We start from the raw sequence: 72,089 nt of genomic DNA, 5'->3' as shown, positions 1-72,089 counted from the left end.
GTTCCACCCTTTCATCAAAGGTCTGTTGTCAGCGATTTTCAAAGAAAAAAACCATCTCATGTCGTTTCTTTCCTGAATTAAAATTCCGTCATAACTCTTTTTCTCCCCTCCCGATGAGTTTTTCTGACACCCATGAAGAATTTCCCCTTCAAAGCCCTGTCTTCTTACCTCCATCACTTAAAACTCCACTTGACACCTGCCTTCCAGGGGAGACAACACCCTTTACAGTTCAAAATCTTGCCAGTTGAGTCTTTAATTTTTTTTAATCCCTGATAAGATCTTTGCTCACTCAGCACAATATATATATAGTTTGCTCACCCATCCTTTCCTCTGTGAATTAAGGTTTGTGTACCTGCTAATGATCCCATAACGCCCCATCCCTGGAGGACAAGGGCCCCACAAAGAAAGGATAATCCGCTCCCATGGAGGGCTTGTCAGTAGCTGATTCAGCATGTCTGGGGTGGACCTGAGAATCTGCATTTATATGCAAAGACAAAAGATGAACACGACTTATCTGGCTTTGAGAAGATTGCTGTCTGATGGATAAATCCTTCCTTTCATCTGAGCAGCATTTTAGATTTGAAAATTGCTCTCAACCTTAAGAGATTTTTTTTTTTTTTTTAAACTAGCCCTCACTACAATCCTAGGAGAGAAGTAGATTCCGGATTGAAAGTCACAAAACCTGCATTTGAATTTCAGCTCTACCAAATATTAGCTCTGTGACTTTGGACAAGTTACTTAAACTCTCAAAGCCTGAGTCATCTGCAAAATATGAATAAAATCCTCCCGGGTAGATAATACCCATGTTTGTGAAAATACTTTGTGTCTGCAAAGTGCTGTTCAAATACATGATAGTAGAAAAGAAGACAGCTTAGGGTCAGCGTGAGAAAGACAGCCAGAGTACTGTGAGGACAGAGAGGAGGAAGATACATTCAGCTGGCATGAGAAAGGATTGAATGAGGGGAGCTTTGTGAAAAACAGGCAGCGAGTTCAGTGGGGAAGGGAGATGAAGCCTGGAAAATGCATGACATACAAAAAGATAAAGGGTATGGGGAGATGATGAATATAGTGATGCAGGTGGAGAAGGATTTTAAAGTCACATTACTGTGGGCTTTGAGTACCAAGCAAAAAAGCTTGAACATGATTTGGTAGGTAATGGGCAGTCAATGAAAGGTTCTGATCACAGCTCAACATGTTCAGAAGATAATGAATATTGGTCTGTTGACTAAGAGATGGAAGGGGAGGGCCGTGGAGGCGGAGAGCAGGAGAGAATGGGACACACTGAGACTGTAGCATTGACATACGTGCACTATCATGTGCAAAACACACAGCTAGTGAGAAGCAGCTGTATAGCACAGGGGGCTCAGCTCGGTGCTCTGTGATGACTAGAGGGGCGGGGTGAAGCGGAGGAGGGCTCAAGAGGGAGGAGATACATGTACACTTATGGCCAATTTACGTTCTTGTATGGCAGAAACCAACACAACACTGTAAAGCAATTTCCTCCAACTAAAAATAATTTTTTAAACGAGTCAATTTTCCTTAACAAGTCTTCTCCCTCCCCAACCCCTAGATCTTTATCCACCTCCCCATATCCCATCACCATAGCCTTAGAGTAAATCCCAACCCTTCGAATGATCACCATTTCCCCCAGAGAGCCCCTTGGAAACGCCAGGCAGCTCTGTCTTCTGGAGTGTTACAGAGAACACACGCTCCCTCTTCCTCCTCTCTTTCCTGGCCACCCTCTTGTCCTTATTCATGCTTCTCTTCTTATTGCCAAGCCCTCTTGGATTTTTCAGCCATTTCTCATTTGGGAGGCTTTCTCTGCCATTCTGGTTACCCTCCTCTGGGTATCATTTTTTTTTTTTTTCTTCCTTAGAAAGATAAGCACACAGCATTACCAAAGACACTTGGGAAATTTAAGCAAACAACCTCTTGATGTTTGGATAAGAACTTAATTCCCTGGCCCACCTCTTTTCTTTACTGGGTAACTTTACTGGGAATACTTGAGAAAAGGTCAAGTTCAAGGTCCAGGTGAGTTCTTACTGATCTGTGTTGTCACTGATCCCCTGAGCCTTGATGGTAGTTAATTAAATGCATCTCACTCTGACCTGGGTTTGCTGAATCCTCCGTGGGGCACATTCTTTCCTTTTACAGAAGCCAGCCTTGAAATTCACACCCTCTCTGTTGTCCCCTAAATGAGCCTGACTTGCTTGCATTTCCTCCTTAAATTTTTCTTTATGCTTTTCACATAATGATTGTTAAGTTCTAGACAATCATTACAATGCTTTCTTTACTTCCATTTTCCCAAGCCTGAAGGGTGAGCCTGTCCATGGCTGATGTGTGGACATCTTGGGGATCTCTTGTGGCCTCACTAGGCTCACTAAAAGTCTCCTTAGCAGCAACAGAAGAGAAATGCACAGTTAATAAATTCCCACTTATCCTAATAGCAAGGCCAGTGTGGTTTCAGGTCAAGATCACATTCAATCATGCATACAAATGAATCCTATCACCTAATATTTATATGGAGGCTCTCAGGAGTTCAAAATACCTCTAGACTAATGAATAATCATTTCATTATTATTGTACAAAGAATTCCTCGGTAGCTCCTCCTCACTCACCAAACCCCCCAAACATTTTCCAACACGTCATTCTCATTTCCTCAAACTACATAGCAAGTGTAGCTGAGGAAAAAATAAGGACAGATTGGATTTTCACTTTGTGTGGAAACTCATTTCCTTTGCTTACAGAAGTGAAAGGTCTGTCTGAGCTCATTGGAGGAAATGAGATGTTTTGATTTGATAAAGATGTTTCTTTCATGTTGCTCGGTGAGGAGGCATACTCAGATTCATTTGGAGAACAATTTTTATTGACTGTGACTCATTATAAAGAATGTCATGTGCTGGCATTTCATCATGAAGCAGGGAATCTTTGCCTTATAGGGCCTTTGGCTCAGATATGATTCAGGAATGGAAAAATGGCTTTCGTGGGAAATCTACTAACTCAGCTGGGACCAGATGAATGCAAGTGAAAGTATGGCACTCCCTACCACTCTTTTATGCTACGTCCTGAGGTGCTGGAGGAGAAGATATTATTCTTATGCCTCTGAAATTAAGAACACAAGCAAATGCTGATTTTCCCTTAAAAGGGCTGAAATAACCCCAAAGGACTATGCTGTCTATTCATTAAAGTTTCAGGAATTTTTTTTTAAGGGAGGTAGGTATTACAGGATGTATCCATCTATATATAAGTGTGGGCACTTTAAGAATAAATCACATGTAGGGCTTCCCTGGTGGTCAGTGGTTAGGAATCTGCCTGCCAATGCGTGGAACACGGGTTCGATCCTGGCCCAGGAAGATCCCACATGCCAAGAGGGAACTCTGCTCGTGTGCAGCAACTATTGAAGCTCACGTGCCTGAGCCCAGGCTGCACAACAAGAGAAGCCATTGCAACGAGAAGCCCTGAACAAGTAGAGAAAGCCCTTGCACAGTAATAAAGATCCAGTGCAGCCAAAAACAAATAAATCTAAAAAACGAAATAGTGAACTTGTTGATTAAAGATAAATAAAAACAAAGCACAGCATTGACTGTGCTGGAATTATATAAGACACTATATGGTTTGAATATTTCATGAAATGAACTATTAATAAGTGAAAGATCCTAAAAGTTTTACTGGCTAGATAAAGTTTTGTACCAGTCTCTACAGCCCTGATTACTTCAGAGGGAGAACAGTTGAAGTATGGTAAAGCCTGTTGAAGAAGCAGGAGGCTTATTCTAAAACCACAAACTTTTCGCACCAGAAGAATATAATTATTCAGTGACATTTTTAGAAGCCTAACTCATGTGTCTTCAAGACAAAATTGAATACAGAATGGTTTAGAGACTTGTAGTTGTGAAAATAAAAGTTGAAGTAGAAAGCCAAAAGAAAATCATCAGAAATCTTCTACACAGAAATGGTAAATGACTGGTTACACTGATCTCCTCCATGTTGCTTTCTAACATGCCTTCCTCTCCACCTAAACGTCCCCACATATACCTTCTTCCTTGCTCACTCTTCTTGGAAGTGTTCAGGACCATAAATGTAGCTATTTTAGTAAGAGAGTGGATAATCTCCTTCAATACACAAGAAGTCTCAGTTTAGACAGTATATCTGACTTACATCTTTGGGGTGATATGGCAGATTAATGTTACTAGAAGGTGGTTAACAGCCTTCAGGGAAGATAAATAATGTTGATTCATTTTTCTTACAAAACTAAGGACAAAGCCGTGATAAACTTCATGGCTGAGAAGACAACCAATATTCAAACGGACTGACAGCAAAAGACAGAAGAAGGATGATGCATTTGTTCCCTGATGAATGTGGTGGATACAGGTGAACATTGTAAAGGCAAACAGAGTAGAGTCAGTTCAGTTCAGTTCAGTTGCTCAGTCGTGTCCGACTCTTCGCGACCCCATGAATCGCAGCACGCCAGGCCTCCCTGTCCATCACCAACTCCCGGAGTTCACTCAGACTCACGTCCATCGAGTCAGTGATGCCATCCAGCCATCTCATCCTCTGGCGTCCCCTTCTCCTCCTGCCCCCAATCCCTCCCAGCATCAGAGTCTTTTCCAGTGAGTCAACTCTTCGCATGAGGTGGCCAAAGTACTGGAGTTTCAGCTTTAGCATCATTCCTTCCAAAGAAATCCCAGGGCTGATGTCCTTCAGAATGGACTGGTTGGATCTCCTTGCAGTCCAAGGGACTCTCAAGAGTCTTCTCCAGCACCACAGTTCAAAAGCGTCAATTCTTCTGCATTCAGCTTTCTTCACAGTCCAACTCTCACATCCATACATGACCACTGGAAAAACCATAGCCTTGACTAGACGGACCTTTGTTGGCAAAGTAATGTCTCTGCTTTTCAATATGCTGTCTGGATTGGTCATAACTTTTCTTCCAAGGAGTAAGCGTCTTTTAATTTCATGGCTGCGGTCACCATCTGCAGTGATTTTGGAGCCCAAAAAAACAAAGTCTGACACTGTTTCCCCATCTATTTCCCATGAAGTGATGGGACCAGATGCCATGATCTTCGTTTTCTGAATGTTGAGCTTTAAGCCAACTTTTTCACTCTCCACTTTCACTTTCATCAAGAGGCTTTTGAGTTCCTCTTCACTTTCTGCCATAAGGTTTCTTTCTGCATATCTCAGGTTATTGATATTTCTCCTGGCAATCTTGATTCCAGCTAGAAGGTGGATGTAAATTAGAGAAAACCAGAGAGGGAAGGTACAAGGAAAAGCTAGTCGACGACATGTTTCTGTACTTCACAAGAGGCTAAATGAGGAATCCTGCAGTGTGATCTCCATGGAAAGACTTCAGGCTGGGAGGTTCTCCAAATGCTGGGTCAAGATGTTCAGTTCACCTGAGAACACTTTGTGTCTGACCCTCGCCCTTAACTGCTCTGTGGCGCCACTTTTAGATCACTGTGTTCCCCAGTGGCCGGGCTCCAACTGAAGGGGAGAGCACGTGTCAAAGTCTGGTGAAGAACTGATCAAAAAATGGTGGAGATTTATAGCAAAGTGCTGATTCATGAGAGCGTTAGAGATTTTAAAAAAGAAGAAAGGAAAGGAAATCAGTGCTTGTTTAGGCCTGCAGCAGGTGGAAACTAGAGAAGAGACAGTAAAGGGATGTCACACTTCTTCAGGTGATGAAAGTGTCCTAGAATTGACTGTGGTGATGGTTACACATATCTGAATGTACACTTTAAATGAGTGAATTATATGGTATGTGAATTACATATCAATAAAGCTGCTTTTAAAGCCTATAAGAAATTAGATAGATGGTCAATATGGTATGTGAATCAGCCTTGACACAGCATCCTTCCAGGGCTAGAAGTTAAAAACCTGCGCAAAACTGATCCTGAAAGTGGAAAGTATTATCAATGCTTAAAGAACCACAGGGAAACTCAGAATCATTATATTCCATCTTTCACACCTCTTAGGGGAATTCTCTCTCTCTGTCATTGTCTTGCATGTGTGCTCAGTTGCGTCTGCCTCTGCAACCTCATGGATTGTAGCCCACCAGGCTCCTCTGTTCATGGAACTTTCCAGGCAGGAATACTGGAGTGGGTTACCATTTCCTTTTCCAAGGGATCGTCCTGACCCAGGACTCAAAGCTGCAACTCTTGCATTGGCAAGTGGGATCTTTACCACCAAGCTACCTGGGAAGCCCTCTGTCATTGTCTAGATACCGCTGTTTCCAAAGTTGAATTACCTTGCTCTGTTGGAACCTGCAGACTATGGGTGTGATGAACGTGTCACAGTTCAAACACTTGAAAAGAAGGTACCAGCCAAAGAATGCCCCAATGGGAGCAGTTTCCACATCTCCCTGCAGAATGGGCGTCCAATTAAAGGAGTCATTACCCTGTCTTATCTGGAGAAAGTATTTCTCAGATGAATGAATTGGAACTGAAACCCCGTAAAGATTCTTTATTCCTTTGCATAATTAAGACATCATTTACAGGTCTTGGACTTCTTGGGTATCCCCCTAAGTTCCTCATGTATGGCTGGCATTCCTAGAAACTTAATAAATATTTTCTGCTTTTAATTAGATTGAATTCCAAAGAAGGAGCTTTAAAGGTTAGGCATTTTATAATGGGTGAACATTCTGCTTCCAAATGTAATAGCTAGAATATAAACCCTAGAAAAAGGAAAGTATTCACTAAACACCAAATCTCCTTTGAGAAATGATTGCATCAAGTTTACTGGTTAGCATTTGTTTTATTAAAATGCTTAAGAAAAACTGACCTAGCAGATACCTATAACTATGAAATCTTCAGCTCTGAATAATATATTACATACTGCGTAACTATTAGAACTTTTCCTTGTGAGTCCAATAATCTTAGCAACAGCTCCCTTTCCAAACATGCCAAGAAGATATGTTGCTTTTGGTTACGGACACTGGAAAATCAACAGACCAAAACACCCAGAAGAACCAAGTAGAGAGAAGACTGACTCAGGTCATCCTGCAGCCTCTGAGGAGCTGAGGATGACCACAGACTGTGATGGCCTCGAAAACTTCTCCGTTCACTTCCAGACCACCACCAGATCATTCCCACCTGGCCCTCCATATGTGTAGTCTGCCAACATGCTGAGGAGAAGGGGGATTTAAACTAAAGTCAGTCCCAACAGTTCCCAGAACCACAGTTTAAAAAGAAAGAAATTAACTTTGAACCATACCCTTGAGACTAGAGCCAGATCCTTTCAGATAACAAGTGTTCTCTTCTGTGTGCGTTTACAAGAGCGAAATGCATTAGTTAAGAGGGTTAATTGGTCCTTTATAGCAGGGAATTCTTGAGGATATTCATTATGAACGCCCTATGGGTGAATAAATGGTTGAGAAGAGAACCAATCAATTTCTTCCTCTCCGTCCATACTGGTTGCTCTGAACACCGCCAATGTCTCATCAATTACCATCATCTGTCGGCATCTGTGGGGGAGTGGTTCCAGGACCTACCCCTGCTTTCCCATTAAGGATACCAAAATCCAAGGATGTTCAAGTCCCTTATATAAAATGACAGTATTTGTGTACAACCTATGCATGTCCTTCCGGGCACTTTAAATAAATGCTAGATTACTTATAATACTTAACATAATATAAATACTATGGAAAAAGTTGTAAATGTGAAGTAAAGTCTATCTAAATAGTTTCTGGCATGCAAATTCAACTTTGATGTTTGGAAATTTCTAGATTTTTAAAAAGTATACATTTTCAATTTGAGGTTGGTTGAATCTGAGAATGTGGAACCAGTGGATACAGAGAGCCCGGCTACCTAACTAGGTATCTTTACAGTATTTTAAATGCTGAGTAAAACCATTATTAGTGTCCTCTGCACTCCCATCTTGAGTATAACAAATCGTTATGATTGCATAATTTGGTTATACTCCTTAAAATGCTGTCAAACATGTTTGATCTTCATAACTGAGAGAAGCTATATAGTAATATTTAATTTACTCAGCATTCCCAGGCAAGATTAAATGAATTTTCTTGACCACTAAAGTTTATCCCTTTATATTACCATAATCAAGAAAAAAAAGCATAACCAGTTTGAACAAAAATCTCTCTAAAACACATTGAAACAAACAAATATAAACTAAAATGAGAATAATAAGAATTCTTTTTTAGTTTTTTGTCTAGGATATCATCAAGAGTTTTCCACTGAGTTACAAAACCCAAGTTCTGACAGGTTACAAGGGAAAGGATCCTACTGAACATCACTGATGAGTTGTTAACTTTGACATTTTAGGGGAGGTTATATGACAATATGGATCCAAATCTTGTGAATGTTCAACTCACTGACCCCACAATCCCTTTAGTCTTTTAATAATATTTGCTGCTGCTGCTAAGTCACTTCAGTCATGTCCGACTCTGTGAGACCCCAGAGACGGCAGCCCACCAGGCTCCCCCATCCCTGGGATTCTCCAGGCAAGGACACTGGAGTGGGTTGCCATTTCCTTCTCCAATGCATGAAAGTGAAAAGTAAAAGTGAAGTCGCTCAGTCGTGTCCAACTCTTAGCAACCCCATGGACTGCAGCCCACCAGGCTCCTCCGTCCATGGGATTTTCCAAGCAAGAGTACTGGAGTGGGGTGCCATTGCCTTCTCCAATAATATTTGAGTGAATATTAAATACAACACAATTGAGGTACACTGATGACCAACATAGGTGAGCTCCCTGCTCTCAGGAAGCTTACATGTTCATGAAGAGAGAGCGAGACAATTTATAAGCACACAGATGGACAGAGGAAATAAATTCAGACTCTGGTAACTCCTGGCAAGAGAAGGATAAGCAAGGGAGGAACTTGCTTCTGTCAGTGCCAAGAAAGACCCTGCAGCAGAAGGACTGGTGTCCTGGCGATGCCCAGCCGCCCTCTCACCGTGAAGAAGACAGCCTTGGCACTTCCCTGGTAGTCCAGGGGTTAACACCCTGTGTTTCCAATGCAAGGGGTTCAGGGAGCTGAGATCCCACACGCTGCATGGCAATACATAAATAAATAAATCATCATCGCAGATCACAGAAAGCAAGGAAGGAAAAGAAAAAAGAAGAAGAGAGCCCTAACTCAAAAAGAAAACGTAAAACTAGACCCACATTTCCTGGCCATCCTGAAGAGCAGGCTGGCATGCGAGATGTAATGGAAGTCGTTTGCTGGAACTTCTAGAAATCCTTCTTCATAAGTAAGACAATGTCAGGTCAATCATGTAAAAAAAGACTTCAGAGATATCGGGGGTGGGGGTGGGGAGGGGGTTGGAAAACTGGATTTGGAAAGAAATACATGGATGGAAAGAGAAAAGCAATTTTGATTTCACTCCAGCTCTGAAAATACATGCCCTCTGCTTCTCCTCCTTATTTAGCTGTAAAGCTTTAAGTGAAATAGTTCAAGGTTTGGTAGAAAGTTCTTGCTTGGGGGAGGGATGTTATATCATGTAGAGGTGGTGTAACGCTGTGTGGTAACACATGTAGAAACATTACACAATACAGGAGAGAAGTAGACTGAGATGGAAAGAACACTGGACCAGGAGTCCATTGACCTGGCTTCCAGTCCTGGTTCTGCTCTAATAAGCTGTGTGATCTTGGCGATCAACCACAGCCAGCTTCCTCAACTGAAAATGAGGAAACTGGACTCACTCATCTATAAGGCCTGTGTAAGGCCTTGTCCACATATCTTTTCCCCTTCCTTCTACTATTAATGTCACACCCACCCACCCACACACCCACACATACATAAACACATAGGTTAAAGGTTAAATCTTACTATGATCTTTATCATGAATGGATCAACAGAGAGGAAAAATTACAATCACGAGGGAATTCTCTGGTGGTTCATTGACAGGATTCTGTCCTTTCACTGCTGAGGCCCCAGGCTCAATCCTTGGCTGGGGAACTAATATATCACAAGCCATGAGATACGGCCAAAAAAAAAAAAAAATTATAATCATGAAATGATGGTTACTTATGTCCAGAAAACTTAATTTAGATCTTAGGATGATGAAAAAATGTGTCCATGCTCTCTGATATAAATCATAGCAAGATCCTCTATGACCCACCTCCCAGAGTAATGGAAATAAAAGCAAAAATAAACAAATGGAAACTAATTAAACTTAAAAGTTTTTGCACAATGAAGGAAACTATAAGCAAGGTGAAAAGACAACTTTCAGAATGGGAGAAAATAATAGCAAACGAAGCACTCACAAAGAGTTCATCTCAAAAATATACAAGCAGATCATGCAGCTCAATATCAGAAAAATAAACAACCCAATCAAAAAATGAGCCAAAGAAGTAGAGACATTTCTCCAAAGAAGACATACAGATGGCTAACAAGCACATGAAAAGATGCGCAACATCACTCATTATCAGAGAAATGCAAATCAAAACCACTATGAGGTACCATTTCACGCCAGTCAGAATGGCTGCTATCCAAAAGTCTACAAACAATAAATGCTGGAGAGAGTGTGGAGAAAAAGGAACCCTCTTACACTGTTGGTGGGAATGCAAACTAGTACAGCCAGGATGGAGAACAGTGTAGAGATTCCTTAGAAAACTGGAAATAGAACTGTCATACCACCCAGCAATCCCAATGCTGGGCATACACACCAAGGAAATCAGAATTGAAAGAGACACATATACCGTAATGTTCATCATAGCACTGTTTATAATAGCCAGGACATGGAAGCAACCTAGATGTCCATGAGCAGATGAATGGATAAGAAAGCTGTGGTACATATACACAATGGAATATTACTCAGCTACTAAAAAAAACACTTTTGAGTCAGTTCTAATGAGGTGGATGAAACTGGAGCCTATTATACAGAGTGAAGTAAGTCAGAAAGAAAAATGCCAATACAGTATATTAACGCATATATATGGAATTTAGAAAGATGGTAGTGATGACCCTATATGTGAGACAGCAAAAGAGACACAGATATAAAGAACAGACTTTTGGACTCTGTGGGAGAAGGTGAGGGTGGGATGATTTGAGAGAATAGCATTGAAACATGTATATTACCATACGTGAAATAGATCACGTGTCCGAGTTCGATGCGTGAAACAGGGCACTCAAAGCCAGTGCACTGGGACAACTCAGAGGAATGGGGTGGGGAGGGAGGTGGGAGGGGGGGTTTGGGACAGGGGGACACATGTACACCTGTGGCTGATTCATGTCAATGTATGGCAAAAACCACCACAATATTGTAAAGTAGTTAGCCTCCAATTATAATAATAAATTAATTTTTAAAATGTGTCCATGATCATTAGGTTAAACACGTCTCCTATGTACGAATGACACACCTTGGTGCTTGGTCAATAGTAGAAGCTTACATTTATTTGTACAATTAGTGTTTACAAAGCAATTTCGTGTAATATCATGTCCACTTTTGAACTTCAGAACTAATTTAAGAAATAGGAAGGAAATCCAAATTGTTTATTTTTTTACAAATAGACTAAGATGTGCACCTGTTAAATGATTTGCTTGAGTTTACACCACAAGGGGTCAACCTCAGGCCTTCTCCCAATTCACCAGCACTGATCTGTGCTGCCAGGCAATTACGATGCCAAAGCCTGGTACTTCCCTTGCCTCCCACTTTGTCTTTTCTGTTCTGCCTCTTCTCATAACTCAGTGCTTGCCAATCCCTGATTCAACACTACTGGCCTCATTCTGTAATGAGAAGTTATGAAGGAAGAATGGTCTAGAGCTGGGCCAAATATATGAAAGAAATAAGTGGCTAAACCCACATGAGGAAAGAGTGTTTAACTTCAAGACTAATTGAAGAAATCTATATCAAAGCAATAAGTCCAATTTTCAACTATTGTGTTAACAAAGGTTTTGAAATAGTATAATAATACTGACAAAGGAACAGAAAAAAATACACTTTAGACACCACCTTTTAGAAAATAGAGACGTTTGGGAAAATTATTTGACTAATGTGTCTAAAGTCTTAAAATATTCAGGGATTAATTTGTACAGTTTTATCCTAAATGTGGAAAAAGCTTTATTGGGCAAAGATTTTTATCACAGCTGTATTTATGAAAGCCAAATTCGGGAGCCACCTAAATGTCCCACTATAAGAAAATGATAAAGCAAACTCTACATGGCTCATCAACTCCATTCCATTTTTAATGACTCATTAATAGCTTATCAGTGTGGGATAGTCCTAATGTGATGCTGTATAACCTCCACCCAAAAGATTAGGGGGAAAAGGTGGGAAGGAGGTTGGTCGGATGTAAACAGAGGTGACCCAGGATAGAGCAGGGCTTCTGGGGTCCAGGCTATTTGACCTCAACCAGCTTATCCCAAATCCCCAGACAGCATCTTCTGCTCTTTTGCACCTGAAGATGCCAATGAAGCTTACTGTGTCCAAACTCTTGGTCACCATCTCTCCTTGGGGCTCCGGGAACCCTAAGTACGTGGGCTCCCAGTGATCAGCTCTGAGATTGTTGTACTGTCCCCTCACATGGTTGCCAAATTACAGTGACCTCACTCCAAATACATGAAAATAAGTACAAACAAAAATGTAAGAACAGAGGTGTTCAATACACAACAAATTTATCTGTAGAAATGTAACACTGAATCCTATAAAAGAGTGAATCAGAAAATCAGGACTAACTGGACACAGAATGGTATATTTTGTCCTCGGAAGTGTTTTCTCATGGGAGTCTGCCAGGCAGATAAGTTCCATCCCAGATACTTCTAAAATGCCATTATCTCTACAATTTATATTACCTTTGATGCATCTAATTACACGGCATTGTTTTTACACAGTAAGATAATTGGATTCACTCTGAAGAGCTTCAGCAGAAAAAAATCACAAACTGGATAAACTACATATATGAACATGGGCCTAGGCGGAAGTTCATTATCACACCAGGTAGCATACAGAGTCTTAGAACTTGGTACGATGTTTATTCAGCTATCTTGGAAACATTTCTTTAGCTTCAAATGGATCTGCTGAATACTTTGCTCTGTCTTTTAAGTGTTTAAATGTGCTCTCCTGGAGGCAAAGGAGGAATGAGTGCTTGGCTGCTTTTCAGAAGAGAGTTCCTATAGGCCAGTTCCTCCAAAGTTCTTACCTGGTTCCAATAGTGAGTCACTGACACCAACCGGGGGTCCTACAATTCAATCCTGTTCTGACACTCACCACCCGGAGTAGGCATTAGACCCCAAAAATGAAGAATTCAGTCTCAGGAGATTGCCTGCCCTTCAGATGCCAGTGCAAGTGGACTTGTTAAGCAGATAAGGTGGAGGGTCCCTGGAGAAAGAGAACCAGGCATAATTTTCTTGACGTAAGAGAAGCCATTTTGGGCCTAAGCCATTTTGTGATCTAAACGCTTATCCTTGAACAGTTCTCCATAATTAATGATCTTAAGGTAACAAATGACCTTAAGGGAACAAAAGAATGCAGGAGCAGAGGAGAATCAGTCAAAAAACAACAGCTCAGCCAGTGAAACAGACTCCCAGTTCCTCCTCAAGGGATATACATTACAATTTGATACATATCTTTGAGTTCTGTAGGAACTAAGGCCCCCACCCGGGTGGAGGGTGGTACCTGCCTGTTGAGAGCCCAGACTGGTCTGAACCTAAGGGATAATGATGTTGACCTTTCCCAACCCTCTGTATTCAACCATGGACAGAAAACCAAGGAGCTTCTGGGACTCCAGACGTGGGAATCCTGTCTCCAAAAGCATTCAGTCTCTGACTCTCAAGGTCTGCTTCTGTTTCTGTCTTTTTCCCCTCTCTCTGGTCTCCTCCTTTTAAATATTGCTTTTTTTGGTACGCTTTTTTTAATTTTAATTTTTGTTATCTTTTCTCCTTCTGCTGATTAGCTTCTTCCCTGATACAGCAGCAGCCACAGCTTTTGGACTAGAGGGCAAAAGAGTCTTCCTGCCATCCCATCTTAAGAATTTAGTTAGAAATAGCCAAGCTTTGGGCTCCAGGATTTTACTCCTTGATCAATCACTGTAGTTGGGGGATGGGGGGGAGGGGGATTGCATAAGGGGAAAATAATTAAAATATCTGACACATTGAAATTTACTGTATGGCAGGCATCATTCTAATCTTTAGTTGTTGTTGAGTCACTAAGTCACGTCCAACTCTTTTGTGACCCCATGGATTCTAGCCCGCCAGGCTCCTCTGTCCTTGGTATTTTCCAGGCAAGAATACTGGAATGGGTTGCCATTTCCTTCTCCAGGGGATCTTCCTGACCCACGGATTGAATCCATGTCTCCTGCATTGTCAGGCAGATTCTTTACCACTGAGCCACCAGGGAAACCCCAATCTTTAGTTAGCAGACACTTATAAAGCACTCAGTAAATTAACTAATCCTCACAACAACCTTTAGGCAGGTGCTATATTATTCCTACTTTACAGGTGAGCCAACTGAGGCATGAAGAGCTAAAAAACTTGTCCAAGTCCACATGGCTAGTAAAGGATAGAGCTGGGATGTGAACCCGGCAGTCTGGTTCCTAAGTTTATGCTTTCAACCGCAATGCTACACCATCTCCCCACCCTTCCTGTTTTAAACTACCTGTGAGGTAGATAGCCTAATTGTCTCCATTTTACAGAGGAAGAAGTGAGAGACAAACTTCGTCCATAAAGTGGTAGGGTCAGGATTTAAATGCACAGAATCTGAATCCAAAGCCTATGCTTTCACTGATTCTGCTGTGCTGCAGAGTCGGGGGCTGGGAGGCACAGTGCCTTGGAAAATGGGGCATCATAAGCAGGCACTGCATCTTTTGCATATATGTAGAGTGCAGAGCCAGTCACTCTTAGGAATTCTTAGCAGCCCCAACCCTAAGCTGGGGACTCAGACATGCTCAGCAGTAGAGGACCTGTAGTCAAGACCAAGTCAAGGTCAAGAAAGAGAGAGCCAAGAGAGCCTTGGGAGAAAACCATAGCTAGGATAAGGGTCGAGGAAACCCTCCACAAACAGTGATCGACCTGGGATGCTGATGCATACAGCCAACTCTCTGTGAGTGTACATGCAAGAGTCCCTAAAGTTGCAGTAAAAAAAATTACTACTATTCTTTCTGAGCTCCTAGTGCACTGGTCTTTCTTTGCTCCAGAAAACCACAGGACTGGGTCAACTCAGAGTCCCTGAGAAATGCTTTCCCTGAGTTATAGCTGGATGTCATGCTCTCAGTTTCCATCAATAATTCACATAAGTAATGACCATTTAAGGAACAGCTTGTGTTCTTCAGAAAATATGCCACTGAATTCATTCTTTTTACTTCTTATACCATGAGCTTAATACCCCACCCTCAGTTTAGAGCAGAGAAATATTAATCTCTCCAGGCAAATGTGTGCTAATCAGACAATGTGAATGGCATGGTACATGTTTTCCTCTCTGCATTGGCCCCTGTGAACCGTAAGTTAAATTCAGTGCTGAATTGTTCACATATCATCCTAGGTTCTTGGATGTCTCCTAATAAATTTTGATTTTCCTTTTTGTCTTGAACCATCCTAGTGTTTTCTGGCTTCATTTTTGTTTAACTTTTTAATTGTAAGGGGAAACACTGACTGTTTCTGACTGACTGCCTATGCTAGCCAGATGAGATAGTAGCCACTTACATGAGTAATCTTGGAACAGGAGGTCCTGGTAAGGAACTTAGAATTAACAAGCTACCACCAACCAGAAGAATTTAGGAAAAGTCAAAAGGATAGAGAAGTCCATATGCCCTACCAACCTCCCAGAATCCTTTTTGCTGGAATCCATTTTGGCTGAGTGATGCGTGCTCCACCAGGAAGAACCCTGAGTCAGAATGATCAGCCAGAGACAACCCAGAAACTAATCCCATCACCATAAAACTTGAGAGTGCAAACCACTTGGCAGAGAAGTCCTCCCAGGTCCCCTTACCCTCGTGCTCTCCACCTGAGTGCCCCTTCTCAATAAAGTCTCTTGCTTTGTCAACATGTGCGTCTCCTCAGACAATTCATTTCTGAATGTTAGACAAGAGCCCACTCTTGGGCCCTAGAAGGGGTCTCCCTTTCTGCAATAGAACATACATCCAAAGGAGTGTACAAAACAAAAGCATTCTGTACAATGGTTATCTCAAGATAAACACCCATACAACCACCAGCCAGGTCAATACTCAGGAATTGCCAGCACCCCAAAAGCCCTTTCTTTCTCCTCTTAAACACCACCTATCCCTGACACAGAGCAGGACCCTGTGGCACAAAAGCCTTTCTGTATCCTCTGGTTTTTGTTTGTAGGAGATGGGTTTCATCCAGCCTCCATGACCTTCCTTGAGTTCCAACAGGCATTTAAACACTTACTAATCAGGGAAGAGAGGGGATGCAGAGACAAGGGAAGAACAGTCAAGAAACAATATTGTAGCCCTGGGAAAGGGTTCTGGTTCCCCTTCAAAGGATATACACAACAATATCTTTGAGCTGCTTTGGGCAGATACTGAAACCCTCACCAGGTGGGAGAAGCTAACTGTTTGCCTACGAGCACATAGACCCCAGACCAGCTGGAACCAGAAGGTTGATGATGCTGACTCCCATTTATCTCACCACCAACTGATTAGAAGAAAGTCCACGAGCTGATCATGCCCTCCTCTTTGAACCATTAGTCAAACTTTTCACCACCCCCTCCAGGTCAGGATGCCCAGTTCTGAGGGCATTGGCCCACTGTGGCCCACTTTGCCTGAAAAGCAATAAAACTATTCTTTTCTACTTCACCCAAAACTCTGTCTCTGAGATTCAATTAGGCACTGGTGCACAGAGGCTGGTTTCAGCATCATCTTCTCTCCCCAGTATCCCTCCCTTATCATTCTGACTGCTTTGCTTGAATTTAGCCCCATGAGGCCCATTTTGAGTTCTGACCTCCAGAACTGAGAATTTATGTTGTTTTTAGCCACTGAGTTGTAGTAATTTGTTATAGCAGCAACAGGAGGGAGAAAGACCTCCTGGAATCAGTCTTTCTATATAATCCTTCCCATTGTTACTGTGAAGAGAAGAAGAAAGCAAAGAAATAAAGACAAAACATTGCCACGAAGTGTGATAGGGAGCAGTAGTTGTAATTCGTAGCAACTGCCCCATAGAACAAGATTCAAGCTTCAGAATTGTGCAGACCAGTGTAATAGCAAACACAGCTAGGGTCAATACAATAATGGTTAACGTTTATTGGATGGTTGCTATTCACTAGACACTTTATGAACATCCACTCTGACATTTCTCACTGTAGTCCTATGAGACCAAGTATACCATGCCCCATTTAACAGAGAAAGGCCCCTTGCTCAGTGGCACCACATAGCATCAGAGCCCAGCTCTCGATCAACACCCTGCACTCATTCTCTAATGATGGTTGGAAGGTGACTCTGCCATTCAAGTTCGAGTTTGAATTATGAGCACTTAGTGTCCAAATCACTGAAAATTCTCATGAATTAGTGCATGAGCTTTGGGAAAAAGAAGTGATCCTTCAAACACATTCACACAAAGAATATGCAACTACATGGGACATTTAAGGAGATCAAAATATACAGTCAGGACAACACAAGTGGCTGTACTTCTCAGGACTAGGAGGAAGGCATTTCCCCAGTTCCCTATGGAAAGTAACATGGTTAAGGCCAGAACTAATGTCTATTCTCTCAGAGAAAGAGTTGGGTAAGTAACATGTAGCTCATTCTAGAGTTCAAATTTTGTTACTCTCAATTAAACTTTTCTGCTATCATTTTAAAGTCCTGAATAAAGAATCTACTTCTAAGGATTATTGAAGTTCAGTGTCAGATCTGGGTGAGTCAGTCCAAAGAAATGAGCCCACTTCAAGAACTACACCTTAATAAAGTGTATTTCCATCTGAGTGGGCAACTGTGAGTTACTTCTCCACCCTTTTTTCTTTGACCCCACAAGAGGAAAACAACAGGAAAGATACTAATATTTATATCTTCACTTCATAAAGCAGAAATAAAGAGGCCCAGAGATGTGAAGGGATATAGCTAAGCCTAGAATCCAGGCTTCTCCATCCCTTTTCTAATCCTGGTCCATTTTAGTGATAAATTCCCAGACTTATTTATAAGCAACAAAATTGACTGGTTTGGCCCACCCTCTGGTGAGTGATCAGTAAGCAGTGAGATGTTCCCCAAGTAGACTGAGATTAGGAAGGTAGAGCTTCTAGAACAGACTTAGAAATGGAATCGTCAGATGATAATAAATGCCATGTTTTTAGCGCTTAGAATATACCAGGCAGTGTGTGAAGTGATTTACATATATGATGTCACCTCTCCTTAAAACATCCCCATGAGGAATGTATATTATTGGCTCTTATTCTACAGATAAGGAGTGCCGAGGTTAACTTACCAAGGGAAAAGTCAGGAGCCTGTATGATGGGCGTTGTGTTCAGGTCCTAAATACATCCCTACCTCAAGTTATCAGCAGACAGGACTCCAAGGCTGCCCCTAGTAACGTGGACTGGTCCGGCACACAGCTCACCCTCTCCTTACCCTCTCTCTTTCTCACCTGCTGGTAATTTTTCTGTTGAAGTGTTCACTCTGAGGCAGGAAATTGCATCAGGTCCCTGGGAGGTTAATGTTGGAAGGCTTTTGTGATATTCCCATCACTTAATTCAGAAGGATCTGAACAAACCATAAAGAAGTTACCTACTCCCCTTGAGTAAACGATGGGGCACAACATTTAAGAAAAATAATACTTTTAAAAATCAAAATTAACATCAAAAAAATCTATTTTAAATAAATATGGGAGATCGAAGCCTACACTTGCACCTCTCACCCCACTGCCCTCACCCCAGCCCCAACCCTGTCAGATTCAGTCTATAGTTAATGACATTTTGTTCACTGTGAGTCTTTTTTGCATTAAATTTGTATTTTTAAATATAGTACTAGTATTTACCTTGATGATTGAGTTTTAGGGGTTTTTTTGAGTCCCCTTAAATTCGTACCTGGGGTGAGCACCTCTCTTGCCAGTTGCAGTGGGTACATAGAAGACGGAATCCCAGGCGCTGGACCCCGATCCCCAGTTTATAATTTTCCCATGTCCTTGCCGTCTCCTCTAGATGTCAGCTATTCTCCATGCAGCCTCACCAAACTAGTGACCGTCCCATGATCTCAAGTTAGTTCATGGCTGAGCCATGGGAGAGAAAGAGAGCAGCAAAAGTCTTGCAGCAGAGCTACAGGGAAAGTCTGTTGTGTTTCTTTCTCTTTCTTAAAGGACATTTTTTACACCGTCAGTTGAGTAATTTGCCATGAGGGAAATTCCTATCTTTGACACCCTCAAATCAGTGTTGACGTGTAATTTTAATTATTGAATTCCTATCACAGTTTCTCTAATGTAGTGGCTCTCAACCTTGAAAAAACAAATCCCTAAGCCTGGGCTGCTCCCTAGATCCAGGAAATCAGTATCTCCAGAGGCGTGAGCCTGGAGTCTGTCATCTTTAAAGCTTCCCAGAGGATTCCAACGGGCAGGCAAGGCTGACTTTCTGTTTTCCTCCCTCCTTTCTGTTTTTCCCCTCATGGTCCTTTCTGGAGGCCATTAACAGCCAGCATCCAGAGTCAGAAGGAGCAGCACCCAATTCCTGGCTTTCCCATACGCTAGCTTTGTGACCTTGGATAAGACAGGTGACTTCTGTTTTCTCAGTTGTGCTATGGAGACAATCAGAGAATTGTCTGAAGGCACAAGCTAAGGCATCTAAAGCACGGAGCACAGTGTCTGGTGTGCATGTGCCTGCATGCCCTCACATATCCACACATCCAGCATGAGCTATTAGTCTTTATCAGTTAGGAGTCCATTCATCCAACCCAATGATAGGAAGCCCAATGAGTAAATAGACGAAGGCTGGACTGCTTTTGGAAACCAGGGGTTAGGAGAGATTCAGATCCCACTCTCCTCTTCCAGGGGTCTGGAAACCTTCTGGGGTTCTGGGAAATAATTTGAAAACCACCAGAAGGGACATAATGACATTCCAGACTCAATTTACCCTGTTTGGGGTGGCCTTCCCAGTCTTAGAACTGGTGGGGTCCATTTCCAATCTCTCCTCTTGAGGCAGGGTCTGGCTGGCTGGATTCAGGATGGTTCTACGGCCACAGGAGCCAGCAGAGTAGAACTGATTGGCCAGAGTGGCCTCTGTAGCCTCAAACTCATTAGGGGAGTAAGCAGCCAATAAGTTAGACCACTGACCCACTCAAGAAACACGGCTTTAAACCCCCCCACCCCCTGACTGGCTTGATGTCTCTGGGTTTTAGGCGTGTGGTGGTGGCTTAGGAGGCTTGAACTTTTTCCTGTTCAAGAGTAGAAGAGTACTGCAGTGCTCTGTGCAGGAAGACCCTGCGGACATCCTGGCTTGGCAAGGATGCTCCCTTTGAAAAGAGTGGCTTGCCTGTTTTCCCATCTGAGAACAGCTGTGCTCTATTTGTTTCTTGGACGGTGTTGATTGTTTTCAACCCACCAGGGCAAACATGCCGGCCCGGTTCAGAGACCTCTGCCAGCCTCGGGCTGACTCAGAGAGGGCTAGGCAGAAGGAACAGATTGGGATCAGTATAACGGAGGCTGGCTCAGCCTCAGACATCATCTGAACCACAAAACCAGCTATAGTTCCTTTTCCCTTCTGGAGGCCCATCTGGGCCCCGCCAGTTCATGCGTGGCTTCCATCTCTTCCTGTCATCTTTCGTATAGATATAGCTAGATACAGCATCTTTTTTTTTCTTTTTCCTTTTTTCAAAAAGGATTACTAAATAAATGACTCAATAGTTAGAATGATTTGGTTTTTTCCTCCCCTGAGCCCATTTCCAGACTTGTTTGAAAGAAAGTTATGTTGTACCAGAGCGTGTTCACAGTGTATGCCTGGGGGAGGGATAAAGTAGGAGTTTGAGATTAACAGATACTCACTACTATACATAAAACAGACAAACAAGGACCTACCTGCCATAGAGCATGAAAGAAGTGAAAGTGAAGTCACTCAGTCGTGTCCCAGTCTTTGCGACCCCATGGACTGTAGCCTACCAGGCTTCTCCATCCATGAGATTTTCCAGGCAAGAGCACTGGAGTGGGTTGCCATTTCCTTCTCCAGGGGATCTTCCCAACCCAGGGATTGAACTCAGGTATCTCACATTGTAGGCAGACGCTTTACCCTCTGAGCCACCAGGGGAAGCCCAACTATATTCAATGCCTTATAATAACCTATAATGGAAAAGAATCTGAAAAAGAATATATATATAGCTAAATAATATATAAATGGCTTTCCTGATGGCTCACGTAGTAAAGAATCTTTCTGCTGGAAAAGAGAATGATAACCCACTCCAGTCTTCTTGCCTGGAGAATTCCATGGACAGAGGAGCCTGGCGGACTACAATCCATGGGGTCACAAAGAGTCAGACACAACTGAGCAACTAGCACACACACACACACGTACATAACTGAATCATACTGTATACACCTGAAACTAACACAACATTGTAAATTCACTAAATTCCAATAAAAATATATCCCTCAACTGTTCTTTAGAGAAACGATTTTAGTCAGACTCCTAGTCATTGGGCTCTTTAATTGTAACAAAAATGACTCATGTGGGCTTTAGCCACTGAGAATAATTTATTATAAGGATAAAGGAACATCTCCAGGAAGACAAGAAAGGAGTGTGGCCATGCTTCAGGAGGGGACGGGGGACTGGAAGGCTGCCAGGACACGCCTGCAATGTCTCGTCTGCAGAGCTCTGCATGTGAGTTGCTTCTGTATGTCTCTGCTCACTGGCTTTTCTTGCCTCTGCCTACAAGGAGAAACACTGCTACCACTCAGATGGCTGTACCTCCACTTCCAGACCAGAGCATGACTGGTATCTTTTGGTATCTCCTCTCAGGAAGCAGAACCTGACTGGTGAGATTCCATCAGCAGTGGTCAGTGAACAGACAGCCCAGTGACCCTCTCCTCAACCGAGGTTCCCTGATCTGGCTGATGATCGCAGTCACTTGTGGGAGACTCTTTTTTTTTCTTTAATACAGACCCAGGCTACATCCTAGAATCTCTGAGTAGGAGCTGGGACTCTGCATTAAAAATTCCTCAAGCAATTCTGATGATAAATTAGATTTGAGAGCCACTGAAATGCAAGACCTTGGTATCCATTAATCTTTCTACTGAGGTCTAACAAGAGACTGCCTTTTAAGCTGTCTACTCTTCGTGGAGGCTATTACTGTAGGGCTTGAGTGAGCAATTCATTTCAGTGCAAATATACGTGAGTGGGCTGGGGAACTCCCTGAGCCACAGAACACTTGCTGTAGAACCAGTCTAGTGGAAATCTGAGACGCTGGCTCAGAGCTGAATCTAACGTCACTATTGTTGAAGAGTTCATGGTCAGGGCTTTCGGACAAGATGTCAAGAGCACTTCTTACCAAGTGAAATCTCCCTTAATGTTAGCCAAGGAGATGAGGCAGGTAGTGTGGGTCAGTGTAAGAGACCAGAACCAAACCTAGGCTTAGAATCTAGGTCTTCGTAGTAAAGAAAAATGGAGCTCCACTGGGAAAATATCATCTTAAAGAATCAAACTGTGTTTTCTGTCCCCACGCTTTTCTTTCTTACACATGCCATTTCTGCTGCTTGGGGATATTACCTCTTCTAATGCCTAATGATTTGTTTTGTAAGACTTCACTTGTGTTCCACTTAGGGGAAGCGTTCTCTGAGTCCCTCATCTGGGAATCTCTGCTTCTGCTCTTACACTACTCTCTCTGCACCTCCACCACGTGGCTTGTAATCATTTTACGTCTCCATCACCTCCACTTGATGATGGGTAGTTGGCGCTTCAGTAAATGCTCTTATATGGGGGTTGGTGTGAACTGTCCTTCTACTAAATTGATGTATGATCTATCTGCTCATCTGGCCCCTGGCCTCCCTTCCGTCTTTCACAGCACCCTTATTCCCACAGTCTGAGCCATTTTGCTTTTGCCAACCATCTTGTGAGAGTTTTTTTTTTTTTTTTGCTCCAGGTTCTGGGATCATTCATCCTTGAATCATGAAAAATAAGGTGACCTGTAAGCCCTGCAACCCATTATGCCAGGCCAATTAGGACACCCTTTAACACCATGATGAATTTTGCAGATGTTTTATTTCTGTTTTACTGTACAATATTCCAGCTACCTCGGCCATCATTCACTAGGCATGATTCAGATATTACCTCATTTAACTCCTACAACAGGCCTACAAAGAAAGCTTTATAGGGAAAACTGGGAGTCAGAAAGCCTCAGTAACCTGCCTCAGTTACACCACCAGCAAGTGTCAGGACAAAGATCAAAACTCCAGATCCTTATGCTTTCAAATACCAGCTGCACTTGAGGCCCCTTGAGAAACCTCCTTTACAGTCAGCTACCTTTCCTGTGTCTGTCTTATTTTTGGATGAATATAAGCAATTATGGATCTGAATGTCATTGATCTGAACAACAACAACAAAAATGTCTAGCCTGTTATTGGTTACCAAGCACAGAATGACTCTGGAAGTGTCTGTTTAAAAGTCTCCAACAGAATGGGAACCTAGGTGTACATGCATCCCAGCTGTGTACTATGGCTGATTTCTCCATGGCTGTCTTCACTTTTCGTAGACATTCCTAAACTCCAAGGAAGCCCTACTTTCACGGTGCTGTTTGTTTCAAGTGGGGCACCGCACAGTAGAGTCTGAAAGCACCTACGTGCTCTATGATGAATAGAGCACCTACGTGCTCAGATGAATCCTCTGAGATTCATCACTGAGTCACAGAAGTGTCCCACATTCAGAAGGTCTGGAATTGGGCGTTAGGGGAAGGCACTACACTCACAGGTTTCCCAAATACACCATCTACATATCTGACAGCCCACACAAGAAAGCATTGACCACGTGTCTGAAAGGACAGATTTTTAAGAAGTTCTCAGGGATATCAGAAATGACTGTCATCAATTATAAATGAAGGACAAAGACAATTTAAAAAATACACTGGAATTATGCACCCCCTTCATGCCCAAGCATGGTTAAGGGTGAGAAGCTTAAAGAGATGCACTTGGATGTAAAAGCAGAGTCAAACCCCACCTAATCCAACAGAAGAGATGAAAAGTAATCTGCAAAGGGGCAGGAGCCCAGCTGTTTCTTTGCAGGGACCACAGAGGCACCAGGCAGATACTCAGCACCACACGTTGAAGCAATGGAGGGAGTGTTGATTGGAGCAGGCTCAGGCATTGCCTCCTGAAAGCTCAGCACTGAAGCCTCTAGCTCATCAGCAAACTTTTTATTCTAGATGTAAAGGGTGAACACATCTAGGCTTCCTCCAAGAGCAGAGAGCCATGGCGTGCCTGCACTGCGATGAATTAAGCACCTCCTAAGCCCAAAGAACAGGCAACTGGCAGCTTTGCCACACATTCTGAAAGAGTGATGAGCAGGTGGCAGAAGTGGGTGGGGGCGGGGTGGGGAATAACCCTGCCTTTGTTTTTTAATGTATTACATTTAAGGTGCTGGTGATGCTCACAAAATATCCAGTAAGCTGGTAGAGAACTTCTAGAATTCATGAGAGGTCAGGGCACTAGATTTTAGGAATCTTTTGCAGAAAGGTGATAAAACCTTGTGCATCCAAGGCAGAAAATAAAGCAAATCGAGGACCAAGGATACAAGTTTAGGGAGACATACCCTGAGTGAGGCAGACTGGTTACCAGGTCCCAAGTCCTTTCTCTTCTTCGTACAAAGATTCCTCTTAGCCTTGGGAAATTCCTAACGCTTATCTTATTCTGTTTCCTTCTACCCTGAACAGAAGTTAAAATTTTCATCCCAAACCTGACAGTCACATAGAGCCTTGGAATAAATGACTTTATTCAGTAAGCCCATAAAAAACCTTGTAGTAGCATGCAGTCTTTGAATGGATAAATAACCTTTCTCAAAAAAAAAAAAAACAAAAAACACTATGGTATCTAAAACAGCATACTGCACACCATTATATTCATATATTGTGCAAAAAAATCCCTTATTTTTGAAACTGTAAGTCGGGTTTTTAATAGATCTGTTTTGTAAAGGTTCCCCCACCTATTCTCCTCCCCAGACACTACTGGTAGAACACAAGGAAGGTGACTATATAAAGAATGTAGGATTTAATGCAAGTTTTATGACTTAAGGTTTACTTATTTTCTTTTACCTGTCTTTCCTGAATTTCCTGAATCATCATTAGTTTACTATTTGCAGTTCCCACATTTTTCTCACTATACACACAAAATGAACAAAAGTCATGCTCATTGTTCCCAGCGGTGCTCTTTACACATTTTAAGCAAGCAAGTAAAGTGCGGTGCAATCACCACAACACTCAGCAGAGTGAGTGATTGGGTTTCAGCTGTCTGCACTGAAAACTGTTTCTTAACATTATACCTGGTATGTATGCAGTTTCAACACAGCTCAGGGCTGAATAAGCACTAGACGGAGGTGGAAAGAATGCTATAACCCAGGTGTTCCTGACATTATCTGATAAAGGGAACTCAAAGGCTTGGTGTTGGTTGGTTGACGGATAAGCTTCATGACATTAACGAGTCAGGGGCAGGTTAGTTTGTTTTACACTCCCCTACAAAAGAGTAACCCAGTTTTCTCTAGTGCTCACTAAGAAAGTCCTAAATAAGAACTTTAATCAAATGGGAACTTAAAAAAAAAAGTTCAAGGTCACTGATGAAAACGTTTCACAAACACATGAAAATAAGGACAGAAATCTTCAACGCTCTGGAGAAGAGTGAGATGGGGTATATCTAGCCCTAATGTGGGTGACCTCAAAACCTTTCAAGGGGTTCTTGAGAAAGGGTTATTTTATTTTTTTAATATTTATTTATTTGGCTGCACTGGGTCTTAGTTATGGCATGTGGGATCCAGTTCCTCGACCAGGAATCAAACCCAGGCCCCCTGCATTGAAAGCGTGAAGTCTTAGCCACTGGACCAACAGGAAATCCTTAAGGGGTAATTTTAAAGGAAATTTCCTCTACATCCTCACCTTTCATATATTAATATAACCTTCCCTCAAACTGAGCAATCAAAAAACAACAAAATACTGTATAGACAATAATTCTTGTCTTGTCCAAGATAAATTGTCTTGGACAATTCTTCCATTCTATAAATTGAAGGCACACTACTCCCCTACAAATCATGCTAGGCTGTACTTCCTTGAAGCATTCAAGTCTCCAGAGTCCTTGGGGCTGCCTGAAGCTCCGTGTTCTATAGTTCTGTTCAGGGAGATTTAGAGACAAGGTGTTTGGGGAATTGTTAAGATGTTTAAAATCTGAATATGTGGTAAAGTGGGATACAGTGGAAGTAATGCTGATTTTTATTTAACAAATAGGCTACTTCCATCTTCAGATTCATGCCCAGGAAGAAATAGATCACTCTTGATGGAAACCCTACCACCAGCAAAGCAGGAAGTACCTGAAAGAAATGTTGAATACTACAAACAGCTTTTCTCATGAGTACTTTTTATATTATTTAAAATATTCATCCTCAGAACAATCACTGAATCCTCATAAAAGTACCTTTGAACAGTTAAATAAGAATAGTTTAGTAGTGCTGATTATTTTAATTACTTTTCAGTGAATTATTTAAATTATTACCAGGATTTTCATGATGCATTGAATAAAACCTACATTAAAAAACTTTTCATGATATCATGAAATATTTATTTCAAATACAGTCAAATCTCAAATTTTATGAAATGATATTTCCCATCAGCTAGTAACAGAAAATTAGATTTTAGTTGCCACACCAGTTAGTTTTTAGCACCCTACAGAATATTCTACAGAAAAATCTGATCCTGATAATGTTATTGATTCCTAATTCTGCTGTTGCTAAGTCACTTCAGTCGTGTCCGATTCTGTGTGACCCCATAGACAGCAGCCCACCAGGCTCCCCCGTCCCTGGCATTCTCCAGGCAAGAACACTGGAGTGGGTTGCCATTTCCTTCTCCAATGCATGAAAGTGAAAAGTGAAAGTGAAGTTGCTCAGTCGTGTCCGACTCTCAGCGACCCCATGGACTGCAGCACACCAGCCTCCTCCGTCCATGGGATTTTCCAGGCAAGAGTACTGGAGTGGGGTGCCATTACCTTCTCTGGATTCCTAATTCTACTAAGCGTCAAATACCCCAGTTCAATGTATGCCCACATGTTTAGTGAAAGATTACTTCTTGTTTTATCAACCTACATGCTTCCTAATAACTTACAATTTTAGCTTACAGAGACTGTGACTTATTAAAAGTTAAATACTGGGAAATTGTATATTGACTCATATTGTTTTTAAAAAATATACATTAAGTCTATGAATTTTATACTTTGAGTGCTTTTAGTAATCTCTTAAAAAATATTCTGTAATTTTAAAATAAATTTTATTCTTTAAAATTCATTACCACAATATTTGAATGGTCAGGTCAGACTTTCTGACAGAAAGGAAATATGATCTGGTTATCTGATTTAATGAGGAGATGGTGTATATCTGACTTGATTTCATTATATGGTAGACATTTACCATAAATTGAATGATTAAATCTGCAGCTCAAAGTTTTTGAATGAGTTATATATTTAATGAAATACATATTGTGATAAAAATATATACAAAGCACTAATTTTATCAAAAAATATCTGAAAAAATGTTTTTGAAAGTAACTGGTTGGATTTTCCAGCTGGATTAAATGAAGTTTTTCTAAGTGAAAGAGTGACGGGTACAGTTAATAACCATTTGATAGTCTTGGTAAAGCCATTTGGGTTTATATCCCCAAATTTGAGAATGAATCACTAAGTAACAAATATTTCTAAAAGTGAGAGCTACCAATTCTCTGTTTTCAACAACAAAAAGAACAATAAACTAATCATATTTTCAGTTGAAGGATGATATACAATCTTGGCATGAGATTTTAAAAATTGAGTAAAATTTTTTAATAAAATTACTTCCAAACCCATCTCTTTATTTAGGAGCTGTTCTTCAGCATTTACATAGATAGAAATGAAAGGCAGAAACAGAACTGACATTGAGACCTCTTTCATTCTAGCTGGCCACATTTATCCAGGGATAAACTAATTAGAAAATTACTCTCATTAAAAGAGGACTTTCAACAATTTCACATTTCATTTAACGTGTCAAAATCTTAAATGTATTTTGATTAGGTAAAATAAAAGATTTTCATTATGCTAAATAGAAATTTAGCACAATGCATAAATTTTAAAATGTTAATTTATATATTTTTGGCAAAGATGTATGATAGTGTAATCAATATTACTTTTGGACATAAAGATATCTAGTAAACTTTATGACAACAAGCTCCAAGAATATAAGAATCTGATCTAACAGAATTGGACCCTCCCTCCAGTCCAGCCCCTTATTCCCAAATGTGCAGGCTTCTCTGGGGAAGCCATGTGGTGGGGCCTTTCTCAGTTCAGTGAATGGTCAGTCTGTACAACAAATGTCACTACATTTACTTTTGTCCCTTGTGTGATAATACAAACTAAAATATCCTTTTTTCTTTCATTATAATAGCAATAACATGACCCTACATTTTCACAATTTGATTTTTTGGATTCTATCTAGGGATTATTGTAGTAATCTATAGGATAAAATCCTGTGGGGAAATTGGAATGAAATACAAATTCAAAGAGAGAATCACCAGTCCAGGTTCGATGCATGATACAGGATGCTTGGGGCTGGTGCACTGGGATGACCCAGAGGGATGGTACGGGGAGGGAGGTGGGAGGAGGGTTCAGGATGGGGAACATATGTACACCCGTGGTGGATTCATGTTGATGTATGGCAAAACCAATACAATATTGTAAAGTAATTAGCCTACAATTAAAATAAATAAATTTATATTAAAAAAAACAAAGAATAAACAAAGATGTAAAATTTTCAATATCTTTATCTTTTATATGGCTGATGGCATTAAATTTCTAAGATATTTTGCCTGCATTGGATATATTTGAAAGAGCAATGTTTTGTTTTAAAATGTCAATATTTATACTATGCTGGAAATTCTCTTTTGCCAATATTTATACTTAGGAACAGCTTTAAATGTAGAAAAGAACAATTTCCTTTTAAGATGATTTCTAAGAAACTATTAGGGAGTATTTGGGCAAATAAAGTTTGCAAATCACTGTTCTAGACAGAAGAAAGGTTAGCGATGACATTTTCAAGGCCAAGGGTGGTTGGAGCAAATGTTTATCAGCAGTGCGCAGACTCAGAAACTTTGCATTTGCTTGCTTTTCCTGGCACCTAGAGGGAAAGTCATGCATAGACAGGAATTAAACATTTCTTCTCTAAAAGCTGATTTATGGAACACTGTAAGAGGAACTCTGTAACTCTGCCCAAGCAATAACTCCTTTTTGATCAGAGACTAGTCAAGACAGGGAGGCCTGGCATGCAGCAGTCCAGGGGGTCGCAAAGAGTCGGACACGACTGAGTGACTGAACTGAACCGAGTTAAGACTTAAGCTCTTTACTCTGCAGTTTTAGGAAAAGTTACTCATTATCACCATTAATTACTTTTAATTGAGCATCCCTTATGAAACAGAAAAACACTGAGATAAATATGGATCCATGTAGCACAAATTAAGGATCCAGTGACTATGACAAAACTAAAGTGAACAAATAGAAGGAGTTATTGCCAAAGGTCAGGGTGGTCTGGGAAGAAAACTGAAATCAAATTGGGTCTTTAAAAAAACAAAACAAAAACAGAATCAAGAGAACAAAACTGATGGGTTAAGTTGTGGGGACAGAAATAGGATGCTGCTGGTGTGATGCAGCTATGACAGTGAGTGGCAGATTGATTAGCCCAGAGCAGGTAGCTACTATAAAAGCAGCAAGGTAGCTAAAAACCAGACTGTGGAGTGTCTTAAATGCCAACCAATAGCTAGCTCTTGCACCATGAGAAACGTGAAGGTTTCTGAGGTTAGTGAGAGACATTTTTTAATGACAGCAGAATGCAGGAAGAGAGAAGAGTCAGTTCAATTTTAGCAAAAGTCTGAGGAGCTAGGATGGAAACGGAGACTGCAGTAAGGATACTGTGACTGGAAAATAATCAAAGGACAATTTGATAAAAGGGGAGAGGGAACCACAAGTAATTCCAAAGTTTTAAGCCTATGTGACTGTGATAATAATGGTCCTACTGACAAAAACAATCCAAAGGGAAAGTAGGCTGATATTGGAAGGAGCAGGGTCAGCAAGAATGGACACATGCAGGAGAAGGTCCAACCTCTAACCCATCTGCCATCACCACCTAGATGGGAAATCAAATGCTTTCTCCTACGCCTTCTTATTCAATGTGGGGAGAAAGGATTGGCATCCTCCACTTGATCATACTACATGACACCCTAAAAAATCATACTGCATGACTTAATGACCCTAAAGAATCATACTATATGATATAAGGATTTACTAGTATTCACTCTAAAGAAATCTAAGGAAATTTTCCTTGAGAATACTCACTCAGAAGTCCAAAAGCAGATCTAGCTTAAAGCCTCAGAATCATCAGCCTTTTACGCAAGTCTTGATACAGAATCCATAAAACAACCACCTCCACCTTCAGTCCCCTCATCAGCCAAGCTTAAGCCCTTCAACCACTATGTCTCATTACAGACTCATCATACACTCTGCCTTGAGAACAAAAGGAAAAATGGTCAACATAAATCTTTACCCTTCCTCACTGACCCCCGTCCCTGACAAGCCTTGAAAGCTGTCATCTGTGAGATTGACAATATTTTGTATGTTTGTTCCATCCAAAGAATGAACATCAAATGCTTTCCTGATATGTAATATTTAGTACAATCAGATACTGGAAATATCTAATTTAAACTGCAGCAGGGGGATTTCCCCAGGGGTCCAGTGGTTAAGACTGCACTTCTCCTACAGGGCACATAGGTTCCACCCCTGGTTGGGGAACTAAGATTCCACATGCCCACACAGTACAGCCAAAAAAGAAGAAAAACTGTAACAGGAAGATGTTCGTGCAATGTAGGACAACCTAGTTGTTCTCAGAACATCAAAGGAGCTGAAATATGTAAGGGGAGGTGGCATAGCAAAAGGGTACAGTGCAAAGGCTCAAGGCAGACTCCCCAAGTCTGAAACTCTTACTATCTAAACTTTGGCAGGTCAACCTCTCTGAACCTCAATTTTTCCATCTGTAAAATGGAGGTGATACTGTGCAGCCTATAGGCTTCATGCTGAACAATGGATTAACATGCTTTCAGTGTTCAAAATCAGGATTCTTATTATATCTGAACACTCAGCTCTAGGCTATCATTCAGCACAGCTGACTCCTCATTTATTGATGGAGCTTACATATTGCTCCAGATCAAGGGGTAGGAGTAAGTAAACTTTTTCTGCAAAGGGCTAGACAGTAATAGTCTCATTCTGGCTGGTCATGTGGTCTCTGCTGCAACTACTCAATCCCACTATTGTAGGACAAAAGGAGTTGCAGGTAATATGTAACAAATGAGCATCGTAGCTGAGTTCCAATAAACCAATAAAGCTTTAAAGAAACTGAAACCTAATTCCATATAATTTGGGGCTACCAAACACTCTTATCCTTTTGATTTTTTTCAACCATTTAAAAATGTAAAAACCACGATTAGTTTGAAGGCCGTGGGCCACATTTGTCCCAGGGATTGGTAGTTTGCTGACACCCGCTCCATAATACACTTTATAAGTTTATGGGCTTTGGAAATTTGTAGAAGCAGGGAAGTCTGAAATACAGGTTCAGTTTGTGGTGCAGAAGAAAGAGGAAGCTTCTACATATTATGGGAAAAAGCTTATTTAATGCTATCATTCACTTATTAACACTGGACTCAGTTATATGTGGAACATTTCTTAACTCACACACTGTTGTAGATGTCACTGTGCAATTAAAGATGTGGAAATCATAGTCCCTCTTCTCAAGGAGCTTATACTCCTTCACTGTAACTTAGAAACTGAAAGGCTTCCTTCAAAATACAGTACATCATATCAGGCTTTCCCAGCACACACAGGCACGCTTATACAAGAGGCCTGGAGTTTCTCTGGTGACCCTACCCACAGCCCATGCCAAACACACATTTTATCGTGACCACCTGTTTCTTTCTCTCCTCAGTAATTTTATGACCAGTTCTCTCGTGTGCCTTTATATTATTGTGTTTTGCATGATCATTTTGGACGTAATATTTATGAACATGTACTAAAGACAGCAGGTCAACTGGTCCGAGCTTTAAAAAAAAATGACCATTTAAACTAGTCTTCAAAGATACCGTCTCCCTTCTAATAGGTAGCAGTTTAGTGATTCCCATAGTTTTTCACTTCAACCCACGTAGAAACGTGCCCCTGGGAGGCAGGTTAAACAGGTCTATCTTTTAACTTCAGAAAACAGACTTTTTCCACAGCAACTGTTTTGAAGTATTTTATCTAAAGAACACAAAACAAACACAGGCAAAATACAGTGCTCCCTTATTCACCTCAGTTGGTTCTGAAGGTTTTGGATTTAAAGTAATATAGCATACAGATGGTATGGGGAGGGAGGAGGGAGGAGGGTTCAGGATGGGGAACACATGTATACCTGTGGTGGATTCATTTTGATATTTGGCAAAACTAATACAATTATGTAAAGTTTAAAAATAAAATAAAATAAAATAAAGTAATACAGCAGAAACCCAGTAAGTCAATATGTCACAATAAGTGAAAAATGGAGAGCAAGGCAATCAATGTAGCTAATGATTAGGAAAAAAGTGTTTGTAAATAATAAATATTAATATTGTAGTATATAGTATAATAATATCAGTAACAGAAAACAAAAACTGATAATAAAATATTCCCAATATTGTTGACTTTCTGGAATACTAAAGAGCAAAACTGCTTAAGAGTAAGCTTTTTCCTTGCAAGAATTAGCAGTACTGAGTATTTTAAAAACAGGAGACCACAACAAAAATTCAAAACCTGTACTCTTGATGTTTAAGATCCTCTCATCAGAACAATTAGTCTCAACCCCTACCCCCAAAAAGTCCATCTGATACAGGGAATATCACACAGGAGGAAGGGGTGGAGATGCAACAGAGCACTTAAAAATGAGTGAGGAGAGGGCACCAGCGAGGTGGAGGGCTAAGAGGCACTAACACTTCTCTCCACGAAAACAGCAAATCAATAAAAATAGGGGAAGCTATGTTTCCTTAAAACACAGAAAGCTCTGGACTACAACAAAGCAGCAGCAAAACCTGTGCAGAGCTCAAAAAGCAGGGACAGCTGCACAGTGAAGGGAACTGTGAAGGAAACATTTCAGCTGCGTCCCCTCATTTCCCAGTCCAGAGCAGCTCGGCTCCAGGAAGGATGCCCTCAGAGGAATCACTTGATGGGGGAAGGAGAGAAGGAGAACCCCAGTGAGCCTCCCTGCTGTGGACGTCTGCAGCCTTTGCTGTCGAGGACCGCACAGTCTTCAGCAGGGCTATCTGGAGTGCCCCCACTGCATCTGCTCCTGGGACCGCACTACGGTGAGGCCTGCCCCCAGGGGCCCCAGAGGCAGCGGTGCCCCACTCTCCATGGGTGGATGCCACACGCCTTGCCATATACTGAACCAGGGCTGCCAGTGCTCTGTGCCCGACTCCCAGGCCTCAGTCACAACTCTGTCCCACCATTTCTGGGACATCGGTTGCTGATAAAAATCCAAAGCATACCACTAAAAAAAATCATCAACTCACAAGGACAAACATAAAGAGAGGAACAAAGGGCTCACAAAATAATCAGAAAGCAAAGAACAATACGGAGGTAAGTTGTTATCTATCAATAATTACTCTAAATGTAAATGATTTTTTACCACTAAAAAGAGTAGCTGAATAGATATAAAAACAAGACTGAATTATATGCTCACTACAAGAGACTCATTTGCGCTATAAGGACACTCATAGGCTGAAAGTAAAGGGATGGGAAAAGATATTCTATTAAAATAGAAAACAAGTCAGGAGTAGCCACAATTACATCAAACAAAACAGACTGACTCAAAAGCTGTAACAAAAGACAAAGGTCACCATACAATGATAAACAGGTCTGAATTGATTTAAGCAGAATATAACAATTGTAAATATGTACATACCCAATACTCGAGCACCCAAATATATTAAACAATTATTAACAGATCTGAAGGCAAAAATACACAGCAATGCAATAATAGTAGAGGACTTCAATATCCCACTTTCAACAAAGTATAGATCATTCAGACAGAAAATCAATAAAACAATAATGGACTTGAATGATACTTTAGATCAAACAGACCCAGCATGTACACACACACACATATATATAAAACATTCCATCCAACAGAATACAGGCATACCTCATTTTTGGATTTTGCTTTATTGTGCCTCACAGACACTACAGTTTTTACAAACTGAAGGTTCGTAGCAACCCTGTGTTAAGCAAATCTATCGGTGCTATCTTGCCAAAAGCATTTGCTCATTTTGTGTGTCATATTTTGGTTATTCTTGCAATACTTCAAACCTTTTCACTGTTATTATATTTGTTTTGGTGACCTGTGATCAATGATCTTTGATATTAATATAGTAGTTGTTACAGCAAACTTAGTAAATGTTTGTTCTGACTGCTCCACTGACCAGCTGTTTCCATCTCTCTCCCTCTCCTGTGTCTCTGAGACACAGCAATATTGAAATTAGGCCAATTAAGAAGCCTATAATGGCTTCTAAGTGTTCAAAGTGACAGGAATAGTCCTGCATCTCTCATTTTAAATCAAAAGCTAGAAATGATTAAGCTTGGTGAGAAAGGCATGACAAAGGCAGAGATAGGCCGAAAGCTAGGGCTCTTGCACCAAACGGTCAAGTTGTGAATGCAAATGAAAAGTTCTTAAGGGAAATTAAAAGTGCTACTCCAGTGAACACATGAATTTTAAGAAAGTGAAAGTCTTATTGCTGATGAAGTTTTAGTGGTATGGATAGATCAAACAAGCCACAATATCCCCTTAAGCCGCAGCATAATTTAAAGTAAGGCCCTTACTCTCTTCAATTCTGTGAAGGCTGAGAGAGATGAGGACAAGTGTGAGGAAAAGTGTGAAGCCAGCAGAGCTTGGTTCGTGAGGTTTAAGGAAAGAAGCAGTCTCCGTAATATAAAAGTGTAAGGTAAAGCAACAAGTGCTGATGTAGAAGCTGCAGCAAGTCACCCAGAGGATCTAGCTAATTAATCCAGGTGGCTACACTGAAAACAGATTTTCAGTGTAGACAAAACTATCTTCTGTTGGAAGATGCTGCTGTCTAGGACTTTGATAGCCAGAGAGGAGAAGTCAATGCCTGGCTTCAAAGCTTCAAAGGGCAGGCTGACTCTCTCGTTAGGGGCTCATGCAGCTGGTGACTTAATGTTGAAGCCAATGCTCATTTACAGTCCCCCAAATCCCATGGCCCTCAAGAATGATAATCTACTCTGCCTGTGCTCCATAAATGGAACAACAAAGTCTAGATGACAACACGCTTACAGCATGGTTTCCTGAATATTTTAAACCCACTGTTGAAACCTACTGCTCAGAAAAAGATTCAAGATATTACTCCTCATTGGCAATGCAGTAATAGCAACATTATTCAACATTGTTTTCATGTCTACCAACATAACATTCATTCTGCAGCTCATGAATCAAGGAATACTTCAACTTTCAAGTCTTATTCTTTAGTCCAGTAGTCATGTATGGATGTGAGAGTTGGACTATAAAGAAAGCTGAGTACCAAAGAATCGATGTTTTTGAACTGTGGTGTTGGAGAAGAGAGTCCCTTGGACTGCAAGGAGATCCAACCAGTCCATTCTGAAGATCAGTGCTGGGTGTTCTTTGGAAGGAATGATGCTAAAGCTGAAACTCCAGTACTTTGGCCACGTCATGTGAAGAGTTGACTCATTGGAAAAGACTCTGATGCTGGGAGGGATTGGGGGCAGGAGGAGAAGGGGATGACAGATGAGATGATTGGATAGCATCACTGACTCAATGGACATGAGTTTGGGTGAACTCTGGGAGTTGGTGATGGACAGGGAGGCCTGGCGTGCTGCAGTTCATGGGGTCGCAAAGAGTCGGACACGACTGAGCGACTGAAATGAACTGAACTGAAGGCTACAGTTGTGATAGACAGGGGACTCCCCTGATGGATCTGGGCAGGGTCAATGGAAAACCTTCTGGAAAGGAGTCACCATTCTAGATGCCACTAAGAACATTTGTGAGTTATGGGAACAGGTCAAAGTATCAACATTCACAGGAGTTTGTAAGAAGTTGATTCCAATTCCATCCAATCCCCTTGGATGACTTTGAGAGGTTTAAGACTTCAGTAGAGGAAGTAACTGCAGATGTGGTGGAAATAATAAGAGAACTAGTGTTAAGAGTGAAGCCTGAAGATGTGAATTGCTGAAATTTCATGATAAAACCAGTGGGGAAGAAGTTGCTTCTTATGGATGAGTGAAGAAAGTGGTTTCTTGAGACAGAATCTACTCCTGGTGAAGATGCTGTGAAGACTGTTGAAATGACAACAAAGGATTAAGAATATTACATAATAGTTGATAAAGCAGTTTCAGGGTTTGAGAGGACTGACTCCAGTTTTGAAAGGTGGATAAAATGCTGTCAAACAGCACTGCATGCTACAGATAAATAATTTTGTGAGTCAACTGATGTGGCAAACTTTCATTACTGTCTCTTATTAAGAGACTGTCACAGCCACCTCAACCTTCAATAGATACCAGCCTGGTCAGTCAGCAATCAGCATCAACCTAAGATCCTCCACCAACAAAATAACAAAACAAAGAGTCACTGAAGGCGCAGATGATGACTAGTATTTTTTAGCAATACCATGTTTAAATTGTTTTAGACATAATGTTGTTGCATACTTAGTAGACTACAGTGTAAACATACATAAAAAGTTCACATGACTCACTTTCTTGTGACAATTACTTTATTGTAGTGGTCTGGAACCAAACCTGCACTATCTCTGAAGTATTACCTGTACTTATTCTTCTCAAGCACACAAGGAACATTCTCAGGATAGACCATACGTTAAGTCACAAAGTAAGTCTCAACAAACTTAAGATGACTAAAAATCATACCAAGTTATCTTTTCTGATTGCAACAGTATGAAACTAGAAATCAGTAACAGAAGGAAAGCTGGGAAGTTCACGTAAGTGAACTCACATGTAACTGTAAATTATACATATACTTCTGAGCAACTAATGGCTCAAAGTCAAAAGGGAACTCAAAAGATACCGTGGGGGAAGAAAAAATGGTATACACACACGTATACACACAGAGGAATATTACTGACCCATAAAAAAGAAGGAAATCCTACCATCTGAGACAATGTGGATCAACCTGGAAGTTTAACTGAAATAAGCCAGATGGAGAAAACAAACACTATGGAAGGCCAACTTCATAGAAACAGACAATAGAATGGTGGTTGCCAAGAGCTGAAGATGGCAGAAATGAGGCAACGTAGGTCAAAGGATATACATTTTCAGTTACACAAACAATAATTTCCAAGGTATAATGTATAGTATTGTGACCATGCTTAATAATATGGTACTGAGTACTTGAAAGTTGGCAAGAGAAGACCTCAAGCATTCTCACCATCAAAAAAAGAAAAAAAAGCCAACTATATGAGGCAATGTACGTGCCAATTATCATGATATTGGTACCATTCCATAATGTGTATCAAATCACCATGTTTATACTTAAATATATTGGAAAAGACTCTGATGCTGGAAGGGATTGGGGGCAGGAGGAGAAGGGGACGACAGAGGATGAGATGGCTGGAGGGCATCACTGACTCGATGAACCTGAGTTTGAGTGAACTCCAGGAGTCGGTGATGGACAGGGAGGCCCAGCGTGCTGCGATTCATGGGGTCGCAAAGAGTCGGACACGATTGACTGATCTGATCTGATATACATATTTTTCAATTATTCCTCAATAAAGTTTTAAAAAGAGTCAGGACAGTAAAGAATCACCAGATAAAACATTCAGTTGAGCCAAAAGGATACTGAGAGCTTATATTGTTGAAGGTCTTAAAAAGAAATATATATATATAAGAAATACATATATATAAAATGAAATATAAAATGAGCTTGTTGATACTTGGCAAAAAGAAAAATAGATTAGCAGCTGGACTTGAAAACAAAAGAGGAAGGCAATTTAATATATTTCTTTGCTTTCCTCGGATTTCTCCCTTGCAAATTTCAGCTCTTGTGAGCAAATCTGGAAGTTGGTGAGAGAGGACTCCAGCTTTGCTGTGGCATAAATTTGAATTCTACAGTGAGGTGGTTATGTGGAAAAATTGCCTAGGGAGTGTGATTGGACATTCCAGCATCCACACCTTGCTGGTGACTTACTGTTTCCAAATATTAATACTTTGCCCTGGCATGGTCCCTCTGTAACCATTTGAAGGAAATTCTTTAAAATGTCCAGTAATACTTCATGGTATACTGTATGGTGCTATTTGTGTTAACAAAAATCTTAGCATATATCCCTTCCGCCCCAAGAATTTACTGTTTAAGCTGAAGATACCTAGACGTCCTTGTTTTACTATAATCTGTATGTCTAAGGGCATCACATACACTGTGCTTTCTGTTATCCTCTAATTATTCTTTATTATAGTGACTCTATAATTCCTCAGAGGCAGGAATTCATTATTTTAAGTTAAAAACCTACAGCACTCTGTGGAGAATTCTTATACCAAGAAAAATGCCTACTTTCCTCCTATGCATCAGGGTTGGAAGACCTCTATAAAATTCATTTGATTATAATGTATAAACCATCAAAATAAAGTAGCATCACAATTACTATTAGGAAGTGAATGAAAAGAAGCAGTGCTAATGAAATTGTTTCAGGAAAGTTACAGTGGGAAATCCAATTCTGAAAATAAGTATTTCTAGATTAGGAGAATTTCACTTTCTCAACTATATACACACATTTTTGGTCTCAGAATTAGTTAAGAATGAACTTTTCAACATTTGGTGGTCACTCACTATGTAAAATCAGTTTTTAACAATAAAAACATAAGATATGGTAGAAAGTATTATTCGACTTTATTAACCTCACTCACAATGTTGAATACAAATGCAAAATTAAGTAGTGACCTTGAAAGTCTAATTCAAAGCATGGTTTCTTAGATTTAAGAAATAGGGCAGATATGTCACAAGAGGGAGAGGAACCAAAAAACCAAATCCAAGACCTCAATGATTTATCTATATATTATAAACTTCAAGCTGTAGCCCTTATATTCCTTTAAATGAGATTTTCTTTTGACTTTCCATTGACCTCATCAGTAACAGAATTTTTAACCAGATCTTATAACCTATCACGAGACTTCCAGTTATAAATTAAAGAAAAAACAAAAAACAAAACACAGACAGATATGTTTACTAAGTTCTTTATGAAATTTACCACTCACAGCTCATGTTCACAAATAAGCTTCAAAAATCAAAAGGACTGTGATATTCTTAAAACCCAAAGGCTAGTAGATAAAGGCCCACCTTTCGGATCTCTTCTGCTTTTGAAGAAATGATCTGATCTAATGATGTTACTGTAGAAATACACCACGTATTTTAACATCAGTAAGATATGACATTCAAGGGGAGAGCCAATAAACCTTTGCATTTTAAACCCAAAGGAACACATGTTGGACACCTTAAATTATAAAATTCAATTCTAAGCAGGAACTGTTACTGTGTAACAAATACTGCTCATATCAAAAGTGCTGGTGACAAGGAATTCAATATGCCCTCCCACGGAATCTGTTCACATATGTATGCATATACCTATTATTGTAATAAGATTTTAAATGTTTAAGGTGCTTAAATTTTGCACTGCAGGACTAATTCAATAGGTATTCATCTGCTACCTCTTTGTAGCAGCTCCAGTTACAGTGAGTGATCCACAGGCAAAAGGGCAAAAATGCTGTTATTTTCTGGAATGTGGCATTTGTGGCGCTGGAGTGCCCTCTATTGGTAGTGAAGAGGACACACTCATTAGCTGCCCCGCATGCATCTTCTCGTTAACCCGGAGTTCACATCCATCCTGCAGCATTCGAACTGCTATTCGTGCAATGTTCTTAGAGTCATCAAGACCACTGTGGGGCCGCCCGTCGTAATCCATTCCGAGTTTTTCAAGCATTATTGTCAGCTTAGTTTGGCTTCGAGGAACCTGAAACACGAACAGCTCAGTGAATAATTCTTTAGTATTTTGTAAGTCTCAATGAAGTGGAAAATAAGAGGCCGAAAATTAATAGTAATAGGCAAAATAGTAAAAATTTAGGCAAAGGGCAAATACTCCTAGATCAAATGAAGCAAATAAAATTCTCAGACTTAGAAAAAAAATGATCTTAGAGTTTTAAATAAAAATATACATAAACAGATGGAGTCCATAAAACAAAAAGTTTGCAGCTTGGTAACTTAATTATTTATGAAAGGAAATACATTGTTCTGAACAGCTAAGTTGAAGCCCTACTGTTTTAACACAAACTGTTTTGCATGGTATTTTTCTGTAATGTATTATTTTAATTGACTGACAGTATTTATAATTTTTATATATCAAATGATACTATCACCACAGGGAAAAGGCAGCCCACAGAATGGAAGAAAATATTTACAAATCACATATATGAAAAGGGATTAACATCTAGAATGTATAAAGAATTCTTAAAATGCAACAACAAAAAAAGCAAACAATCTGATTGAAAGTTGTGAACACTCTCCACAGTCATTAGAAATGTAAACACTGAATAATGATTATAAAGCTAATGTGACTGGGTTAGAAAGATGCAGGGAGGGGAAGGATAGGCAGGAATGGTCGCTTTTTAATGGAGCTAAATCTTCGCTGTCCACTGCATGAACTCAACAGATAACTCAGACTGAAAACTCAAGAAATAGCATAAATATATAATTTAGAAATAGGAAGGTTAATATGAGAAGAAATAGCTTAAAAAACTGCAAGTGTTTGGGAGAAATGGAACCAGTACTGGTAAGGGCCATGGGGGAAGACTGCTATTTAAGACCTGCAGTATTATTTAGTATTTTAAAAAATTCATACTGCACACACATATTAATTTTGCTAAAATTAAAAATCAGTATGAAGTGTTTGTTCCAGAAGCAAGCCATATATTTCAGTTTCAAATCTCTGTTACTAAAGATCATCAGTGGACATGGGCGTGTGCAGAATTTGGGAGATAATGAAGGAAAGGGAAGCTCAGACCATGGGGTCACAAAGTCACAAAGACTTAGCAACTGAACAACAACAATACGTATACATTTACCCTGTTTGAGTAACAGGTTGAGTGAGGAAGATAGCTTATTTTTCTAAACTCACATGAACATAACTATTTAGAATCTGATTAATAATTATATGATCTTTTTCTGTGAAAAGTCCCTAGTAAATTACAACTTTATGTACATGCAAAATATAATAAATTTATCAAGAGCAATATAATCAATATAGTAATCTTACCTTGTAAAAGTTTCCATATGACTTTCGAATATTGATCCACTTTTTGGCAAAAGGTGGATATTTGAGCCTGCTTAGCTGGCACTGAATGTTCAAGAACTTACTCATATCCCATGAACTTAAGTCGAAAGAGGAAAGAAAACTGAATTAAATACATGCCATACCATTCTTTAAAATGAGGATCTTAAGTCATTCTATTCGTTTTTATTTATACATCATCCTTCTTATATTTTACACATAACATCAAGCTCAGAAAACTAACTTCTCTTTTCTCCACAATAACTCAAAAATAAACTTCCCCTCTATCCTCTTGAGCATTTTTTCACAACTCTAAAGAATTACCCAGCTTCCTTTTAATGCCAGGTTTATCACATTAGGAAGGTCTTTGAGGGTATGCTTTGAAATAAAACAAAAACTACAAACAAATGAACAAAATACTTGAGAGAAACACAGATGATGTCAAGTAGTTAGAACACAATTTGTTCTGCCACAGTACATGCTTCTTCAACACAAACCAAGAATCCTGACTGTATCATGTGGAAACTGTGCTGCTTCATACAGTTTTTCCTCAGCCAAAGGAGTCAGAATTGAAGCAGTTGAAATCATACTCTTCAGTAAGAAAGAAAAAAGAAAACTTCTCAACTCAGCTGCTGTAATGGCAAGTGGAGTACTTTCAAGAAAATTAAAGACAAGTGCCTGCCCCCACGATCCTCTGGCTTCTGTGTACTTGTAACATCCTCTGAGGTGACTTCCATAGACCCCAGGCTGCTTGCCTGTACTGTCCAAATTATCTCTGGAGGTATATCAATTACTGTTTTTTTTAGTCCTCTGGTTACAAAATTGCATAGATTTTGAACAATTTGTCCCAGAATGCAAGGTTTTATAGAACTGCACACACCATGTTATAACAGAGATACCTGTGTAATTAAGCAGGGACACTACTCATTTATCCCAAAAATCAGTTAATAGATTTCTCAATAGGCTCATCAATGTTTTCACAAATTTCCATTTCTAATCCCTGTTTTAATCGCTCTGATGTCCATACTTGACTGTTTCTTTAACTAATGCTTATGAAGCATAGTTTCAAGCTCAGCACTACAGTAAGCAATATGGAAGATTCTCACGTTGCAAAACCTCTTGCTCTGAAAGGATTGTTAATTTCCTTGCAAACATAAATCTTACACACATAAAGTTTAGATATCAGAATATTTAGTCAGATGCCAACATGAACGGTACCTATTGCAGAGGCTGTAAGACTTCAACAGAAACATCAACATGAGTTATAATGTCTGGAGTAAAACACAAGGTGGGCTTTGAGTAATGAAGTAAATAGTGAAGGAAGGGAACCTTCCAGCAGAGAGGAAAGTTGCATGCATACACAGAGGAAGGATAAACCCCTGTGATTCATGTGTCAGCCTGACTGGAGTGAAAAAGAGAAACAGCAGGAGGATTAGGCTACACAGGTAGGGTGGGATTAGATGAGAGCCTTGAAAGCCAGACTGAAGAGTTTGGACTTTTTTGAGCAAGAAGTGTTGTGATAAAAACAATAAAACCATTTAGATTTTGCATATTAATATTTAATCTTCTTCTAGTCCTGGATCAGACTGTTATTTCTTTTGCTCCTTTCTTTGACCCCTCAGTTCAGTTCAGTCACTCAATCGTGTCTGACTCTTTGCGACCCCATGAATTGCAGCATGCCAGGCCTCCCTGTCCATCACCAACTCTTGGAGTTCACCCAAACTCATGTCCATCGAGTCGGTGATGCCATCCAGCCATCTCATCCTCTGTCGTCCCCTTCTCCTACTGCCTGCAATCCCTCCCAGCATCAGGGTCTTTTCCAATGAGTCAACTCTTCGCATGACGTAGCCAAAGTACTGGAGTTTCAGCTTCAGTATCATTCCTTCCAAAGAACACCCAGGACTGATCTCCTTTAGGATGGACTGGTTGGATCTCCTTGCAGTCCAAGGGACTCTCAAGAGTCTTCAACACCACAGTTCAAAAGCATCAGTTCTTTGGTGCTCAGCTTTCTTCACAGTCCAACTCTCACATACATGACCACTGGTCTCACATACATGACCACTGGAAAAACCATAGCCTTGACTAGATGGACCTTTGTTGGCAAAGTAATGTCTCTGATTTTGAATATGCTATCTAGGTTGGTCATAACTTTCCTTCCAAGGAGTAAGCGTCTTTTAATTTCATGGCTGCAGTCACCATCTGTAGTGATTTTGGAGCCCAGAAAAATAAAGTCTGACACTGTTTCCACTGTTTCCCCATCTATTTCCCATGAACTGATGAGACCGGATGCCATGATCTTAGTTTTCTGAATGTTGAGCTAAACCAACTTTTTCACTCTCCTCTTTCACTTTCATCAAGAGGCTTTTTAGTTCCTCTTCACTTTCTGCCATAAGGGTGGTATCATCTGCGTATCTGAGGTTATTGATATTTCTCCCAGCAATCTTGATTCCAGCTTGTGCTTCTTCCAGCCCAGCGTTTCTCATGATGTACTCTGCATATAAGTTAAACAAGCAGGGTGACAATATACAGCCTTGATGTACTCCTTTTCCTATTTGGGACCAATCTGTTCCATGTCCAGTTGTAACTGTTGCTTCCTGACCTGCATATAGGTTTCTCAAGAGGCAGGTCAGGTGGTCTGGTATTCCCATCTCTTTCAGAATTTTCCAGAGTTTATTGTGATCCACACAGTCAAATGCTTTGACCCCAAGGACTTAAAAATTTAACTAAGGATAAGGATATGAAAGGAAAACTACTGTCTGCTGTGGGGGCTCCTTCAGGAAATATTTTCTGTGGTTATTCTAAAAGTTAGATGAATAAGGACATCTTTAATCTTAAAAAGCAGATTAAGATAAATTTCCTAAATACTTACCCATCTGTTAATATGGAATATTTATACTTTGTCCCTAATTCCTTCAATTTCATCCAGTCAATGACTTTTTTCAGTACCTGAGGGAAGGTATCGGCTTTGTCTACTTGATCCTGAGGATATGAGAGTAAAACACACAAAAATCACGGTAGTTACATGCAGTCCTCCAAAATACTCAGCACACAAACACTGGAGGGACATGAAAGAACAGGACACAGTCTTATCTATGATGTTTTGAACTCTATGGTTTCTTAGGCTAAGATTCACCCAAAATTCCAATTTTAAGACAATTAAAAATTGTTTATAGCCAAATATTAGGAACTGCTTTCAACTGAAGTATATAATCGTCCCCAAATGAAGATTTAAGATCATCCGCAGGCATTCTCTTTTTTTCAGGCCTCAACCTAGTGGCTTCCCGATTCTCCAGAGGGGAGAAAAGGGGAATCTCTTCTTAGCTGAAAGCCCTGGCCCTCTACAGTGTCTCCACACCTCAAAGCTCACATCTTTCCAAAACATACTACATCCATCTTCCTAAGATGTAAATCATCCATCACATCACTTTCATACTTAAAATCCTCTAAACACTCCCCAAGGCTTTCCAGACAAAAAGACACATAAGACCCTTCATGATATAGCTCATCTCTATTACTTCAGCTTTATTTGTGACCATTTTCTCATCAGCCCATAAGACACCTGAACCATCCTGAAGCACTTAAAAGTGCTGCCCTTCACACCTGAAATGCCCAGTCATTCTTTTACATCTGTTTACCCATCGTGACTCTGTCCAAGCTCACCAACTTGAGTTTTGCCCAGGACAGTCCTCCGTTCCCTTTGTCAGAGAAAGGTCTTTCTACAGGGGCCCATGACACCCTGAGGAAACACTGACTATCAGTCTTCCTAACCATACTGTGACCACTGTTTCTTTGTGTCAGTTCCCCCAACCTACAATTGCTAAGCGAGCTGAGGAGAGACTATCCTGACTATTTCTGTATCTCTTGTAGCTCGGCAGATATTATAGCACACCCTCAAATATTTGCTGAACGAATGAATAAAGCAACTAAGTAAATGGACAAAGGGCCTGCCATATTAGAATACAACCAAAAATCAGAGACCTAAAAAAAATTACATTATATATAAAACCAGGTTGTAAACAGATATATTTTAAAACTTCATCCCCAAGTGCAGCATGGTAACTTAACTCTTTCTTCACTAATGCTCCAAACAAATGAAATGCTTAGATTCATCATTACAACACTTTAAAAGGAATGGCTGAAAAAAAATCTTATCAGGTATAAAATGTGCTTTCCTGTTTTCTAAGTATTACAAAGCAAAAGATCTTTACCAAGAAAGGAAAGTCTCACATTTAATTGTTTACAACAATAATTTTATGAAATAAATCCCTAATTTCAAAACTTCCTTCAAACTCTAGAAAAAGGAACACAGAATGATAACCTGAGTAATTCCAGTTAGATTGATGCAGAAGTCAGAAAGTTGGGTGTTAATCTCTGGTCTCACATACTGCTGAAACGTATCTTCCTATAAGGGAAGGACAGCAAATTGAAGTATTTCTATGACTTAAGATACATGACATAATATATGACAACATCAGCCACACTGGGTTGTAACCTTACAGGTGGTTAAGGCAGAGACTACAGTTTTAACAATTTAAGGATAATGCCCTATTCCCAAATTACTCTGATTTTTTAATTAAAAAATTATGTTTCACACTTTACAAACGTTTAAGACAGAACAAGTATCTGAAGTCTTCAAACCAAAGTTTAACCAGAGGAGCAAAACACTGATGATTTTGCTTATAATATTTTGGAAATGTAAAGCCTATTAATGCAACCTCTAGTTGAAGATATTAAGAGCTTTTTAAATAACAGAAAGTATGCTGAAGAAATGCCAGTTTGCAGTTACAATAAATTAGTTCAGATTCCTGCTCTCATTCACTCCTAATTAGATCTTATTTTTATATTAAGATTTCATTAAACTGAATTCTGAGTAATCAAAATTTAACTATATGACATGAAGCAGTTTAAAGCATAGTAACAGCACTGATTATTTTAGCAATGTTTAACCTCTTGAAGAAGCTTTCACGTTTGCATTCTTATTTTGTGCTCACAACAACTCTGTGAACTCAGTAAGGACAGAACTGTTATCATCAGGCTCAGATCTAAGTGCTTCTTCCTTTAGCCCAATGCTGCTTCCCTAAACCAGATCACACTAAGATACTTGTTCAAATTAAAGACAATTGGCAGCAATTATTAACACTAGGTAGCTATGAAGGAAAAGACAAAGAATATTCCTTATAATAGAAGATTAAAAATTTAAGAAAAAATAAGTGTTTACAAAATTCTTTTTACACACCTGTTTATTAAGCAGATGAATTATCAATAGTTAATAATTGTAAAAGAGTGAAAGAACAGCAAAGAACATCTGAACGTCTAAAGTTAAGAGATGTCCTTTACTTATCAGACATATTTCAAAAGAAAAAATTCTACCTCTTGGATTTCTTAGATAAATGAAGTCTATCCTTTTAAGTATCAGGATTTTATTTCATAATTTTATATGAAAATCTTAAAAAAAAAATCCAGTATCTCTTACCATTACAAGCTGGTATTATTTAACATTTGTAACAGAATGATGCCAGAGAACTAACTATGCATTCATTGACCAAATACTGAGTAATTACTTAAATAAATTACATAGTAAGTTAAAAGGTGATGAAGGTTCTTAAAAAATAAGAGTAGAAACGAAGGATCAGAAACACTGGTGTCTGGGGGTGTTCAGACTGAACAGAGAACCAGTTAGACTTTATTTAGAAGGCAAGAGTTAAGGAAGGCCTGGAAGGAAGGAAAGCCTGGAAGGATGGGTGGGAGGAAGGAAATGAGCAGCAAGATCTCTGGAGGAAAGGAATTTGAGCTAAAGTTCTGGGAGGTGAGGGGGTGGAGCATGCCTGGCATTTCTGAGAAGCAGCAAGCAGGTCAATACGCTGTAATCAGAGGTAACTAGAGGCCAGATTGTAAAAGGAATATCACTTTTATTCTGAGTTAAATGGGGACCCATAAAAGAGTTGTGAGCAAAGGAATGAAATTATATGACTTACATTTTATAAGGCGCACTCTGGTCACTAAAGGGGCTTCCCTCATAGCTCAGCTGGTAAAGAATACGCCTGCAATGCAGGAGACCTGGGTTTGATCCCTGGGTTGGGAAGACCCCCTGGAGAAGGGAAGAGCTACCCACTCCAGTATTCTGGCCTAGAGAATTCCAAGGACTGTATAGTCCATGGGGTTGCAAAGAGTCAGATACGACTGAGCAACTTTCACTGGTCACTAAATTGAGAATTGGCGGTAGGGAACAAGGACACAAGGGAAGCCCAAGAATACTGGAGTGGGTAGCCTATCCCTTCTGCAGCAGATCTTCCTGACCCAGGATTGAATCGGGGTCTCCTGCATTGCAGGCAGACTCTTTACCAACTGAGCTATCAAGGAAAGCCCTTAGACAGAAGCAGAGACTGGTTAAATGGTGAACAAATGCAGTAAACCCAGACAAGAAATCAATGGGGCTCAAACTACAGTCATAGCAATGCAGTTAAATGGCTGGTTCTGGAAACACTCTGAAAGCAGAACAAACAAGAGTCGCTGATAGCCTAGATGTGTGATGCAAAAGGAGTCAAAGATGATGCCAACGTTTCGTGATTGAGCAAGCAGAAAGACTGAGTTCCCAGCCCTCAAGCCCAGAAAGGCTGAAGATAAAACAAGTTGACAGTAAATTCAGTCTGGGACACGTTAGGATGGCTGTTTAGATGTCCAAGTAGAGATGTTAAGTGACAGCCTGGATTTTGGATAGAGGATGAGGTTGGAGATATATATTCAGAAGATACCAGTTTCTATGGAATTTCTAAAAGCTATGGAACTAGATGATAGGTGAGTTCATTAAGGGAGAAAGCATATACAGAGAAGAGGACCTGGGATTGAACCTATGGCATCCAATACTAGGAAGCTGGAAGAAGAGGAAACAGCAAAGGAAATTGTGAAAGGGAACCCAGTGAGGCTGGCAAAAATGTAGGACAATGAGGGGTACTGGCAGTCCCCTGAAGAAAGTGTTTCAAAGAGGGAGTGGTCAGTTCCACCAGGACTTAGGTAAAGGTCAAAGATGACACTGAGGAGTGATTTTAGTGGAGTGATGGGATGGAATACATAAATTACATCTATAAGTGGTGGGGATTTAAGAGAATGGGAGGAAACAGAGACAAACGTGTATATAACTTTTATAAAGAAATCTGCTATAGAGGAACAAAGACACAGGGTAGTTGTCAGGGAAGTGGCATCAAGCTAAGGCTTTTTATGGTGTGAAAAATGACGAGTTTGTATGTGATGGGATTGCAGCCATGAAATTAAAACACACTTGCTCCTTGGAAGAAAAGCTATGACAAACCTAGACAGCATATTAAAAACCAGAGGTATCACTTTGCCAACAAAGGTCCTTACAGTCAAAGCTATAGTTTTTCCAGTAGTGATGTACAGATGTGAGAGTTGGACCATAAAGAAGGCAGAGCACTGAAGAATCTATGCTTTTGAACTGTGGTGCTAGACAAGACTCCTGAGAGTCCCCTGGACTGCAAGGAGATCAAACCAGTCAATTCTAAAGGAAATCAATACTGAATATTCATTGGAAGAACTGATGCTGAAGCTGAAGCTCCAATACTCCAATACTTGACCACCTGATGCAAAGACAAACTAATTGGAAAAGACCCTGATGCTGGGAAAGATTGAAGGTGGGAGGAGAAGGGGATGACAGAGGATGAGATGGTTGGATGGCATCACTGAGTCTGAGCAAACTCCGGGAGATAGTGAAGGACAGGGAGCCTGGTGTGCTTCAGCCCACGGGGTCTCAGAGTTGGACACGACTGAGCGACTGAACAACAACGTGATGGGAACAACACAGTAGAAAGCAATGAATCATTCATGTCTAAATGTGGGAGGAGAGTAGCAAGCGCCTCATCCATCACTGAGAAAGTAAGACCTAGTGAATTATGCAAGATGATTTTTCATAACTGTTAAAATTTTTTCTTTTAATTATACCAGAATACTGGAGTAGGTAGCCATTCCCTTCTCCAGGGACTGAACCTGTAGAATTGATCCCTTCCCAACCTAGGGATTGAACCCAGGTCTCCTGCACTGCAGGCAGATTCTTTACCAGCTAAACCACTAGGGAAGCCCAAAAATACTAAAGTGGGTAGCCTCTCCCTTCTCCAGGGGATCTTCCCAACCCAGGAATCAAGCCAGGGTCTCCTGCATTACAGGTGGATTCTTTACCAGCTCAGCTACCAGGGAAGCCTTCTTTTAATTTATTGACCTTTAATCTGCTTTGGACAAGGAATTATTTAAATGGGCTGATTAAGACTATAACTAAAGAGGCTTCAAACGGCACAAAGGAAAAAATGCTGTGTATTTTAATGCACAAAGCCTCTTTATATTTATTCCCAGTGTGTGGCAACTGGGGATACCATAAAAGTGGTACCTCTGTACAGATGAGCAGTTACAATCCTTGGTCAGATTTTACAAGGCAAATGGCATTTATTTGGAGGGATCCTGTTGAACTCCTGAGCTAACAATGCATGTATGTCACATGGCTTAAAAGCCAAGGTTACAAGAGTTGTTTCACCCATAAACTTTTCATCAGAAAGCTAACTGGTTTTAAGTTGAAAGGTAATTTCTGTACCTTAGCATTTTTATAGATCAGAGTATACAGTAGTCTACTGCAGTAGTTCTCAACCTGACTACATACCAACTGAGCTTTAAAGAAAAAAAAAAAAAAAGCTGATGCTAGGGGCCCCACCATAGAACAACTAATCTTTGGGACAAGGGCCAGGCATCAGCGGGTTTTGTGTTTTTTTAAGCTACTGGAAAAGGAGAGCAGCAGACTCTGAAATTATTATAGCTCATCTATTAAGAATGAATCAAGAGCAAACAGCCCCTCTTTAGAATTCTAACTAAAACAGCAAATGGAATCCTCCACCTTACTAGTCAACCCCAGAACAGCTGCTGGTAAAACAAAAATTAAAATATAACAATTCACTTACTATTTCTAAGGTATGAGTATTCAGTAAAACAACAGGAAATTCAATTATTTCATGTATGAACTCAGGTGGGTTTCCCTCTTCACAAGTGGCTTCAAAGTCAATAATACAAATGTAATCGTAGTAACTGTCAGCACAATTGCTCTCTTTCAACATCAGCTTCTGCTTCTTGTAATAGTTTTTCAGTCTCTTCTTTAGTACATCCTTTACACCTCTATTGAAAATAAGAATAAAATGAACTCTTAAGTAATTTTACAGACAAGAATGTGAACTCCTACTTGCTGGCACTGGTTGAACACTGATAGTCACAGCCTAACTTAGCAAATGTTAGCCAAAATGAAGGTAAAGAAAGCAGGAATCAGAGCTAAGTCAGCAACCAACTAACTAAAACAGAACATCTAATACGGCATCAATATTTTCCTTCACATGTAATTTTTCATTTTTCTTGTACAGTATACAAACTATATATTGGTCTTTCACACCAGAAGCTTTGCTGGCATATACCACCTACCTAGCCCTATTGCCTTATATAATAAGATAACATACAGGATACAAAAACTGAAATTAATACTGAATTATTCTACTGACCAAACACAAATTTCAGAGAATAAAAATTCAGGCAAATTAAATTTATTATGCTTTTTCCTTGCTTTGGCTTTTTTAAGTTAGATAACTCAAAAAAAAAAAAAAATCCATGTGACCTTAAAGGTATTATGAGCCTAGTATATAAAGTTGAATGCCCCTTAGCTATTTAACTAGGCAAATTCATTTAGGAGACATCCTAAAATAAACCATGTCCAGCAGAACACTGCCACAGTCAACAGATTCTTAACTCGAATAAGATTTCTAATTTACCATGGGTAAAATATGATTTAGGAGATTCAGTTTTACAGTTTTGGTGTTTTTTTTTTTTGGCCATGCTGCGTGGCATGCAGGATAAAAGTTCCCCAACTAGAAACTGAACCTGCAGTGGAAGCTTAGAGTCTTAACCACTGGACTGCCAGGGAAGTCCCTACAGTTATTTTTAAAATATATGTTCTACAAACAGAAGGTGGGACAAGATTGTTCTAAACAGATAACTATGGTGGGTAAAGGCAGTCACACTGGTTCATCAAATAGTATGTGTTTCTTCAAAAAATCTAAAGTCCTTCATTGTTACTTGGTTGAGTCCTAGAGGGTCCAGCAAATAGAAAATGGTAGTAAAAATAAGAGGATCTAAAAACTGTAACTAATGGGAAGTGACAAGGAAGACATTTTGGTCACATCACCAATTAGTGACTGTTAGAAATCTTTTGTTTTCCTTTTGAAATTACCACTGAAGAGGAATCTTACCCATGAAAAATCCTGATAACTAATCAGCTGATAACTAATCATTACAGATGATTTTTGTCAGTGTTTTCAAGCTTTTCTAGGATGAACGTGTACTACTTTTGCAATTTGAAAGTTATTTTTAGTTACCTGGTTTCAAGCTTGAATTCTGAAAGTTTGGCTCTGAGCTCTTCCTTACTCATTCTGTTAATGCAACCATTCGTGATTGCAATTTCTTTGTAAACTGGGTCACTGAAATCATTTGCACTGGAGGTAATCAACGTAGATGTTTTTGTTTCTTGGCCATCAAGTCTACACCGTTGCTTTTTCTACAAAAAAATAAAGTGTGGGTATATACAGAGTTTACAGTTAGTATAAGCATCTTAAAGATTAAGGCCTCTTTGTGCTATATGTTCAATAAAAGGGCATAGGAAGAATAAAGATGTGTTTCTGGAACAATTTACCCTGCTGTCTTCTGAGTCGTGAGGCTTCTTACAGGAAAAGAAGCTAAGTAAAAATATCCCTGGTGCTGGGAGTCAGAACAACCTCAGGACAGAGCCCCCGGCTGATTATTTACTAGTTGCATAACCTTGGGTAATTATTTATTAGCCTCTGATCTTCAAGATGTAATAATAAGTATCTCAAATGGTATTTAGTATTGGTAATGATAAACAGTAGGTGGGAGACATCGTTATAAGGATTAAATGAAATCAAGTATATCAGGTTCCCAATGCCACACACACCATGTGCTTAGTTGCTCAGTGGTATCTGACACTTTGCAACCCCATGAACTGTAGCCTACCAGGCTCCTCTGTCCATGGAATGTTCCAGGCAAGAATACTGGAGTGGGTTACCATTCCCTTCTCCAGGCGATCTTCTTGACCCAGGGATTGAACCCACAACTCCTGCACTGGCAGGCAGATTCTTTACCACTGGCATCACCATAATGGACAAATCCATACCTACCATGGCTATCAATAAACATTACCATCACAGACTGAAGGTTAGACCTTTTCACAAACAATATTCTAAAATTTACAAATGAACCAATTTTTAAATAAACTTTCACAACATTCAACACGTATAAATGAGTGTCTTCCTGAGAATTTTTAGCCTGACTTCGTTTCACAAAGTTAACAGAAACTGGCCAATATAAAAATAAAATGGCCAGAAATCTAATCCAAAACATGTTATTACCCAAAGCAAAGATGAAAACACATTGTTTCAAAACACACAATTTCCAAAAGTTAAACACACACACACACACACACACACACACACACACACACTGAGAGAGAGAGAGAGAGATTATTCAGGAGAACTATAGTTACATTATAAATTGTTCTTCCTTTCTTAAATTAAAGTTGAGAAAGACATAATTCGACTCTAATCACACCACAGGTAACCCCCAAATTACTAAAATGTTAAGCTCCAAAGATTCATTTACAAGTTATTTTCCACATGCAATGTCATAAATATTAGGTATGTTCCAGAATTTTCAAAAATACTTTGGAGTTTACTAGTAATCTATACAAAACTTGTTAGTTATAGTTTACCATACTGTCCCCATGTGAACTTTAATTACACATTAAGGAAGGATAACCATGGAAAGGCCACAGTCTCCGAGTCAGAACCAATCCTGATGACTCAGGGACTCTCTCTCACTCTTAGCTCTCCATTTACTGTAACACACGTTTAGCAGACAGTGCTAGAAATACTCCCATCTCCTCTGAGGAAGAGGTCAGGAATTCCAATGTATGAACTGTCTGTAAAGTGAAGAATAATTATATTGAAGTTACTTGATAAGAAATGTTTTAGAAACCTTATTTCACAGATCTTTGACTTAAAGGTAAAGAAAATAATTTGCTTGCAATAATAAATTTACAATGCTGGGCTACTTTATCATTAGAATATAATCAGGATTCCTAATTCATCCTTTGTCTTTATACTTAGAGTGAATTTTAAACTCCATCTTCAATCAGGTTAAAATTTAGATTCTACACTGAACAACAGTTTGCCTACCAAAACAGATGTCTCAGTCAATTTAAGTGACTTTTCTCTTTGGTTAAGTCCTCTCTCCTACTCACATGCTTTATTTTTATCTAAAACTGTAGTTACAAAAATTACCCACACGTAAGAGGCCTCTTCTAAATATGTTATAAATCATGATTTCAATAAAGAAAGTTCTGTCTCCTCCCCTGCGTCCAACTCTAGTCCTCCTCCTTCGGTGAAGTTCAGGACACGGTCAAGGTGCAGTTCTCACAAACTTCAGTCTACACAAACTTCCAAAGAAAGTCATTCAAGACAATCCACTAAGAAGCAGAAAGTATTTAAAACCCTATATGTATTATGAATCTACAAAAACACAAGGTTAGTTTACCACGTAATACACGGATTGACAACGGCACCCTCCCCAATGTCTCAGTCCATCTGTCCAATGTCATGAAGTATCAGCCATACAATGAGGAAAGTAAGCACAGACTCCACTGTATAGGAAGGAATATTCAACTTCATGCTACTTTGACATTTTGCAATTTTCACATGTCCCAGTAAATGGTTACATAGGTTATATTATCTCAAATGAGAGTATCTTTACAATATGGAAGCAACCATGATCAAAAGAAACCTTTTCTGTGGCAAGAACATTTAGGAAATAGATGTTTTGGAAACATTTCCATTATTTTATTGCCCAAAAACCCCCTGCACATTACCTATTTTTTAAAAAAGCCTCCGAATCTACACATTAAAGAAATTAAAGGCAGAATTAAACTTGATTAAAATCCTTCCCAAAGAAGAGTTCTGATGAAATCTGAACCTACTTCATTAAAAACATAAAAATGTAATACCTATTCATTTAGGAAAACACTTTTGTTGATATAACGAAAATTTACTTAGCTGAAATCCAAACTTGCTTACTTAAGCCTGAAAACAAAAGGACTGTATCATCATTTATTAAAAGCATCCAACAACAGGTTTTTAACAAATATGACAGTCACTAAAACCAACCAGGAACACAGATTCAGGCCTTGAGTCACTATAGCTCAAAGTTTGTTTTTTTTTTAGCTCAAAGTTTTAAGATATTTAAATAAAGTAAAGTGTATTCAATCACGCTACTCTCATTAAACATAAACTTTTAAAAATTATTTTTGTACCAACTCACATGATGATGTTATTGACGGTATCTTAAACTGAAGAAGGATGGTGGAGTAGAAATGGTTCTTTAGAGAGAAGAGATACGGAGCCCTCTTTGAAAGTAGCATCATAAGGTGAACCAGATAACTGTTCCAAGACTCAGGGCAAAGAAAGCACACAAAAGACCTTTAACAAGAAAGACCACCCACCATAACACCAAGGATGGTGGCCACTGAGAGCAAAAGGGAAGAGGTACACCTAACAATGGAGGAAGGAGCCAAGTCCTGGGGCCAGCAAACTGAAGATTCAGGATGGGAGAAACCCAGTCAGATTCATGTTACTAAAGATTATTCCAGCTGCTATGTGGAGAATTGGCTGTAGGTGGAAAGAGCAGAAGTCTGGACGCCTCCTCCAACTACCCACACTACGAGGCACTCAGCATTTGTATATTAATAGAAAATGACCAGTTTTGGTATTATTTACAGTCTGCAGCTAGTCAACAATAATTATACCTATCAAAGAAGACGATTAAAGACGTTTTAAGACCGTCTTTACAACTTTGTCACTGTAGGATCTACTACTGAGCTGTCAAAATCATTAACAACATCATTCATACATTATGTTTATACGAAGCAGGAGTAAAATGGTCCAAAAACCAGAGACGAAGTTCCAGCCAACAGGCACAGTTACCTTCTGCCAAGGCTGGGAGATGGCCTTAAAGGTCTTAAGGAGTGATACACTTAGAGCTGGGGTGAGATTTCTAAAAACATAAACTACCAATTACAGTCTAGGGCTACCCGGAATGACGACAGCAACCGTGTAACCGATTGTTAACTCAGCAAGTTTAGAGCAGAATTCCCACCCAGAACGTCTAAAACCTCAGTTCGCACACTCAGTTCGTCTGGGCTGTTGACTTACTTCCAGACGGTACCTGGGACTAGAAAGGGCTCAATGACAACTATCCCCAGAGAACGGCTCCCGGAGTTGAGGCCAGGGAAGGCGGCCGGGGCTAGGGTCCCAGGGCGCACAGGCTGCGGTTCCCGCGGGAAACCCTCTTAATTCAGGGGCACGCGGGCGGATTCTCACCTCAGGATTCGGACGCTGGGCTTCGTCCCCGCACTCCGACCCGGGAGACGCGCGCCGCGCGGGAGCCACGGCCTCGTCGCCAGGCTGGAGGGTCTGCTCATCCTCCATGTCGCGTGTCACGTCAGAAGGGAGCTGCTGGAGCCTCCACTCGCTCAGTCTCACCCGGCCAACCTCGAAAGCCTCGACTTTCTCGGTTGAAAAATTACCGGGCTCGCGTTCCCGCGGCGGCGTCCACACAAACTCGAGCGGAGACCTCCCACTTCCGGGAACGTGAAGCGTCCAGACGCCGCGCAGGCGCAGTGAGCCGGCGCACGGAACGCGAGGCCTTCCGTTGACAGGGGCTGGAGAAGCGAGGAGGGAGGGGCAAAAAGAAAGATGGGAGGAGCCAAGCGGGAGGGAGGCGCGCGCGCGGGAGAAACAGAACGCTGCGGGCGCGGAGTGTAGGCTACGCCAGGTTCCGGACTCTGGTGCCTGGAGGAGACCACCAAAGGAAATGATCCATCACCATCTCCTGAGAAGTAAGCGAGGATTGCCCTTGAGAGAGGTGAATTTTAACCACAGAGAATAACATTTATAAAGCAATCTGCGTTTTCCGTAAGGCATTTAAGACGCCCACTACTGGACAAGAAGAAATAGGTCTGGAACTATTAAGAAACTGAGCAAAGTATGTGAAAATAACTGTTTTCAGACATCGGACGGCAGGCAGTTCCAGTCCTTTTACATGAAAGAAGAGAAACAAATGAGATGAGCCAGGGATGAGCCGGGTTGACCCTGGCTCTCTGTCCAGAGGCAGTTTCCAGTTTGCAAGTACAAGGGGAACTTAAGCAGAGCCTAGGGTCTCCCTGAGAAGACAGGTCTTACCAAATGAAGTAGACGGGGATTGGATTTTGGGGAGACCAAATTGGTTGGATTTTATAAGGCCGAGTTCATGGAGAAAAAGCTTCAGAAATCTGCATCTTTAACTGAATAAAAATCAGTGAATATGTTCTGTGACTATTCCACAAGGCCAGGAAAGATCATGGAGAAGCAGTAAGCCAAACAATTTTCAGAACTCACAGGACAAGGAATCATTTGAGTTCCCTGGAGCTAGAGTGGGGAGACTGTTGAATACAGTTGTTGAATGGAATATGCAATAGAGACCCCCGAAGTGTCATGCCTTAGTAGTGACTAGCCCTAGACTCTGGGGTCTAAAGGAAAAGCTATTTAGACCCTTCAAAAGCTTAAAGAGAAAATCTTAAAAGTAGCTGGTGAAAAAAGGCACATTATGCACAGAGAAATAATAGTAAGTTTTCATAGACTTCTCATTAGAAACTGTGCAAGCCAAAAGAAAATGAAATGACAACTTAAAAATGCAAAACAAATATGTCAGCTTGGAATTCTATACTCCACAGGATGAAACAAAGACTTTTTCAGACAAACAAGTCCAGGAAGGCCACATCCTGAAGCAGCACCATCCCAGCTGACCTGCAGACTATGGGAAAAGAATTAAATGCTTATTGTAAGCCAATGGGGTGGTTGTTATTCTGCATTATTATAAAAATAATTAATGAGTATAGGATCACTTCTAGGCACATGGCAGTGGGTGAGGACATATAATTCCCTAACGGCAAAAGGGACACAATTGGAAATCTACCACTGATTTTTTACTTTTGGAATCACCTGCTTCTTTCTAAGTGGACTGTATTTTTCCTCTTGTAACTGTAGACTCACCTTTGTGTTTATAAACAAAGGTTTATAGACTTAAAAATCACAAAGATTTCTAAGGCACAACTCTGATAATTTCTTTTTCCTAGGGTTTATTTGTTTTCTTTTCAGATAATGATTGTGAGTCTTGACATGCAACTATAGAAAATTAATAAGAATTGCTGATTGCATCTCTCTCCAAGAAAAAATGATCCAGTAAACACTTACCAGGATTCATATTATGTGAACATTAGTAAGTGCTAACTACAAATTGTCTGCTTGAACTTTTTGATTTGATTATTGTATCTCAGTTGTTAAGATTCACTATCAAGGATTGATTGATATTTATCAATAAATTTATCAATCAACAAATCAATTGATCATTTATCTACACTTCAGATGATGAGCTATACCTTAGTACTGTTGCCAGTATCTATGGGAACGCTAAGATACAATAACCATTCATTCATTCAACAAAGATGTATGGAGCACCTTCTACCTGCCAGGAATGAGCACTGAACAAAATGACAAAAATTCTGCATGAGTTTATGTTCAGGAAGTGGAATAAAGACAACAAACAAAAGAAATAAGCAAAACATTTACATATGGAGGAAAATTGAGCAGGTAAGAGGAAGGTGGGGATGATTCTGTGGGAAAGGGTCTTGCAATTGTAAATAGAATGGTTATGGGAGGTCTCTTTGATGATGTGCTACTTGGGCAAAGGCCTGAAGGAGGGAAGGAGCCAACTTTGAGGCTCTCTGAGGGAAGAGAATTGCAGGCAGTGCAAACAACAAATGAAAAGGCCCAGAGCTGACAAAGTGCCTGGAATGTTCAAGAAATACCACCATATCTCATGCTTTCCTTTCACTGTAGGGTATCAGCATGCAGGAGACCCATGTTTTGTAAATGGTGATTTTGCTGTTACTCTCCAGGTACACCTAGGGAAAAGTCCCAATGATTCCAGTGCCTTCCACCTAAGAAAATGACTTCCCCAAGTTGGACAGCTCAAGGAGGAGAGCCTCCCTAAATGTTTCAGGTATGGCCCAAGCCTAAAAGGGGTTTTAGAATCAGTTATTCTCTTACTAACCCCAGTGAAAAACATACCTGCTTTCATTTAGCGTTGAAGTCCCGGGATGAAACCACTGTCTATGATAGATCTGTATGTTGAATACCAGGTTTTGTAAATTGTTCTAGACTGAACTAAATATGTGATCTTTGGCAGAGTAGAATGCCATTTGTTTCTGAGTGGTTTACCCATGGCTGCCTGGTGCCAATATATGTTTAGTTCTATATGTTTGGGTTTGTATCTGAGCTCTGTCCTGTTAGTCCGTGGTGTCTGTTCTTACACCCTTCCCACACTATTTTTATTGCTTGACTCTGCAATATGTATTAATATCTGATAAAACAAATTCTCCCTCTTTTTCAAGACTAGCTTGACTCTTTTATGTTTTTGGTCTTTCACGTACATTTGAGGATAAATTCATTGGTACTTAAAATCCAATAAAGCTTCTCATTAAAATTGAATTCACTAGATTAACCTGAAGAGAACTGACATAATAAATCTTTCTGTTGAAACATGACTGTTTATTCAGACCATGTTGTATGCTTTAAAATTTTTATAGTTTTCTCCATAGAAGTCTTGTCTGTTCTTGGTTAATTTCCTAGCCACATTATGGCTTTTGTTATTGTTATGAATGGTATATTATATTACATTATGCTTATTTAGGTTGGTTATTTGTGGTAAGAAAAAATACTATTGATTTTTATAATGCCTAAACTCCCTTATGAATTTTAATATTTTTTTATTCTGTTGATTTTTTCCTAAGATGGCTGGTCGTATTTTTATAAATGTTTTAGCTTTATTTTTCCTACTTTTATACACCTTTATCTTTTTCTTTTCTTACTGCATTTTCCAGAAGTCTTGGTAATTTGTTAATAGTAATGATACTGATGCTGAACTCATGGGAATTGCATATAGAATCTCTCTATTTAATGTAACAATTTCTGCAGGTTCCAAGGTCTTTTCCTTTATTAATTTAAAATATTACTTTATTTTTTTCTTGAATCTAGTATTGTTTCAAAAGTCTGATACCAGTGTGATTCCTGATCTTTTTAGGTATCTGTTCCCCTTTCCTGAGAATTCTACATCATTTATTTTTGTTGATGATATTCTTAAATTTCACTAATAATGGATCTAGTTAGGGATCTCTTTTTAAAATCTGTTTGAATTTTTTTTTATTTCTTTCAATCTGGGATCCTTCATTTTTCTTTCATTTAGGAAAATTTACCTTCTTTATCTCTTTAAATATATCTTTTCCAACCCCCCCCCCCATTTTGAATCCATAAAATCTAGATACTGGCATTATGCTTCTACCTTCAATACCCTCCATATCACATATCATTCCTTTTATGTTTTCCATATCTTTATTTTTTCCTGTAGCTGCCTGGGAAAGTTCCTCAATCTGATTTTACAGTTTCTAACTTACTTTTTAGCTGTATCCTCTGTGCCATTTTACCTATTTGTTGCATTTTCCCTCTAATTATTTTATTTAGTCAAAGGATAACCCAGGGACCTTTAGTTAATTTGCTTCAGCCATTTAGTCACATGAGGAAGGCAGTCATTACACTATTGTTAAGAAACAAAGGCAAAAACAGGATTTAAAACACAAAAGAGAACAGAAAAAGGCCACAGTCTGGAAACAGTGATCGGTGTGCACATATTTGTGGTATAGTGGTTAACCAGCAACTTGAACAAGCCCACAGGTATCAAAGAAAATTATTTCAGTAGTTTGTGGATTTTTGGAAAATGGTGAGTGTTTAACAAGGAAGCCTCATATTTCCACTTTTTCATGATTTCTTAGTTCAGATTGCTAATATCTTCGTTTATCTTCTGAAGCATCTTTGACATTCTTGGCTCATCTGTTCTAATGATTCTGATTCATTTGGTATGTGTGATTCAACTTGTCTGCATTTTATGGTCTCTTTGCTCCTCCACAAGTGCCGGGTTATTTTGAGCTCATGTGAGCTCTTGTGCCCATAGGAATGTCTGGTAATGTAAAGGCGGGAGGAGGCATGTGTGTGACCCTCCAGACGAATTTAAGAAGGAATCCAGGGAGCCCGCATCACCACGGAATTTGTTTTAATCACCCTCGTTTGTTGTCACTCCATTCAATAAAGACAACTCTGTTCAGAGTTATACCATTAATCTCTAAGGAAGAAGTAGCTTTGAGAGACCCACTCCCCAGTCCATTATCCATCAGCCCTGGGGTTTGGAGGGGGAGGGGAAAAAGAAATTAGTGTCAGAAGTTAGCTGGTCAGCCTGTTGTTTTCATCAACCTGTCTCCCCAGCCAAGTGTGCTGATGCTTCTATTCTGATACATCCTGGGCAGACTGGGGATGTTGCTGTTCCTTTCTGCTTTCCTTCAGGCCTTCTCAAGGCAGCTTCTGGTTGCCTACCACCCCCTGGCAGAGCCCTGTCCCCTGCAGATAAACATGTCTACCTCCCACACCGTTTCAAAACTGCCTTCAGGCTCCCAAGGAGTTTCTTGTTCTGTTGTTGTTTTTAATATTCATTTCTCAACTCCTTGTGTTTTCTTAATTCTAGAATTTTTCCAGAGTTCTTGGGAGAAAGGGGTTAATCAGTTATGAAGCGACATTATTCTTTCTGCAATATTGAGATATGTGTTATATTAGTTTACTAGGGCTGTCATAACAAATTACCCACAGACTGGATATTTAAGATTTTAATATTTTATTCATCATACATTCTTTGCATTAATTTTGATCTATATAGAGATTGCACTAAAATAGTGTTTATCTTAATTACTGAGGACTTCTTTTTGGTGCTTCCCTAAATTTTGTGCCCAAGTTGAGTGCCTTATTGCTTTACTCTAGTCCCAGCCCTGCTCCATCTCCCCATGCTTCCTTCCCTCTTTCATTTTCTGCTGACGGTCACCATATGCTCTGAATTCTACACTTCTCACCTTTTCAGGAACCTTGAATTTTGTGCTCTCCATTCTGTCTTCTGTACTTTCAATCTTTTCCTTGCACAGGGACCTTTCCCTTTTGTATTTAAATGTGCTGTGCTTAGTCGTGGACTGTTGCCCACCAGGATCCTCTGTGCAGTTTTTCCAGGCAAGAATACAGGAGTGGGTTACCATGCCCTCCTTGAGGGCATCTTCCCAACCCAGGAATCAAACCCAGGCCTCCCGGATTGCAGGTGGATTCTTTACCGTCTGAGCCACCGGGGAAGCCCAAGAATACTGGAGTGGGTAGCTTATCCCTTCTCCAGAGGATCTTCCCAACCCAGGAATCGAACCAGGGTCTCTTGCATTGTAGGCAGAGTTTTACCAGCTGAGCTGCCTGGAAAGCCCGTATTTAAATGAACTCAACTAAAAAGTTTCCAACTTAAAAACCCAAAGCAAACCAAACATCTTCAACCTCAGTACCCCTGCAGTTGCTGCTTGCTCACTCGTGCGTGCTCTCTCTCTCTCTTGCCCTTTGGAGCTAAACTTCTAGAAAGTACTGTCTCTTTTCCTACACCATCTGCTCCGGATGTAGGCTAACCCTAATTTGGATTCCATCCCCACAGCCCAAGGCCTTTCCTTCTCCATTGAGGTCATCAACTATCTGCATATGGTAGAGCCCTGTGGGCTCCTATCAGAGCTCATCCTTCATGACCCTGAAAAAACAGCAGCCAGCGTTGTTGGTCATAATTTATTTACTGAAACAGTTTCTTTCTTTGGTCTCCTTGACAACGAACTTGTCTGGTTTCCCCCCTATCTCTCTGGCCATTCCTTCTCAGTCTTCCTGGTTAGTCCCCACTCACATTCAATCATTGAATGCGGGAATTCTTTCAGGGCAGGATTTTAGACTTTCTTATCTTCTCTTATTTTCTCAGTTTAGACTTTGATAGGTGCTCCTATCCATTCCTCTAGTTTTGTTTACCATCTGCTTGCCAATGACTCGTCCTAAACATTTTTCATCCAGGATGTTAATTCTCAGCACCAGAGACGCATGACCAATTGCCTACTCACGAACACCTCCAAGTCCACATATCCAAAAGTGAACTCATCTTTCCCCTAAAACCTACTGTCATTTCTTTTCTCGGTAAATGGTTCTAAAAACCCCATAGTTGGTTTTACTTTTGATTTTTAATATTCTTCACCTTCCTTAATCAAGCGGCTACAAAGTTAGAATGATGTGGATTGTGCTGACCTCTGCAGGTTTAGCAGGAAATACCTTCTGTCTCCTTCCAGACTTCTTTCTGTACTTCGACACCCCATGCTTGTTCTTATCTGAAAGTTTTTCCAGCCTGGTTTTTCTCATTCTTTATATATATATATACATATATACACATACATATCAGATCAGATCAGATCAGTCGCTCAGTCGTGTCCGTCTCTTTGCAACCCCATGAATCACAGCACGCCAGGCCTCCCTGTCCATCACCAATATATCTATGTATTTATTTATTTATTTGGCTGCACCATGTCTTAGTTGTGGCACACAGGATCTTTAGTTACAGCCTGTGAATATTTTTTAGTTGAGGCATGTGGGATCTAGTTCCCTGATCAGGTATCGAACGCTGGCCCCCTGCATTAGGAGGATAGAGTCCCACCCACTGGACCACCAGAGAAATCCCCCTCACATTCTTTAGATCAGAGATTAAACTTTTCTCCAGAATGTTTCCCTCAAATCTCCAAATTTGGTTAGATTTTACACTTAATGAGATCTGCTTCCTTCTTGGGCATGGCTTTTTTTTTTTTTTTTCAATAAAGATTTGACTGTGTAAGAAAAGACTTTGAAGAGCAGTGGCTTAGATGACATAGAGGTTTATCTGGGAGGTTAAAGCTTGGCCTTGTAACACAAAGATGTCTGGGGCCTGGGGTCCTTCTATCTTGTCCCCCCACCATTCTAGTATCCCTTCCTTAGCCCCGTGTTCCAGACAGCTCAGCACTCTGAGTGCCTTCCAGCCAGCAGAAAGAGGAAAAAATTGGAAGGAAGAATGTGCTTTTAAGGTCACACCCAGAAGCCATACACATTATTCATGCTTCTATTCCATCTGGAACTTAGTTGGTACTTAGTCACATAACCACACACTCATTGCAGAAGAGGCTGAGCAGAATGTTCTTTTTGGTTCTGTGAACAGTTACCTATGAACAGTTGAAAGTCCCTTGTAGAGAGAGGGGAGATCGAATATCTGGACAACTAACAGTCTCTGCCACAGTCATGGTAAAACACACATATCCATGCACACCCTCTGTCTGCACAGAAGGCACACTCATCCATCCCTTCCCAAGTGGAGACCACCCCAATCCTGTTCAGCTGGTGCCTCCAGCTCTGTGTCTAGGCTCTGTAAGGGAGGCTCAGATGGGGCTCCTCTTGGTCCAGCCACTTATAAACCAAATGACAAGTTATCTGCTCTGATCATACCCAGTATGAAGTAGTAAGAGCAGGATAACTGGAATAAGAATGCTGATTTGGGGGGAAAAAAGGAGGAGGAAGAAATGGAAAATGCAGGCTGTCACTAGTTCACAGAAATGACCAATTGTGCTGAGCAGGAACTAGAAAGACTCTGAGCTCAGAATGTTGAACTCCTGTGGCCCGGCACTGCTTCTGCTTTCAGAGGGATGGGGAAGGATAGGGGTGTATCTCTCATCTTTATCTTCTGTGGTTTTCATCTGATAATACACATTTCTCTTATATTTGCTTGGCATGAACTTCTTTGCTATGTAAAACATTTGAAAGTTTAAATAATTTTATTCAGGTTAGATACATATGTATGCGTGCCATATATAAATGCATATATATAGATACACATATGTGATTTGTGAGTTAAATAATGCTTTTTTCTGGTAGTTTCTCTTCTTGTGTGGTGTTATGCAATTGCTTAAAACATTTCTGAGAACTGTACAAATCATGTCCTGTCTCATTTTGAACCCAAACAGGGGCGTCTGCTCTGCCTCCTGCATTTCCATGTGTAGCCTTGTTGACAAGCACAGACCAGCATGATGACCCCGTGATGAGGGAGGTGTGTGCAAATTTTGATCCTCTCCTTAAATATATCATCCAAGAAAGTTTACCTTGTACATTTTATATGTCTATGTTTAAATAAACATGATTAAACCTACATATTAAAGATTTTAGGTTGATTTTTAATTTGAGCAGAAACAGCTCAGTTCAGGGTTTTGGTATATAAAATAAAACATTTTCTGTTGTAAAGAACATCAGATATTTACTTACCGTTTGAATTATAAATAATTCATTTGAAGGCTATTGTAATTCAACTCAGTCAGACTGAGAAATAAGGAAAGCAAAGTAAACATTACAAATAGGTTGTATTTTTAAAACATATAATTTGTATTGGAACTTTCGTATAGCTTCCTAATGTAATTATATTATAAAAGAAACTCATTGAATGATTTTGAAAATCGTAGCTTTCTTTGATTATAAAAGCTATGCATATTCAATTAGGAAAAATTTTTTAAATAGAGCAATGCATTCCTTTGAGAATTTAATGTCAATAATATCAGATATTTTCTCTTTAAAGACAACCCATAGGCTGTACCTGAAGTTAGTTTCTTGAAATGCCACTAGAGGGCGATAAATTCAAAAATTGATTTATGATGTATAAACAGGCTTCTGTGCTGCGGAGGTGCTGATTTTCAGTTTTAATGTGGAAAGACAGCAAAAAAAGAAGAAGAATTAAAAATGTAGTTGGTAGAAAATATATCCAAATAATTGTGGTGCTGGAGAAGACTCTTGAGAGTCCCTTGCACAGCAAGGAGATCAAACCAGTAAATCCTAAAGGAAGTCAACCCTGAATATTCATTGGAAGGACTGATACTGAAGCTGAAGCTCCAGTACTCTGGCCACCTGATGCAAAGAGCCGACTCATTGGAAAAGACCGTGATGCTGGGAAAGATTGAAGGCGAAAGGAGAAGAGGGTAGCAGAGGATGAGATGGTTAGATAGCATCACTGACTCAATGGACATGAATTCGAATAAACTCTGGTATATATTGAAGGATAGGGAAGCCTGGCATACTGTAGTCCCTGAGGTTGCAAAGAGTCAGACATGACTTAGCGACTGAACGACAACAACATATCAAAATAAGTGTTTGATTTTTTAGAAGGTTCACCACTACTCTTTTGGGAATCTAATTATTGTACTAAAAATTATTGAATGCTTTGAAGGACAAGATTAATTCTGCCAAAGGCAAATAAGTCAGAAGAATGCCTCTTGAAGAATTGAACCTTGCAGAATGAATAGACTCTTTTGAACTTGCAGGTTAAAGTAGTGGGTTGAACATATGTGTTTAATTTTCCTCCCATTTGAACAGAAAAAAATAAGTGTTTTAGGACCTAAGCTCACACAGATTAGGAAAATAGGAGAGGAGACAATAGCAACAAATTTATGGAAGCTGAAAAACTTACAGATCAATGGTAAGTGATTTAACAGACCTGAGAAAATGAAACTTCAATCCATCAGTGGGAAAGCTGAGAAATATATACCCATAAAGGGAAAGATATACCCATTTGATGCAGAGTTCTTCCCTGGTGGCTCAGGTGGTAAAGCGTCTGTCTACAATGAGGGAGACCTGGGTTCAATCCCTGGGTCGGGAAGATTCCCCTGGAGAAGGAAATGGCAATCCATTCCAGTACTATTGCCTGGAAAATCCCATGGACAGAGGAGCATGGTAGGCTACAGTCCATGGGGTCTCAAAGAGTCGGGCACGACTGAGCAACTTCACTTTCCTTTCCTTTCCTTTCCAAAGAATAGCAAGGGGAAATAAGGACGCCTTCCTCAGTGATTAATACAAAGAAATAGAGGAAAACAATAGAATGGGAAGTCTAAAGATCTCTTCAAGAAAATTAGAGATATCAAGGGAACATTTCATGCAAAGATGGGCACAATAAAGGACAGAAATGGTATGTATCTAATAGAAGCAGAAGATATTAAGAAGAGGTGGCAAGAATACACAGAACTATACAGAAAAGATCTTCACGACCCAGATAATCACGATGGTATGATCACCAACCTAGAGCCAGACATTCTGGAATGCAAAGTCATGTGGGCCTTAGGGAGCATCATTATGAACAAAGCTAGTGGAGGTTATGGAATTCCAGTTGAACTATTTCAAATCCTAAAAGATGATGTTGTGAAAGTGCTGCATTCAATATGCCAGCAAATCTGAAAAACTCAGCAGTGGCCACAGGACTGGAAAAGGTCAGTTTTCATTCCAATCCCAAAGAAAGGCAGTGCCAAAGAATGCTCAAACTACTGCACAATTGCACTCATCTCACATGCTAGTAAAGTAATGTTCAACATTCTCCAAGCCAGGCTTCAACAGTATGTGAACTGTGAACTTCCAGATGTTCAAGCTGGATTTAGAAAAGGCAGAGGAACCAGAGAACAAATTGCCAACATCTGTTTGATCATTGAAAAAGCAAAAGAGTTCCAGAAAAACATCTTTATTGAGTACGCCAAAGCCTTTGACTGTGTGTACCACAACAAACTGCAAAATTCTTCAACAGATGGGAATACCAGACCACATGACCTGCCTCTTGAGAAATCTGTATGCAGGTCAGGAAGCGACAGTTAGAACTGGACATGGAACAACAGACTGGTTCCAAATAGGGAAAGGAGTACATCAAGGCTGTATACTGTCACCCTGCTTATTTAACTTATATGCAGTGTACATCATGAGAAACGCTGGGCTGGATGAAGCACAAGTTGGAACCAAGATTACTGGGAGAAATCTCAGTAACCTCAGATATGCAGATGACACCACCCTTATGGCAGAAAGTGAAGAGGAATTAAAAAGCCTCTTGATGAAAGTGAAAGTGGAGAGTGAAAAAGTTGGCTTAAAGCTCAACATTCAGAAAACGAAGATCATGGCATCCGGTCCCACCACTTCATGGGAAATAGCTGGGGAAACAGTGGAAACAGTGTCAGACTTTATTTTTCTGGGCTCCAAAATCACAACAGATGGTGACTGCAGCCATGAAATTAAAAGACGCTTACTCCTTGGAAGGAAAGTTATGACCAAGCTAGATAGCATATTCAAAAGCAGAGACATTTCTTTGCCAACAAAGGTTCGTCTAGTCAAGGCTATGGTTTTTCCTGTGGTCATGTATGGATGTGAGAGTTGGACTGTGAAGAAGGCTGAGCACCGAAGAATTGATGCTTTTGAAGTGTGGTGTTGGAGAAGACTCTTGAGAGTCCCTTGGACTGCAAGGAGATCCAACCAGTCCATTCTGAAGGAGATCAGCCCTGGGATTTCTTTGGAAGGGATGATGCTAAAGCTGAAACTCCAGTACTTTGGCCACCTCATGTGTAGAGTTGATTCATTGGAAAAGACCCTGATGCTGGGAGGGATTGGGGGCAGGAGGAGAAGGGGACGACAGAGGATGAGATGGCTGGATGGCATCACTGACTCGATGGACGTGAGTCTCAGTGAACTCCAGGAGTTGGTGATGGACAGGGAGGCCTGGCGTGCTGCGATTCATGGGGTCGCAGAGAGTCGGACGCGACTGATCTGATCTGATCTGATTGATTAAAATCAGGCTTCTCAAGATAATCCATAGGAGGCTTTCCTGGTGGCTTAGTGGTGAAGAATCCCCCTGCCAATGCAGGAGACACAGGTTCAATCCCTGGTTCGGGAAGATCCAGCATGCTGTGGAGCAGCTAAGCCTGTGCACCGCAACTATTGAGCCTGTGCTCTAGAACCTGGGAGGCGTGACTGCTAAAGCCCTAGAGCCGTGCTCCGCAGCAGCAGAAGCCTCTGCAATGAGAAGCCCATGCATCGCAACTAGAGAAAAGCCTGTACAACAGTGAAGACCCAGCACAGCCAAAAATAAATAAATAAAATTATTTTTAAAAGAATCCATAGGATATTTAACTGTTAAGAATTTAGCTGTCTTTCAGTCGTCAGGAATGTGACTTTCAGTCACAGAATAAGTCACGGAATAAGATAACCACACTGTTATAAAAACACTGAATTAATTTTTTGTTCCGTAGATTATGCTGATTGAAGAAATTGGAATTTGCCTACCATAGTAAATGAACTCACTCAGTTTGTGTTAACTGACTTCTTATATTCTTATGTAGGTGCTTCTTTTAGAAAGGTCCAGGCACTGAGGCTTTGTTTTCTGTTTTAGCCTGTTCCGTATAGAATGTGTCTTTAGCAAACAAATCCAAACACAACAGAAAAGCTGGTTCCTTTGATGTACTTTGCAAGTACTTTCATTAATAATGAAATAATCTTATTGCTATATTTACACATATTTGCCAATCGAATCCTGAAAAACAGCTACGCGAGTTACCCAGGACAGTTCTGTGCGCCCCCACTTAATGGAGTTGTTGCCAAGAGATTCAGAGAGCGTTCATCCCAGTCTCTCAAAGCTGGGACTTGACTGGTCCAGTCAGCCTCAACTAAAGATCCTGCATGTCAAAACCGAAGATCGAGGATCCAGTGTGCTGCAGCTGAGACCCGGTGCAGCCAAACAAATAAAATATTTTTTTTAAAAGAGTTATCTTCTAAATCAAGCGAAAAATATATCTTCCTTTGAAAAAGAAAGCATAAGAGGATACTGCAGTTACATAACAACAACAAAATCATGTCTTTCCCAATCTATGAAAATATTTGTTTTTAAAAAAACAAGGCTTTTTCCCTAGAAAAGTCATCCGTAGGGGAACTCATTCCAAGAATGTGGACAGCAGCCCTCCTCACGGCCCTTTCCCACTGCATCTCCCAGGGGCTGGGATGCTCATACGTCGATATCACACACAGGGGTGTTTACTTTCACCGCCACAGGACCAGAGTGTATGTTTTGAGATTCAGTCCTTTGGGGAATTGCTTTCTCTTCCCCAGTCTGGCCTAGCCTGCTTGTCTTTTGGAGGGCTCCATCTCTTCAGGGCTTCCCTGGTGGCTCAGATGGTAAAGAATCTGTCTGCAATGCGGGAGACCTGGGTTCAGTCCCTGGGTTGGGAAGATCTTCTGGAGGAGGGCATGGCAACCCACTCCAGTATCCTTGCCTGGAAAATCTGACTGACAGAGGAGCCTGGCAGGCTACAGTCGATGGGGTGGCAAAGAGTCGGACACAACCGAGCGACTAAGCACAGTGCAGCACCTCTTCAAGAAGCAGATGAAGAAAGCACCTACAGGTGGTGGTGGGGGGGGTGGGCTGCTGGAGGAGCAACGTCAAGTTCCCAAAGGCAGGGGCAGTAATGCCCACAGCAGTGCCCACTACCTCGTGCCAGCATCAGTGGTGGACAGGCTGCAGGGGCGGGGGCGTGTCTCATGTCCGCGACAGCAGCAATGGTGTCCTCGTTGGACTGGCTGGTGGTTCTGGCAGCTGCCCAGCCTCCTTCGACACTGTCTCTAAGCCTGATCCTCCAGCGTCCTCACAGAAGTGGGAGCTCCCGAATAGCCTTCAAATGCTATTCTTCCTTCTTCAGGTATTGGAGTTGGATTCTGTCCTTTGCAAATAAGATCCTTCCAGGTATAGTTTGCTGGATTAGAGGGATTTTGATCTAGCTCTCAGGAAGGAGTGCAATCCCTTCTTCCTTGGATTACTCATCTGTTTGGGCTGCTCTGGAGGTTGTGATTTGAACTGGGTTTAGAGGAAGGAGGCCCCTAGAGGCCGCTCATCCCGCTCTTAGGGTGAAGCCCCTTGGATCTGCCTCTAGCCTTGGCCAGGTGAATCCTGCCCATCACTTAGCCCAGCTCACCACTCTACAGCCTGGGAGCTAAACCCTCTCTCCCTCTATGTTCCTGGTGGTAGCAAAGGAGTGAAGTGAGTAACAGCTTGACTCTCCCACCCTGTTCTTTCAGTCTCAATACCACAGATCACCTTACACTTTCTGGGTAGACTGTACATTATAATGAAGATGCTAGTCCATTTGGTGGAGCCCTAAGGTCCAGAAAAGTGCTGGTTTCACAAGTCTGGGGTTGGTATTTATAGAACATCAGTTCAGTTCAGTTCAGTTGCTCAGTCATGTATGACTCTTTGCGACCCCATGGACTGCAGCACGTCAGGCTTCCCTGTCCATCACCAACTCCCAAAGCTTGCTCAAACTCATGTCCATTGAGTTGGTGATGCCATCCAACTATCTCATCCTCTGTCGTCCCCTTCTCCCACCTTCAATCTTTCCCAGCATCATGGTCTTTTCCAATGAGTCAGTTCTTCGCATCAGGTTTCTAGAACATAAATTTCTATCCATTTATAGAACATAAATGGATAGAAATTAAAATACAAGATATTTTTAGAGGAAAATGAATGAAGCCTAGTATGTGCTTTTGTGGAAAAGAATTAACAAGTCCTATTGCATAGGCTGATTGCTAAATGGGCTTGGCAATGGGCATCCCCTTTGTCTCCATCCTGAGTTCCCTCAGGGTTCATCATCGACTATAATATCCTTTGTTTACTGATAAGGCAAGCAATGCTTTAGTTCATATACTAGAAAAAATGAATACCAAAGGGAAGGGCCTAGCCACCCTTATTTTTTTAATGTTTTCCTAAATGATCTCAGTGTGCAGCCAAAGTTGAAAATTCTTGCCTCATCTCCTTCCTCTTAGTATAGGCTTCTTTGTTTGGACAACTCCATGTCTATTTGGTAGATAGCATATAGAATCTTCTTGGGATTTATGTTATTTCCAGACAAGCAAATGACACTTAGCCCTGCAGAAGGGACGCTGTGCTCAAGCAGGCTTGACATGGTTCTTACAGACAGGCAGCTGTTTGGAGATGGAGAAGCTGAGAATTCTGTATCTCATGCCCTCGTTTCATTGAGCTCATCACTGGCCTCATTTTGGGCTGCCGTGTTATTCTCCATGGCTGAGCTGCTAAGGCATCACCTGGCCTTGGGACAAGCTGCTCTTATATAAAATGCTTAGAAAAGCTTTTGGAGACCTAGCTTTTTTTGATTTGTGAATAAATAAGTCATTTCAGCCTAATCTCTTAAGTGCCAAGTTCTCAGAAGCTATTCCTTTTATTATGATCATTTTACCACCCAGCCTGTGGTCTTCCCTGGCAGTCCAGTGGTTAGGACTCTGCACTTCCTTGCAGGGGGTATGGATTCGATCACTGGTCAGGGAACTAAGATGCTGCATGCTTCATGGCATGGCCATAATAATAACAGTAAAATTAAAAGAATAACAGTGTTCCATCTATTTAAAAAAAGAAAAGTCTGGTTTTCAGCAACTTTGCCTTCCATTCTTTGATTCAAATCTCAAAACAGTGAATAAAATATGCCAACACTGTGTTCTTGTTGGAGTCAGAATTCTATCTAGAACAGTGGTTTAAAAGGTAAGGCTTTCCTTGTGGCTTAGCTGGTAAAGAATCTGCAATGTGGGAGCCCTGGGTTCGATTCCTGGGTTGGGAAGATCCCCTGGAGAAGAGAATGGCTACCCACTCCAGTATTCTGGCCTGAAGAACTCCATGGACTGTATACTCCAGGGGATTGAAAAGAGTCGGACACGACTGAGTGACTTTCACTTCACTTTAAAAGG

The 72,089-nt window shown here is 40.4% G+C and overlaps 1 protein-coding gene across 4 annotated transcripts; it reads right to left on the bottom strand.

The window, feature by feature from the left end:
- Nucleotides 1-38,959: 38,959 nt before the first annotated feature.
- ERI1 (exoribonuclease 1) lies at nucleotides 38,960-56,152 on the bottom strand. 4 transcript variants are annotated; one of them, XM_061404377.1, is made up of 7 exons: nucleotides 55,890-56,152; nucleotides 51,822-52,000; nucleotides 50,367-50,577; nucleotides 45,731-45,814; nucleotides 44,282-44,391; nucleotides 41,398-41,512; nucleotides 38,960-40,098 (listed from the first exon to the last, which is right to left on the bottom strand). In XM_061404377.1, the coding sequence occupies exons 1-7, from the start codon at nucleotides 55,995-55,997 to the stop codon at nucleotides 39,856-39,858; spliced, it is 1,050 nt and encodes a 349-aa protein (XP_061260361.1). In that variant the 5' UTR covers nucleotides 55,998-56,152; the 3' UTR covers nucleotides 38,960-39,855. The 4 variants fall into 4 exon arrangements, with proteins under 4 accessions (XP_061260361.1, XP_061260365.1, XP_061260364.1 ...); XM_061404381.1 differs by lacking the exon at nucleotides 55,890-56,152 and adding an exon at nucleotides 55,722-55,868; XM_061404380.1 differs by lacking the exon at nucleotides 55,890-56,152 and adding an exon at nucleotides 55,494-55,671.
- Nucleotides 56,153-72,089: the final 15,937 nt, after the last annotated feature.

Source organism: Bos javanicus, chromosome 27 (assembly GCF_032452875.1).
Source record: "Bos javanicus breed banteng chromosome 27, ARS-OSU_banteng_1.0, whole genome shotgun sequence".
In the NCBI taxonomy this organism is placed as follows: Eukaryota; Metazoa; Chordata; class Mammalia; order Artiodactyla; family Bovidae; genus Bos; species Bos javanicus.
This window is presented reverse-complemented; position numbering and strand designations above follow the sequence as displayed.

Excerpts from the sequence above, each read along its gene's own strand:
- ERI1 (XM_061404377.1), bottom strand. The coding sequence starts at position 55,997 with ATGGAGGATGAGCAGACCCTCCAGCCTGGCGACGAGGCCGTGGCTCCC. Across the intron at positions 44,392-45,730 it reads ATCTAACTGGAATTACTCAG|GATCAAGTAGACAAAGCCGA; the intron begins GTTATCATTCTG and ends TCATATCCTCAG. Across the intron at positions 41,513-44,281 it reads TATTCCATATTAACAGATGG|TTCATGGGATATGAGTAAGT; the intron begins GTAAGTATTTAG and ends TTTCGACTTAAG.